The 60,593-nt window shown below is 39.6% G+C and overlaps 1 protein-coding gene and 1 long non-coding RNA gene across 7 annotated transcripts; one reads left to right on the top strand and one right to left on the bottom strand.

Annotated features, from left to right (window-relative positions):
• Window positions 1-720: 720 nt before the first annotated feature.
• On the bottom strand, window positions 721-54,819 carry UNC13D (unc-13 homolog D). Of its 6 annotated transcripts, none has more exons than XM_087955798.1 (33): window positions 45,226-45,488; window positions 40,677-40,709; window positions 38,398-38,505; window positions 37,870-37,929; window positions 37,550-37,616; window positions 36,540-36,735; window positions 35,498-35,542; window positions 34,422-34,490; window positions 34,187-34,256; window positions 32,695-32,799; window positions 31,935-32,027; window positions 30,276-30,379; window positions 29,634-29,751; window positions 29,260-29,384; window positions 27,576-27,666; window positions 27,127-27,183; window positions 25,979-26,076; window positions 24,493-24,544; window positions 23,832-23,962; window positions 22,916-23,036; window positions 20,420-20,563; window positions 18,105-18,203; window positions 17,813-18,019; window positions 16,075-16,143; window positions 15,361-15,440; window positions 13,461-13,566; window positions 13,289-13,360; window positions 11,921-12,004; window positions 11,449-11,569; window positions 9,347-9,470; window positions 8,874-9,079; window positions 5,781-5,928; window positions 721-854 (listed from the first exon to the last, which is right to left on the bottom strand). In XM_087955798.1, the coding sequence occupies exons 1-32, from the start codon at window positions 45,337-45,339 to the stop codon at window positions 5,822-5,824; spliced, it is 3,276 nt and encodes a 1,091-aa protein (XP_087811924.1). In that variant the 5' UTR covers window positions 45,340-45,488; the 3' UTR covers window positions 721-854; window positions 5,781-5,821. The 6 variants fall into 6 exon arrangements, with proteins under 6 accessions (XP_087811924.1, XP_026523260.2, XP_026523258.2 ...); XM_026667475.2 differs by lacking the exons at window positions 721-854; window positions 45,226-45,488 and adding exons at window positions 50,877-50,937; window positions 54,695-54,819 and having other exon boundaries at window positions 4,057-5,928; XM_026667474.2 differs by lacking the exon at window positions 721-854 and adding an exon at window positions 5,304-5,539.
• On the top strand, window positions 10,106-11,775 carry LOC148132177 (uncharacterized). Its single transcript, XR_015747662.1, has 2 exons — window positions 10,106-10,217; window positions 11,557-11,775. It is a non-coding gene; the product is annotated as an uncharacterized LOC148132177 (long non-coding RNA).
• Window positions 54,820-60,593: the final 5,774 nt, after the last annotated feature.

The following is a 60,593-nucleotide window of genomic DNA, read 5'->3' as shown; positions in this document are numbered from 1 at the left end:
ATAAGTTAATATTGTATTCATATACTAAAATAAGTTAATATTGTATTCTATAATTCATTCCCCATTGTGTATAATACAGATGATAGGATTTTAGGATGTTTTTTTAAAAAAATATGTTTATGGTATAAAAACAAAATTAAAAGAGACTTGGGCTTTTTCTCAAATTCTAAATTCTCATTCTAAAAAAAATTGTTGTTACTGCCAGTATTCCCATTCCTAAGAGTCCACAGGTGGGGGGAAATTCTAGACCTAGGAAAGTCTTCCTCAATGCTTTGTAGTGAGTACTTTTGTTGTCTTCACACTGTCATAACTTTGGTACTGCTCCTTGAAGTACAGCAGATTCTGTATTAAAGTAGGCAAACTGATTTTCGTTCATTCAACTGCCTAAAATCTCAAATCATGCATTTTTGTTTTGCTGTTTGAAACATTAGAGCTTCTTTGGGTTTGGGAGTGGGCTAGTTTGGGGTTTCACCATAACGGCTTTGTGCCTTTAGGCAGGTCTTAGTTGAAGTTGGTCTAACAGCAATGGCTTTGGCATTTGTTTTTTTCCTTTTTTGCCCTGCCATAAAAATGAGAGATAGGGACAGCAATTTTGGCACTCCCATGACCTAGCTAGAAAAGTACTAGTTCTAGTGAAACTTTGTAATGGCTGAAGAGAGACAATTGCAGGCTGTTGAAGACATAGTCTGAAGGTCTCAGAATGGTGAGTGGAGATGCTGGCTTTCTGGTAGTTTACTCAAGCAGCTTTTCAACATCCAACTGTAAATAATGCTGCTAAAAACTGCTAACAATATTAGCCAGGAACTTTTCACATTTCTTTGTTCCAGTCTGGTATCCCATCTATCTTCCCATCACTTTTGAAAAAAGGATACAAAGACAGGCCTGTTTAATAAACAGATTACTGTACTGTAGTATCTGTCTCTTCATACGCACTGGACATTTCTTGCTTAAATAATTCTGCTAATTTTAAGATCGGGATTTAAAACTGAAGGCTCCATCATATAAATTTAACAATTATAAATTTAATCATACTGAGATTTACTGTTATCAGCAGGATAAATCAATCATAAATAACTTTAAGAGTCAGTAAAATTAGGTGCAGTACAATAACTTTCTCTGGATTGAGCTACACTCCCTAATAATATTTGCATTTGCACTTGTCCGGATTGTCTTTATATTTCTGTCTGTAATGACTTAGATTTAAGGTGTTAATCTTTGGGTGAATATGGTCCCATTTCATACAAGGCTAAGAATAGCTGGTGGCTGATTGGACAGTAGGACATTTACTTTGCGTTAGTAAATATAGCTCATGGAATAGGGTTTGTGAAGATTATAAATGTAAGATGGGGGCTATCCCAAAGGTGCTTTTTCAAGAGGCAACTGAACTTTGTTTTTCTTCAAAGACATTTCGTTTGTCATCCATGAAGCTTCTTCAGTTCTGAGAAGTGAGATGTCTTCAAAGAAGGTGTACAAGCACCTTTGGGACAACCATGACCTGGATGATTGAGAATCTCGATAGACAGATAGGGCCAGGGGTGCAATTCAACTGGTGTAACAACCAGCTCAGTGAGCACGCGCAACCAGAGGGTTTGCTACTGATCTCCGGCAATCTCTGTGTGTTAAACAGCTGACACGCAACAATCCGCTGTGCCGCACAAATCAGCTGAGCTTGAAAACCAGGATATAAAGCACAGACTAGAGCCGGGGCAAGCAGTTGGGCCCAAACAGCTGATTGTTTGAGCTACCGGTTCGCCCGAACCAGGCCGAACAGGTAGAATCCCACCCCTGGATAGAGCTAATTAAAAATACCACAAGGCACTAGAAAATTAGTATGAAATTATTGAGTTGTTTCTATAATAGTTTCACATTCTCAAAACTAGGATTGCAGCAGGTTAGAGTACCATGGCTTTGCTTATTTCCTGTTGAGCAGTTGCAATTCTTAAAGTAAACTTTTCAAGGTGAAAGAAGCAGGACAGTATTGACTTCATTTCTTAATAGCTGGATATCAATCTTTTTAGTCCCTAACCTTTTCTTAGTGCCATTGCAAATGATAGGGAACATTCATTCATTCAATTTTTATTTATTCTGCCTTTATTTCTTCATAAGTAACTCAAGATGGCAAATATGCCTAATATTCTTTCCTCCTTTTTCCCACAACAACAATCTTGTGAAGTGGAAACTTGCTGAGAGCAGGTATTGCCTCAAAGTCACCCAGCTGACTTTAATGCCGAAGGCAGGACTAGAACTCACAGTCTCCTGATTTATAGCCTACTAACTTAACCACTACACCAAACTCTCATGATTGTGTTTCCAGGTGTTTCTGGAACTTGTAATTCCAATACATCTGGAGGTTATGTGGTTGAGGAAAAGAAATCCACGCTGACTTTTTTTTTTTAAAGAAAATCATTGGTTCAAGGTGGATTTAAAAATGAGATATCCAAACTGTTAGAGAAACAAAGTTCTTATTCTATGTCTTCCCAAAACTCTGGCAAATTCTTGAGGGGAGGGGGGACAGAGGAGAAGGAAATCTTCCACCTCTCCCATGGTCTCCCCTTCCATAACTAAGTTGAAATTACTGATGTTTTGGGGAAAAAATAGTTCATTCCTAAAATCATCTGCATTGGGTGTTTGTAGCATTATTTTTTTTTAAAGAAGTTGTTGCAGAGAGAACAAATGATAGGCTTGATGGCCTAAAAGTCAGCTAGGATTAATAATTAAAGCCAATCTATAGATAGAACCATGGCAGGTCAATCTATAGATAGAACCATATTATTAGCATCATTTTTTTTGGCCTGAGGAAAGTTTCTGTTCATTAGAATTTTTCTCCCCATTAAGACATCAAACAATTGGTTTTTCAAAATATTTTTGACAGTTTTCCCTATAAAAGCTCCTGTATAAACCAAGCATTCATGCATTAGAAGGATGTATTTCTTAGGAGTCGGTAATTAATTGAAGATGACATCGCAGTTATACATACTGATAACATTTTCAGTCAGTAAGAGGTATAGTACTATATTTGACAGATGATCTAATGGCTGCAATGCTATTTAATTTATTTTTAAATTATCTGGAATGCATCATTGTTTTAGAGGACACCAAATTATTCAGAATGGTGGTTTATATCAAATTGACCTGAAATTGACTTCTCTTTGCAAGATAAACTGACAGCTAAATTGAAATGAAATCATGTTAAGCATAGGTTGAATCACACTGAGCCTTTGGAGATTCTTAACTTTTCATACACACGTATCATAAATAGTGGTAAGTCTCTTGGCACATTAAAGATGATAATGCAATGGGTTGCAACCCAGTGAATCCATCTATATCCTATTAAAACTCATATGTTTAGGCAAATGATGCATTTTTGGCAATTCTTTAACCAAGACACTCCAAATGGGCTTACTTACAGAGAGCACCCAGAATCTGCGACCCATGACTCCTGAGGAATGAAATTTGGAGAAATTTTGGCTGTTACAGTGGTACTGGTTGCAACTGTGATAGTGTGAACTTCATTTTCAACATTCTGTGACAAGTTTCCCAGCCAAGCTCACAATCTCTTCCTCCCTCCCCCACCCAGTAACAGCCATTATCTGCCTGCTACAGTAGGTAGGGAAGGGATTAAAGATTTCTTGTGTTCTCTGCCAGATTTCCTCAAGGAGACTCAATGGGGAAGCTGGCAGAAATCAGAAGTTGCTACTGCTCCCACTGCTTTTTTGTCCACCCTTGGTCATCTGTCTCTCTTTTAGGTAAGGAAATCTCGCTGAAAAAATTCCCATGGGGCACATGTTGTCTTATATTTTCAAAATAAATGGCAAATAAAACACCTAGTATAACACTTTTGTTTTAGAGCTATTAATGTGATTGAACTTTTAAGTAAGGATGCCACAGAGTTGGCAAAGATGCAGAAATACTATCAGTCTTACCAATGGCAGGAAAATATTAAGTGGCAGGAACAAGTTATATTTACAACAAGTAAACGTGGGGTGGTTACCACCTAAAGGTAAGCATTTTGCACAACATGAGTTATGAAAGTCACATCTGCAATGCACAGCTGTAACCTTAGCTTGAAAGCAGATTTATTTATGAGGAGCAGATTTAACAAGGAGTTGACTCTTAAACTGTATGAACCCTGGGGCCCAGCTGTGCTCTCCACACTTCTGTTCGTCTCTGAATCATGCTAGGCTATGCTTATTGCCAGAAAAATAGTAACATCTGCTCGGTTTGCATCTGTAGTGATTTAGGCAGCAGGTCTTTCTGGGAGCAGATCTGCCTTTCACAGATAAGTAGTTTAGAGCAATACATTTTAACCTGCCTGAATCTTATTAGTGAGAAATGGGCTCTAATTATGGCTAGGAATATTTAAATACCCTTAAATGCATTTCAGGTCTGAGTAGCCATATCTACACTCTTGTGGAGAGGATAAAGGGAGCTGGACCTAAGGCTACAAATATGCAATGCTGTTTTCTAATCCTGTGAACAATCTTTGAAGTATGACAGCTTCAACATACTTGAAGCAGCCATCATGAGGTTTTGATCTCTCCCTTCCCCCCACCTCTTGTTCCCTAATCCTGAGGCCTAATTCCTTTCTTACATGGTGAAACAGTGTGCCCTAGTTTTATTTAACAGGGTAGTCTTGCTGTTTCTGATGGGAGAGAGAGAAAAAACAGCTGAGAACTTTAGTCTGCTTAATTATTTTCTTCCTTTGTCTATGGAAACGTTTAATTTTGGACACTGGGGCATGAAAACGAGCCCTCTCAGAAGGAAGAGCACGTGAAGCTGTAATTGTCATGGCAACATGGATCCCAGCACAGGAAAAAAATGACAAACTTTGAAAAACTGCAGAAATGTATTTCTGCAATATTGTTACTTGTCTTCTTTCATGCTCCTGAATTTATTTACCTGAGATTAATTCACAGCAGCATAACTTTTTCTTCATGCTGTGGAAGTGAAGACATTTTGTTACCCTCATCCTCCAAAATTCTGCTTTTGTAACAAGTGTCATCTCAGGCCCCAGTGATTCCCCCTAAGAGAAAGCTATAAGGTTATAGCTATAGCAAGAAGAGTACTGTTGGTAGAGGAGAGGATTGTACAATAATTATTAATTCATCCATTGCTTTCAACCACAAGGGTTTTTCAGACCTTGCTGAGCTGCCTTTGCAATTATGAAAATGATGCCCTGGATATAAAAAGACCTGGAAGCCGTTACCAGCAGTTTTTCAGTTTGTTGTTTTTTTTAAATCAAGCTGTTTAAGCAGAAGGCAGTCCCAGACTCTGTGATAGGCTAGAAAACACACCCGTTTTTTCCACTTCCAAAATGTTTATTTCCTTTCCCTTGGGAGCCCCTTTCCCGTGCCATCTGGAGCACAGAGTAAAGAATTCCTGCAGAAGGTCTGCAAGAGGCTCATCACAAGCTTCACTACTCAAGCAGCCTGGTTCTTCCCAGCAGAGGTGTATTACGCACATAATGATGAGCATAGATCAGCTTGCGACAGCCTGTAACAGCTTCCAATATTCCCCTTTTTTCATTCTTTTCAAACTCCTGCTGCAAAGAAAGAGTGGGGAGTGGGGTGGGTGATATGACTCCTTCCTGTTGTCTCTTAGATGAAAATGGATCAATTGTTCATCGAAGTACAACTGGCAGCTTCAAATTGCATGGATAAAGAGCTTCCAGTATCTGGCTGGTTGCATCAAAGCCCCCAGGAAGAATAACAAGAGCCTTATGGCTACCTACTCTCCCCATAGGAACAGCGGTTGCCATGGCAGCAGAACTTCTGTGGTACCTTGGTTCAACCTGTGCTTTCACCCATTTTGCTTGACTGCATCATGCCAGCTCCTTGGAATACTTTGCTCTTTGTTTGCGTAGCTTCACGAAGGCCTGTGCTTCCTTGTCTTTTTTGCGGGTCCCCAGGAGCTTCAGGATGTCATTGCCTAAGAGGGAAGAGATGATCTGCAGTTCACTGAGATATAGCAGTACTGCTCCAGCATGCTGTACTTTTCTCAGAAAATTAGTACAAAATCATTAATACAAAGTCATTTTCAAAAAAAGTTCCATTGTTCATTACCCAGCTACCAAAGGAGAAGCTGTTTAGATGCTTCTGAGCAAGGATTTTACTGCATAATTTTTAATGTACTGTATACCATGATTTTTTTTAAAAAAAAGATACTGAGGCCTGAGAACGCAGAGAAGAGCAACGATGATATGGGGTTTGGAGGCTAAACTGTACAATGAACATCTAAGGGAACTAGGTGTGTGTCTTACTTAATGAAGAGAAGATTTAGGGATGACAATAGTTTGAAGGGTTGTCACAGCGGAAAAGGGGGTCTATTTTCCAATGTGCCTGAGGCAAGACAAGAAGCAACGTGTGGAAGCTTGTCAGAGAAAGATTCAACTTGAAACTTAAGAAATTTCCTGGCAGGAACAGCTTGGTTTACGGAATTGTGGGTATACCATTGCTGGAGGTTTTCAAGAAAAAAATGGACAACCATTTGTCTGGAACGGTATAAGGTTTCCTGCCTTGGGTTGGAGTAGACGACCTCAAAGGTCTCTTCCAGCCCTTTGATTCTATGTGCAAAAACGACTTGGCTTCTGTGCAATCCCAAGAGGACAACATTGCTCAATTTGGCCTTCGTTATTATGCACAACTCACTACAAATTTGTATTTATATGTGTTCTGTACATTTCCATCTGCCTATTTTTTTCCCCTTCTTCCTATAGAAAAGTCTTTTATGGTAATATAACTTTTGTTCAATTTTTTTTTGAGTGGGGATGGTAGGTTCCTTGTGGAAGCACAGAACAGAATAGACTAACAGAGTTGAAAGGAACCTTGGAGTTCTCCAACCCCCCTACTCAGGCAGGAAGAAACCCTAAACCACTTCAGACAGATGGTTGTCCAAGCTCTTCTTAAAAACTTCCAGTGTTGGAGCATTCACAACTTCTGAAGGCAAGTTGTTCCACTGGTTAATTGTTCTAACTGTCAGGAAATTTCTCCTTAGTTCTAAGTTGCTTCTCTCCTTGATTAGTTATATATGCTACGCGGATATCAGTTGTGAAAACATTACAAAAATTGAGAGGTATAATTTGGGGAAAATACTTCTGTAGAAATAAAAACTAGAAATATGTATTGGTGGAAAAATGTATTAATATAATGGACATTAGTGAACAATACATATAGCAAGCAAGGCAGGATTTTTTTTTTTAAGTTGTTTCGATTTCTTCCTCTAGCCTTAAACACTTATTTTTGATCCCCTTTAGTCTTGAATTAATCTTTGTTTCAGCTTGGGAGAATCTTAACACAAATTTTTAAAGGAGTGGATAAAGTGAGATTCAATTGCTAATCTAATGTCTTGAGTGCAAGGGACTTAAAATGCATAGAGACATGCATAGAGACGGGAAATTTCTACTTTTTTCTATGAACTTAAGAAATTCAAAAGCAACCACTGATACAGATTGGGATTTATAACAGTCACTTGGTAAAGAATGAAAGAGCTAAGAAAGAAAGAAAAAACTACATCAATCTGCAGTTTGGAATTCTTTTTTGCAAAATGTCCCAGGTTTATCTTTCTCTAAAGGCCAGTGCAAGCCTTAATCCTCACTTCACTTTGTCATGTGTTTCATCCTTACATTACTCTGTTCAGCGCTTCTTCAGTGCTCAGCCAACAGGAGGAAACATGCTCATCACATAGAAAGAGCAGCAAAACTGAACCCCTAAGCAACTGAGGAGAAGTAGAAGATGGGCACAAGACTTACACAGCATGGCCAGAGGAGTCAGGTGAGATGAACTCTCGATCCCTGTCAATGGGAAATCACTTTATCTGCTACTCAAGAAGGCAAAACTGTTTTTGCAATTGCCGAGGCAAAAGGTAATCAGCTTATCTTTCCAAGCCCATGGTACTAAGAATTTAAAACTTGGTATCTAGTGAGACCTTTGGAAAATATCCACTCTCAGTTTAATAATGCAAAGCTTAAATCAAGTTTTAACCCACTAATGAAAAGAGAATTGCATGTCATTTCTCCTGTGGGTGGAACAAGAACAAGGTCCAAGTAGAGTAAATAGTCTATTTTCAGTAAAACAGATTAAAAGAAAGCCAATATAATTTTCTTAACTCTGCCTTCTTTAATGACATTATAGGCCAAACTTTTCTAAGGTTTCATCTCATTATTGCATCAGATTATTCATAGCGTACAAAATGTGTGTGGCTCTTTAATATATAAACTTTTGCCCAAACTGCCTCCAAGTGGGGGTTTTCACGTGCAAAGGGGAGCGCACTGGGCCCTTCGCCCAGAGTCTCTCTCCTCCTCCCCCACCCCCCCCCTCGCCCGCTCGGGTTGGACCATATATATTTTAAGATAGTTGGTGATTGAAGCTTTCCTGCATATTTTAGTATTTATTTAGTGGTAATTAAAACAATCCCAGAATTGTATTAAAATATTACAGCCAGATAATGTGTACATTTCCAGTTGCTATCCCTCTACATTTTTATAGTGTTTAAAATGTAGCTTCCTATATAAAATTCTAGAAGGGTGTTTACTTTACCCAAATATTTTCTTATTGAAGTTTCAAAACAAAAGATATTTCATGCAAAACTATATTACTGCCTGACAAAAGTAGAAGCGCCACTAGCTAGATTAGTATGACTAATGAATTAATTCCTCAATTTAGCATGCTATAACTATAAACACTTCTATTTTAATTCACGGCCTCCTCTCCCTTCTGTAGCAAAACATAAATAACGTAATGAATATTCTGACCTATTAACAGCCTGGTTTGTGCAACAGAATAAATAAAAGTGTTCTTTGATCCTGTTTGAGATGGATTCCTAACCAGAATGTTTTCATTCCAGAGGATAGCATGAAGGATGAGAGAGGCAGTTACCAGCAGTTCCAGGATGAGTTAAAGATAAACGAATCTGTGGTACTATGGATGGGTTGATTGGCTCTTCAGGCTCATTCAGTCCCAAGACCCTGCAGAGTGGGAGAAAAGCTTCTCCTTCCAGGTCATTTGCTCCCAGGGTGTCGTAGTCAAACACTGTAAGCAGCAGACATGCTCCGTCTTGCTGACATTTTTCTGGAGGAACCAAACTGTAGTGAAAACCAATATGGCAGTGGTGAAGTCAAGATACCTCTTCTAATAGAAATAGGACAAAGTATATTACCACCACCTCCACCCCCAATAGGGAACAGAGCTCAACCTCATAGGCAGTTATCTCAGAGCACAGCAGTGATATCTGCAACATGTCAACGAAAGGAAGATGAGGAATGTATTAAACTCATGCTCTAAGTATGATAACTGTATAATCTTGGACAATGATTATAGGACAGGAAAGAGGAGTGGCTCTTCATACATACAATTCAAAGGCTTCATCAAACAGAGGATGGAGATTGTTCTTTATGCACTCAGTTGTCCGTGTTGCAATCTCAGGGAATTCATGATGTGGCTCCAGAGTGAGTTGGATGAAGGGGTCACTTAGGCCTATATTGGGGGGAGGGGAAGGTGTAGAAAAAGTAACAGAACAATAATGCAAAACCTACTTATCTATCATGAACATTTGTTTCTCAAAAAAAGCCTCCAAAGTAAGGCACATTCAACCTCTTGTAATACACAAGGTTAGGACAGAGGTAAAGTGCTTATCTTGTTCATTTTTATTGGAATGTTTATAAACTGATGTCAAGAATCACTTTCTTCTCCAATCCTTTCCAATATGATATGGAGTAGATGAAGCCACTGTTTTCTGAGTCATTCTATTGGTCACTTGACTAGTGCCTGTCTGTTGATATGCAACAGTCCTCTGACATCTAAATCAAGGGTCAGAGAAAGCTCTTTCTCATTCCTGTTAACTAACAGTGACAGTCCTAAGTGTTACATATATTCCAGCCCTTCACAACCTGATGCTCCCCAAACGTTGAGGAAACTGCAGTTTCCTATCTTCTACTGGGCCAGGGAAAATTATGCTCACTGAAGTGCCAAGATAACTGGATGATGGGAAGTTGGGGGAAGTGTATGCATGGACTGTACTGCTAAACGCTAATAATTCTTAAATTCAACTTTGTATTTTCAAACAATTTTTTCTTCATTCAGTGTTCTTTTTTTATTATTCCAAAGTCCTGGAACACAAAGTGTGATTCGTGGCAGATTTTTTAAAAGACAAGCAAAGCCAGAAGTGGACTATTTGCAGAGCGCTCAGTCAACATCCTCCTCTTCTGGAGAGCAGAATGAAATGTAGGCAATCTATTCTTTTCCCTTCTCCTTTTAAGAATGCAACATGACATTTTGGCATCTTTCTCTAACTGTGTGCTTGGAACACACACACACACACACAGATATTTTATTTAACAGTGTTTGTTACAAAGCTATAGAGCAGAGGATCTTTGCTCAGATTGCCTTTTAGAAGATACAAAATTCTTCATGTGCTCTAAACACAAACAAAATTAGGAATCAGAATAGAAAGGCTTTGCTCGACCTTCCGGGAGGGCAAAAATGGCCTCCCCGGGCTCTGGAGGCTCTCTGGAAGCCAAAAACAGAACCGTTTCCAGCCTTCCCGAACTTCGGGGAGGCCCATTTTTTGCTCTCCCTGAGCCTCCATGCGTGCCCTGCCCTTACCTGCATCCAAAACGGGCTGCATGGGGACTCCTGGCAGGTGGGGGCAGGGCCAGCCAAGAGTGGGATTTGGGGTTCTCCAAACTGCAGAATCTTAGCTAGAGGATCTTCTGAACTCCTGCAAACCCCCAGCAGCCCACCCCTGAACAAAACATAACAGTACAGAAGGCTGCAATAGTTCATTCATAAAATACATGATCTAGACCAGGGGTAGGGAAACTTGGCTCTTTTATCACTTACGGACTTCAACTCCCAGAATTCCTGAGTGAGCCATAAAAGGTTCCCCATCCCTGGCCTACTGGTTTTTCAGTGGGGGAAATCATTTTTTTTACTTGAATGGGACTGTTTAATATACAAGGACATATAAAGGACATATAAAGAATATGTCCTATATTTGTATATTTAACAGTCCCATTCAAGTCAAAAATTGATTTCCCCCACAACTGAAAAACCAGTAGGCCAGGGATGAGGAACCTTTTATGGCTCACTCAGGAATTCTGGGAGTTGAAGTCCATAAGTGATAAAAGAGCCAAGTTTCCCTACCCCTGGTCTAGACTGAATGGGGGTATTCTCTACAGAACAGATTAAACTTGATCTTAGAACATTAAAAACTTTATTTGCTGTTTTTGAATGCTTGACTCCATGGGCAGATTCTGCAGCAAAATCAGTTCCATTTGAATCGACGCTGTCCATAAAGGCCAATTGGTGACCACTCAAAACTAAACTGCAGTATGTTAGTTAAATGTATCTCTAAACTGAACAGTGCAAGCAAGGATCAATTCCATGCCCCATGCTAATGAAGCTAACAATCTATCACACATTATTCAGGAATTCAGCCCAAAAGTTGTCTTACCATTGGAGTCCATGGGAAGGAGATTAACAGCATTGAGTACTTCAATATACAGTTTCTGTTCTGAGTGACGGTAAAAAGCTTTGATAGTCACAGCACCATATTTTTCAGGAGTGGCCGCTTCCTAAGAGAAGAACAACCAGAAAAACTGTCAGGGAAAATGGTGATGTGCTGTCAAAGATGATAAAAGCCAAAGTATTAAGGAAGCCAGAAGATAAACAATTCATCCCAAATCAGAAAGTCTGATACCATTGCATTGTACAGTTTTATAACTCATATTGCCTGTTCCTAAATCATGTTCAAAATAATTAAACTGCACCATTTCTCATATTCACATGATTGATCATTGGGTGTAAAATGAGGACCCAAATTGTTAGGGGCAATATACTGACTCTGTAAACAGCTTAGAGAGTACTGTAAGTCTATTACTGTTACTATTATCATATTATTAAACAGGAGCTAGGATGGGCCTCACCTGCTGCTGGATTCGAGCACTGAAATACTTTTCGATAAGTTTTCTGCTGGTAGAGGAGCAAAGATCCAACTCTTTCTCCAGAGCCTATGAGAGAAATGAGTTTCAGCAGAAATACTAGGCTATGAATAAAATAAGTAATACATGACTAAGAGAGAGAAATAAAAACGGACGCTTTCCCAGGTAGGAAATGTTGCTACACCAGACAGTTTTGACACTGTAATCTTGTTTGTCCAATGTCAGGCCATACACAAAGTTTCTGCTGAATCTGATTTGCCATTGCCTCCTTCCTAGGGCTGAGAAAGAATGACTGGCCCAAGGTCATCCAGCTGGCTTTATCCCTTCAAGGCGAGATTAGAATTTACAGTCTCCCTGTCTCTAGCCCGATGTCTTAACTACTACACCAGACAGATGTTCTATTAGTTAAAGTAGTGTTTATTAAATTATTTTCATATAATAAATCTTTGGGGGCTTGATGAACAAACTGAAACTTCCTGAAAAGGTCAATGAGACGAAGAGTTTGGGAACCCGGATCAAGAGCCATTTGATCAGCATGTTTATGTTCAACCTCAGAGTGAAGTGAATGCTTTTGCCCAATGATTTTGATAATTTCAATCAACAGCTATAGGGGGACAGTACAAATGACCTCCCTGCTCCATCCACAGAAGATTATTACCTCTGCCTTAACACCATATAAAATGAAGTAGCATCTTTAAAATGCACAAAAGCTTTCACTTCATGTGAAGTGGACTAGATCCATAGTTTGAACAGTACGGAAATCCTGACAGGGCAGCACATATGATGGCACAACACGGGTGGGCAACTTTTGTGTAAGCCAGAATCTGCATATTTTTTTAAAAAAACTGTCTGGCTAACAGATGCAGTATTTGTGGCCCTTGTTATGTGAGTGAGCAGGGAATATATGGGATGCTCATGCAGGGGTTTTGTATGCAAAGGTAAGTTGATGCAGGAATGTTTTTTATGCGGGAATGCTTTTTAAATGTATTTAGATATGTAAAGTCAACATTTGGGCAGGCCTAGAATACCTGTTGCTCAGAGGTTTTTCTGTAAAACAGGCTAGCACAGCATGTGGCTGTCCAAGCAGCCCTAAATGCTTCACTTTTTCTTAAAAGTAATAAATTCATTACGATAAGTTTCTGGTTTAAAAGGCACACTGCAGAACACCTTCAAGTCTCATCACTTCTGCCAATTCTAAGGTTGCCCCTCTTTCATTAGCCACCAAACAGCTGATTGGCATGCCAGCTATTACTGTGAGAGCCACAAGAATTTTTAAATTTATCGATGTGGCTCCTTCCCCTTTCCAAGTTGTACAGGCTTGTTATAAGGGTAGCAAAGGTTGCAGTAGCTTACTATAAAAGCTGGTGTGTGAAGGGCATCTTTGGATAGTCCACAGCCTTCTCCATGAAAGCAAAGTTCCAAGCTCTGTGGGAGAGATGGAGAGAAAGAGAGAAAGCAGTAGGACATTGGAGCACAGCATAAGTCATGCTCTTCCTACTTGATTTCACTTTACATCCCTAAGTACCTGGAGGGCAAACTGAAATTTCCTAAAGTAGTCCAATTTTCCAACTTGTTGTTTTGTAGCATCTTTTATCAAGTCCAAGGTGTGATTCCACAGAAGCTCCAGAAGACTGTTTGGGAAGAACCAAAAGAAGTAGAGATGTACGACAGATTACTAGACAAGGCATTTTTACTAAGATTAAGCAAAGCCTAGTACATTTGGCCCTGGGGCTGGACTGAAGCTGCTCAAATTAAGGATGAGTGGATTATAAATTTAACTTTTTCTCCATTTCTAATCTGTCTATATTGTTTTATCTTCATTGCATTTTTAAGTTCCATTAAGTTCTTGCCCCATTTGAGCCATTTTCTTTATTTGGTGTTGAGAAATGTATAATTTGGGGAGGACATATTTCTCCAAATATATGATTTTGTTTGCAATTCTATCTACCAGTAATGAGTGCAGATTTTGCAACCAGTGTTCTCATTTCTGCATCACATTTTCACAATTAAATTGCACTGCAAAATTTAGAGAAGAATGACTTTAGAAAGATAGCTTACTTACAGTGTGGATTGTTTCAAACATGTGATATCAAAAGTTTGTATTAAAAAACTATAGTAATTAAATTATATCCCTCCTTCCTAATTCACACCCATTGATCCACCTATATTCTAACACACACACACACACACACACACACACAATCTCAAGAAGGATTAGTTGGGGAAAATATATACTAAGGAAGATAAGGCAGCAAACCAATTCAGTTTGCCAAGTTTCTAATTTCTAGAGGTTTAAGAAAAATTCCATAGGAAGACAACATAAAAAAACCCAAAAGGCTGATATTAAAAATAAAACATGCAGATGTTTAGTGGGCCATGAAAGAGCATCAATTATTCTAAACTCGGAGGAAAAATAACAACAGCTCACAGAATAAGGGACATTAATATTCAAAGGACAAATAAGACACCAGTACTTTGTTTTAACCATTAACAATATTTATACCTCTCTTTTCCTCTGTTCCATTCAAAGCAAATACTAGTACCTAGCCAACTTTTGCTCTTCTCAGAAAGCCAAACAGGGCTAAGACATGGTTAGTGGTTGTCCCTTTCAATAGGACACCATCAGGACATGCCATGGCTTTAGAGGACACTGAGAATTTACACAGAAGAATTCAAAAGCTCTATTTTAATTAAAGACTTTATTGAATTCAAAGAATGCCCGACTCCCAACAATTCTGGGTGACTGACACTGTAAACTAGAAGAAGGAACCAGAGAAAGAAAAGGAAAGAAAACATAGATCCAAAGACATTGGTATTGTTGCCAAGGGCTGATTACCAAGAGCTGGACTCAACTCAAGGAAGCCCTATGTCTTTTCCATTTTTTGCATAATTTTGTTTCTCATGCCCATCACATCCTAAAAAGCCCCGAGACAAGGATGCATATATAAAGAAGTGAACTTGTCAGAACATGTGGAAAACAGTCCATGTAGACACAATTAATGCCTTCTTCATCTAGAATGGTTTTGGGATCCTACCACTGATTTCCTAATGAACTACCTATCAATTCAGAAACCAAGCACAGAGTCCTGTTGTTGTTTTCCCCCTCTTATCCTTTGATCCTGACAAAATCCTAGGCTATTCCTCCTGATTTTACCTTGATTTTCACCAACTGGCTCTTTCGTATGTTGGATGCGCTCATTTGTTATGGTTTGTTCAGATGCTTTCCTTCTCCCTTTTCCCAAGCACTTGTTAGTTTTGAATGGTAGACAAATTACACCAAATTGTGGCTTAAGAGAGACAAGAGCCTTCCTCTTCTTTTGCAGATGCCCTAGGTAGTACCAACTCCGATCCCTAATTCATAGCATGGCAAGACCTTTCTGCAAAAGCCATTTTCCTCCTTTTGTAACTCCTTATCCTGACTTTACCTGTTAAAATTCTCCTGGACAAGGTTCATGTTTAGATACTGAAGCTCGTGCTCCAAGAATCTCATTAAAGGCGTGATGCACTAGAAGAGGCAGAAAAAGGTCCACAAAAATTAAGTGATAGGAAATAACATTTATCAGCTATGACACTAAATTATTGCATATGAAACTTTCAAGGAGCATCACACAAGAAATACAAAAGGCTTGCTGCAGGTGAATATAACATCGCCAGCATGACATTTTAAGTTGATGATATGCTGATTACTGACCCAAATTCATCCAAGATGCTTTCAGGTCAAGATATTTATTGTGCAATTATCCTGTTATAAAAGTCTATAGAATTCGGTGGAAACCGTGAACAAATATTTTTAAACAATTTTTAAATAGTTGTAGTGTAGAACACTAACTGTTTAACTCCTTTTCACAAACTCATGTGGAATACAAGTTTCCCCAAGTCTGGATTCTTATCTGTGCATTACCAGATTCTCCCCCATATCTAACCTGATTCAAAGCTGGGAAGATAAAAGAGGAAAATATGGGATGTCTTAACAATAATATTTTATGGAGAGTTAAAGAACAGAAAAGTACATACAGTAGTGAATAACATATTGGTTAATGTTATGACTTTTTGTGAATCGCCCTAAAATAGTTAAAAAGGAACAAACCAAGAGGGAAAAAGTGATACACACAGCATTTAGCGAGCAATTAAATACTCACATCCTCTGGGTTATCAGAGTCACTGCAAACAGACAGTTGCTGGATGTGTTGGGCAATTCTAGCATTCATCTGTCAAAAAAGAACCCCACATGCTTTTAATGCCATTAAGGGGAAACGCAATACTGTATAAATATTAAAAGTGTTAAGCCATTCATATCTATATCACTTCAGGCACTCCACACTGCATCTTAATAGATTTTTGTGGGAACAATCTAAAACTGGGCCTTTCATATTTCACACTATCCACACATTTAAACTCCTTGAACATTCAAGATAGTAGATATGCGTTTTCTCTCTGTTCTGTCCAATGCCATTGTCACACATCACATATACCATTACAGACAGAATTTCTTCTATAGAATTGACTTCCATGTACAACAGGCTGCTGAATTTAGCCACTTGCATAAAGCATTCTAGTACAGATCGTCCTCGGATTACAATCACAACTGAGCCCAAAATTTCTGTTGCTAAGCAAGTTGGTTGTTAAGTGAGTTTTGCTCCATTTTGTGAGGGGTTTTTTTCTTGCCACAGTTGTTCAGCAAATCACTGCAGCTGTTCAGTGAATCATACAGTCATTTGGCGAATCTGGCTTCCCCCATTGACTTTGCTTGTCCAAAAGTAGCTGGGAAAGTTACAAACAGGGATTGCATGACTCTGAGACACTGCAACTGTCATAAATATGTTTAGTTTGATCACATGACCATGTGTTCTGACCCACGCCCTTTTCCAACAAATCAAACACAATCCAAAGGAAACAGAAACTTTGTAATGCCTCTGCAAAATAATTAGCTGTGATAAGCACAAGCCTTGCCAAACTGTGAGACTTGCCAAATGATAACAGACAAGAAATAATTTGCAATACAAGAATCTTCAAATACAAACTCAGGATACTGGAATGTCCACAAGGCTGGAGTTTCAAAATGTCTTTGCCTTCTGCAAAGTTATGTTCGTTTCACAGGTGGCTTTTATCTTCTTGAAGGAGGGGCCATTACTTTGCAGCCTTACTCCTGAGTCACCCGTGCTGCTACAGCTGCTCTTTCTTACAAGCAATCCTGCGCGCACGCGCACTTGGCACAGGCTCCTCCAGAACCTCCTCATCACTGCTGCCAGCCCCCACAATCTCAGCAGTCTACTCCCTAATGGTCTTGGCCCCTCATCTGAGTCCTCGCTCTCCTCAGCCATCCGCATCTGATGCTGGCTAACCCCAACACCATGGGGATGCTGCCTTAAGTGTCATAAATGTGATAAATTACTTTTTCAGTGTGGTTGTAACTTCTAAAGGTCATTGAACAAATCGTTATAGGTCAAGGACTACCTTTAGTGTAAAGCCTAATGATCTGTAATGGGTAAAGGATGGAATGGAATAAGGTAGGAAAGGACATCATTGGCTGATTGTCTTCTTGAATTTTTAGCATGCAGAGAACACTAACAATGACTAGCTCTGGCCAGTAAACCCCATGAAGCAATCCTGTTGTTTTCTTTTTTTAAAAGTGCCTTTGGTTTTGGCACGGTTGTTTTTCCCACAGTCTGTCATTCCAATTTCACTGACACCCCCCCCCCCCCCCCACTTCTCAGAGGCATAAGAACTCTGTGAATTCGGTCTCTGAAGAGCCAGAAGTTCCCTATATGAAGCAGCCCAAATAAATGTGGGGTGACACTTGGCCCCTGGACTTTTGCTGTTCTAGTCACGCTCTTCCCCTGACCCTTTTCTGCCGCTGGACCAAGCCTGTGAGGTTACTTTGGTCACCAGAGTCTGCACCACTCCTCGGATCTCATTGTTGAGGCAGGAAACAGAAGCCTGAAGCTGTTGATGGAGCGTGTGCTGGATCTGCTCTGAGGTAATGACAGGTCCGGTGTTCTGTTCCAAGCGTGCCCAGTTTAGCTGTTTGGGCAACTTCAGGATCATCATCCGGAGCTGCTCAATGTTGTTCACCACCACACAGAGCTGGAGGATGGGAGGAAAGTAGAATGAAGTCATTCCTTGTGTTCAACCTTGTTGCTCGTACCCAAAATCTGGCTCAACCACTTACCCTGTTCGCTGCTTGTCCTGCCTCAGTTTGATTGGAAGATAATTCCTCTGCCCTTGCTTTGATCATCTGACAGTACATCAGAGCAATTTTACACATGTCCTAAGAAGTCAGAAAAGAGAAAATTGTCACTGATCAGTCAATGCTGTAGGTAAGCTTCACTGCATCCTCCAAGGACACTGGACTGCCTACAATGGGTCAAGCACAGCTGACTCTTCTGTAAGTTCAGTTCAGAAGTTCTAATCTTCTAATGCTGCAATTCCAACAGAGTCTTTTTTCTCTCTAAGAAAACAAATTTGCCTTTTGTTCTTCAGTGAAAAAGGAAAAAAAAGTGAAGGACAAAAAACATAACTGTTTGTTGTTACTTGATTAGCACATCCCCTGAATATATTAAGAATCTTTAATTAAGTGTAATTCCAATTATCTCTTCCCTGTGCAATACATACTCCCTGGAAGGAAGACATATTACTAATATTTTAGAAGATTTTGAGCACAATCATAATATTCGGTAGAATAATACATTATTATTTTTTTGAAAGCATGGTAAAAGGCATATTAATGAGATCTGGGTTGCAAAACCCATTTTTCCTTCTTGCTAATATTTAATAGTCCTGCCCGCTCTGCTGGCTCTTGTGAGTCAAGCATAAATAACTGAAGAGAAGCAATTCTGTAAATAACTCAACTCTGTACCATGAAAAGTTTTGTAGGTAAAAACCTACGCTTTGAAAGGCACCCAGAACAGCAGTGGGATCCTACCTACTCCACTCCCGGTTTGGGGATCACGTGCACATCCCCTAAGGCAGCTTTCCACACACCAGCTGAGGTTCTGCAAGCGACAGTCAGCTGAGAGGATAAAGAAGAGAAGAAAAGCACAGGGACACAGGTGTGAGGGCCGATCTTGCGCTTTTATCTTCTTTCTCCTCTCAGATGGTCCTCGCTTTTTTTTCTCTCCTCTCAGCTGATCGTAGGATGCTTTTTTTTTTTACTACCAGTTCGGCTGAACTGGTCCGAAACGACAGCATACCACCACTGACCCAGAAGCCTTTGTGAGAGCCAACACCGCAAAAGTAGTGGTGTTACAGGGTCATACTCAATTACACCCATAACTACCTCTGGCGTTGTATTCAGGAAGAGCTATAAATCCCAAGAAGTTTTCAAAAGCAACCCTATATAGAAAGTTAGCACCTACCCCCTCCTAGAATAATGAGGTATTTTGAGAAATATTTAAAAAGGCAGAATATTGTATTTTCCCTAAAGGAGAAACATGTTTCTAAAGACAGAAACTCAAGAGCCTCAGCTCTCTGCCCCAAGTAGAAACTAAGGAGCCAACTTTTAAAAATGCAGATTTGATAACCCATTCAAGAGAACAAAGGTAGGATTAGTCCTCAGCCACAATAGGAATTGGCCAACAAGCCCCTTCATGGCATCAGCACACTTCAACCAAACTTGACTTCAAGACAAACATGACCCCACATGGCTCCATGGGAGTCTGACAGCAGCCAATAGAATACATGCTCTTGCACAGAAACAAGAAGCTCAAGTTCAAAGCCCAGGGAAGGTATAAAATCCCCTCACTCTCCATTCTATGTGGTCAGCTGCCCAGGACCTCAAACTCATGTGGTCCTGTTCCTTAGTAAACCATCTTTCCAATCAGCCTCCATGTTTCCAGTGTCTTTCTCCCCGCTTGGAACTGAACCAGATGGATATTTCTTCCAACACCTACATATAGCATATTGCAGTAATTTGGAGAAGAGATGACCAAGTGACCTTGAATTTAATTGTGTAAGTGATCACTGGTCACTTGTAAATTGTAAGTGTAAGTGACCAATGTAAGTGACCATGAATAAGGCTTCCCAATCCAGGAAGAGGTGCAATTGGCACACAACTTGGATTTCTGCAAAGGTTCTCCTAATCACGGATTTAATCTGTTCTTCAGACACATTGAGAGTCCAGAAGTTGCTCCAATTGCAACCAGTTCCATCCAGAGGTGGTATTCAGCAGGTTCTGACCAGTTCTGGAGAACCGGTAGTGGAACTTTTGAGTAGTTCAGAGAACCAGCAAATACCACCTCTGACTGGAGATTTTACAGTATCCTTCCCCTGCCATGCCCACCAAGCCACACCCATAGAACCGGTAGTAAAAAATTTTGAATCCCACCACTGGTTCCATCCCATCCAGAAATAATGAGGGCAACTATTACGGAAGCTGATTTTTACACTGAATTTTCTTTAAACCATTGTAGATTTAATAAAAAGTGGGACAGAAGTGACTTCTGGTACAGATTAGAATGATCTGAGCTTCCTTATTCTTACACATACCTCGACAAATTTCACCATGATCATAAAGGCCTCCTCAGGATCAGGCCAATCCAGCTGTTGCCATGTCTTCACCATCTGAGCATAGCAAGTGGATAGGTCAACAATGGATGTACTGTGTTTATTCAATTCTCCCAGTGGTGTCAGCTTAATAGAAATGAAACCAAGGATTCAGATTATTAGCGTCAGAATTTAATCTGGAAAGTTACAGAATGAGCATTTGGCTTCGGTTGGAGTTTTTTGGACACTGAATATCCTAGACAGACAATGGGATTTTAACACCTGAATTTGCCTTCTTCCAATTACTTGACCCAAGACATCCTACAATTTGCTCAGTACATGGAGCAATCAGACTTTTGGGCTGTTTTTTGTTTTTAGAAATAACGCATAGCAACTCTGTGTAGAGATGCCTGAAAGGGTAACATCTCTGCTGCAAAGACCTCAAGTATATTCATGTATGCATTTTCATTAGTAATAAGAACTTCCAAAATAGTGTTGTGGAAGTGTGGTGGAGGTGTGTTGGAAGTGTGTGTGGAAGTGTGTTGAAAAAAGTGGAATAGATAGCACCACCACTAGATGGATTCGCAACTGGCTGGCAAACCATACTCAACGAGTAGTCCTTAATGGGTCTAAGTCTACATGGAGGAAAGTAAGCAGTGGGGTGCCACAAGGTTCCGTTTTAGGCCCAGTACTCTTCAATATCTTCATTAACGACATAGATGAGGGAATAGAAGGGAAACTTACCAAATTTGCAGATGATACTAAGCTGGCAGGAATAGCTAACACCCAAGAAGATAGGCTCAAGATCCAGATGGATCTTGACAGACTAGAACACTGGGCCGTGTCTAACAAAATGAAATTCAATATAGAGAAAAGTAAAGACCTACACTTAGGCAAGAAAAACCAAAAGTACACATACAGACTGGGTGAAGCCAGGCTCAATAGCAGTAGTTGTGAGAGGGATCTTGGAGTCTCAGTGGACAACCAGCTAAATATGAGCCAGCAGTGTGCAGCAGCAGCCAAAAAAGCTAATGCAATCCTAAATTGTATTAACAGAGGGATACAGTCAAGATCAAGGGAAGTACTAATACCACTCTATAAAGCCTTAGTAAAACCACACCTAGAGTACTGCATCCAGTTTTGCTCACCACATTATAAAAAAGATGTTGAGACTCTAGGAAAAGTACAGAGAAGAGCAACCAGGATGATTAGGGGACTGGAGGCTAAAACATACAACAAACGGTTGCAGGAACTGGGCATGGCTAGTCTAGTAAAGAGAAGGACCAGGGGAGACATGATAGCGGTCTTCCAATATTTGAGGGGCTGCCACAGGGAGGAAGGGGTCAAGCTATTTTCTAAAGCGCCTGTAGGCCAGACAAGGAATAATGGATGGAAACTGAACAAGGAGAGATTTAACCTGGAAACAAGGAGAAACTTTCTGACAAAAAAGAGAACAATCAACCAATGGAACAGCTTGCCCTCGGAAGTTGTGGGAGCGCCATCACTTGAGACTTTCAAGAAGAGATTGGACTGCCATCTTTCAGAAATGGTATAGGGTCTCCCGCTTGGGCGGGGGATTGGACTAGATGACCTACAAGGTCTCTTCCAACTCTGATTATCTTATCTGTTATCAGTTGTAGATCCCAAAGTGTCCTAGCCCAAAGCCAGCATCATTTGTTTTCTTCTCAGTGGAATTTCAATGGGAAGAAAAAGGTCAAGAAAATAAATTTTCTAGACATTCTAGAAAATGTCATTTCTGGCTCCTTGTCTCTTTCTCTTTCTTATATCCTGCATTGCCATTGTTAAAGTTGTGCATTTTGTCTTGTTCCCAGCATCTTAAGATTTCTCTTTGCACTTTTTTACCTTCTACTAATATATACTGTATTAAACAACATGCCATCTTTTCTGTTGTCATTTGAAAAATCTCAAGGCAAAAGGATAGAAACAGTAGTTGACAATTATCTGAGTTGAACAATATTATTTTAAAATATCTCATAAGAATGAACATCAGTTTGCTTAACCAAAGTAGCATTGTGTCTTTTTCTGAACAACACAGGCATCATGAAAGCATTATAACATTATTAGCTTGAGCTACCTATGTGAACACAGCAACTAGTTGAAAGGACCTGATATAAACTCAATGGATCTTACATGGATCTGATGTAAGCTCAAATTGCTGAATTCATTGCTGGAGAATTACTCAGATTCAGATATTTCCATAATTGCCAACCACAGGTGTCAGACTGGATTAAGATATGTTAGCAAATCATTCATGTCATATACCTGCTTATCTGCAAAAATTATACACATAATGTAATTCACAACTTTTGTTTGTTAATCCACAGACAGAATTAAGTGATGATAGTATCAGGGGCTGCTATGAAGGTGCTACATAATATACATCAATGATTAAATGTATGAAGGCAGAAAAACTTTATCCAGGAAAAACAGGGAAGGAAAAACAATTGAGTAATGCTTTCCTTTCTGGGTGGGGATTACCTGGTCCACTTGGATGGCTCTTTGGGTCCTTTCTAGAGCTATTGTGTAGGTCTTCTGTAGCCACAAGGGGATGGCTTCTTTAAACCATAGATGGAAACCAGTCAATGCAAGTGGTGTATCCCTGGAAATAGGTAACACAAGTGGTTTGTAACTAATGAAAAACTGTTATTTCTTATTTCCCAAACATTCAACTTAGTTTTTCTCTAGAGGATATTTTTTGTTGTGGTAACCAATCACAAATTTGTCTCAACAAATCCTCATTGGTTATAAACTGTCAACAATTCATCAACAGAAGAGTTCACACAACATGCTAAACAAGAGCTGTGGTTAGAATGCAGTTACTGCAGGCTACTTCTGCTGACTGCCGGCTGCCTGCAATTTGGCAGATCGAATCTCACCAGGCTCAGGATGGACTCAGCCTTCCATCCATCTGAGGTGGGTAAAATGAGGAGCCAGATTGTTGGGGGGCAATATGCTGACTCTGTAAACTGCTTAGAGAGGGCTGTGAAGAACTGTGAAGCAGTATATAAGTCTAAGTGCTATTGCTATTTGCTTGTTTAATAATATTCTACCGAATGAATCATACTTAGGCTATACAGCACACTATGCTTAAACAGGGCTTGAAAATCATGCTAACTCAGGGGTGTCAAACTCGCGGCATCAAGGTGGCCTCACGTGATGTATTCTGACTTTTTTCCCCTTTGCTAAACCAGTCCATAGGCCGCAGGTTTGACAGCCCTGCACTAACTCAAATCCAAACAAACCCATTTTGTCAGTGAAGCATGCAAATCAAGCCACAGTTGTGGCACTGAGTTTTCAATGATAACAATACATTATAATCTCAAAACAACAACCATAATGTATAAAACAGCCTAAAGACTGAAGGCAAAGTGTTGTCCTCTGCAGAGATAAGCACCTGCTGCACACAAAATCCTTCATGTTATAAAAGTCCTTCATGCTGAGATAAAGTTGGAAAAGGCTCTCTGCTGTTAATTGGGACATGCCACTGTCAATCTTGCTCAGCTGCTCTTTGACATAACAAGAAACCTACAGGAGCATAAAAAAGATACAATGGATCAGGTTTTTGGACTGGACATTACACATTTTGGGTTGATACACTGAAACTGAATCAGAAAGATCCCATTAGTTGGTCCCGGATAGAAATCTACAAAAACTGGCTCAGGAACTAGATTCATCATCAAAGTGAAACTGATGAATCCTCACCACTGATTAGAGTGGCTACTTCAAAGATGAATTCCTGTTCTTTTTCCTCACTCTGGGGGTACTCCAGGTATATAGAATTGACATCTAGAACTCTCCAGCCAATATAATCATTCCTGAGAATTCTGTAAGCTGCACATCTGGACGGCATCACTATTGGAGAAAGCTGCCTTAGAAATTCTGAAGTAATTGGCTTATTCTTTCACTAGTGCAGCTTGCAGAATTCTCAGGAATGATTATATTGGCTGGAGAGTTCTAGATGCCAAGTCTATATTTCCCCTATATGCTCTTCTGCCTTGCTGTAGTATATAAGCCTGAGGTCCTCTTTGACACAAAGAGGTGAAACAGCTACTCACCAGTTCCTGCATTTTAAGATATGCAATTGAGAAGAGATCTAGTCTCATGGTGCTGTATTGGAGGAAGAAAGAGAAAGACACAATCAGAAATTTGCTACTAGGTTTATCATTATGTATTAAAGCTAACACCACTAATTTAAATGATGCATCCACATACAACAGATCAGTATCTGCAATGAGTTATAAATACAGGGGGGGGGGGATGAGTCTGCCTACCAAGATGAGGTGGACCGGTTGCTTTCGTGGTGTGAAGACAATAACTTGGTCCTCAAGACCAATAAGACCAAGGAAGTTTTAAGTTTCTGGGTGTTACCATAAAAGAGGACCTGACTTGGGGTGCTCACATTGCAGCACTGGTCAAAAGGGCCCAGCAGAGATTATACTACCTGAGACTTCTCAGAAAACAACAACTGTATGAAAAACTGCTGATGACTTTCTACCGCTACACCATAGAGAGTATCTTAACTTACTGCACCTCTGTACGGTTTGCCAATTGCACAGTGGCAGATAGGAAAGCAGTCCAGAAGGTTAATGTCATTGCCCAGAAGATCACTGTTTGCTCTCTCCCCTCTTTGGAAAAACTTTATAGCTCCCGCTGCCTTAAGAAAGCTCAAAAAATTCTCCAAGATCCATCTCATCCTGGGAACCCCTTTTTTTGAACTATGACCATCTGACAGACGGTACAGAATAATAAAAACAAGGACAAATAGGCTGAAAAGCAGCTTCTATCCCAGGGCAGTAGCTCTTTTGAATTCTACTGTATCGTGCAGCGTTGGTGTGGTGTCGGGGTTTTTCGGTTCAAAGTGTGGCGTGTGAAGGATGTGTGTTTGTGTTTATTTTCATGGTCATGATTGCACTGAGGATGGTGTTTGATTTTATTGTACGAGGTGCAATGACAATAAAGTAAACTAAACTAAACTAAACAGCCCAGAGGCAATCCAGAACCAGCATTCTCAGTAGTGTTAGCTGAATTCTCCTAATTGGCCACAAGGAAGTCAACTAGGAGGTTGAACCTTTGACTTGTTGACAAGCCTATTTGGGAAGATAAAAAGAGACCTAGAGGTTTATTTTCTCAATGCCAGCATTAAAATAATCCACCCATAAAAAATAGTTGCTGAGCAGGGAAATAGAGTGACAAAAGTCTCTAAACAACCACAAGAATATTTCTAGTACAGTCAATACTGCACAAAGCTCTGACCTAACCAGTTTTATTATTCCTTTCTTTCTTCAAGCCAACAGGCACAGGTATTAAAATGTGCATTCATTTAACTGAAATGCACAACACCCAAATCCTCTGGGAAGAAAATGCTATGGAATGTCGTACTTGCTAAGCTTGTGATCTTATCACTTCTGTGATCTGGGCTCCACCCCTCACTTTGGTAGCAAGACTCTGTGGCCTTAGAAGCTACATAAACATTTGAAGAAACAGTTTGCGACCAATTGGCCAAAGCTGAGAAAGAAGGAAAAATTTCCTTCAGAGACTTGCCTGATGAAATATTTGTTCCAGGTTTTGTGACACTCTTGGAGATCTGCATTCACCTCCTGAAGAAGACAGACCAGAGCTTTGCCACATTCCTCCATTGTCTGTGGATAGGAAAAAGAGAAACAGGGGTAGAGATCTAGCATGAGCTTGGTTTCTCCCCAAAACCAAGACACTTTCAAACTAATGAACTTCTCCTAGATTTCCACACTATTTCTCCAGGGCAAGAGGCTGTTTCACTCTTCTGCCACTTGTTCCTATGTTGCCATTGCTCATTGCCATTGTTCTTAGTGGTAGAGAAGCTGGCTTAATTGACTCCGTGCAGTCTTGAGGAGTACAAATTGATTTTCCGTGTTACAGAATGGCCTGGTCCAAAAATGGAGTTCTCAATTTCAGCTGACATCATTTTGACGTAACTTCAAGCTTCATGTTCTGAGAAAAGTAGGAAGAGCAAGAATACTAAAAGCTATCAGGAGACTTAAATGGCAAGGGAGGGTGGTGATTAGAGCCTAATTACCTGGGTCCTCTTCTAATTAAGTGAGCAAGAAATGCTATTGTGGGACTTCAGCCAAGCCTTTTCTCTGTTATTGGCATTAGGACTTATATACTATTCCACATACAAGGGACTGATATTCTAATTAGCGTTTTATTCTTTTGTAACACAGTGGTGTAAAATAAAGCTTCCATCATTTACTCTGCAGAGTTGCTTTTCAACCAACTGTTAAAACGGCTACAGTTTTTCTCCGCTTTTCGTGAGAATCTAGAGTTCAGGACTACTAAGTATGCTTCATAGTTCTAGAAAAGATCTATGCAGTTGCATGTTTATGATAACATGTGCTCAAGTGCATTTATGAGAGGGACACAAGTACAGTTATGTCCTGATTTTGACAAACTTAATTCCTTATCTAAAGTCAAGCTACAGCAGCCATATCTGTGTGTTTGGGAGGAAAATGTTTTTGTGGTCTTTATCCAAAATTGTTGTACAGATTAATATGATTGCACAGATACAAGATATAATACAGGAGCATTTTTTCCTGGCTGGGTTAGCAGATGTTTTGCAAATGCTAATGATATGCCCTTTTAGAATCAATAGGAAACACAATTCAACAACCCCTAGAAGATTCTAACATAAAATTTACTAGAATGTAACATACCTTTACCATTGGCTTCAAGTGTTGCTTCTTTATGTAAAACCACTCTGCTGTTCCAGTCTGAGAAAATAGGCAAGAGAATAAGTTACACAATAGCCCTCCCTATGCTTCTCTGCATATTAAAACCTACACACACATTAAAGCAGACATTGATCATATCTGTGTATATATATATGGACAATATAATTTGGCAGAGGTCCAAGAATAGAGGATCTGAGAGCACAGTTAGATCTTCAGAGCATTTTGTGAAACATAATCTGTAGATGAAGAAAAATAGAACACTGCATTTCTCCATAAAGAGAACCATGAGTAAATTCAGGTTGTGGATTTTGACAAAGAAACAAAATTAAAACAGATTCTTTTTACCCGTCCCTTCAAGATCTCAAAAGCACTAAGAGCAAAACTGTAGGCCTGAGAAAAGATAGCACAAAGGTAACAAGATGGCTTTGTACCTTAAGGGCCTGTACTACCATTTCTTCAAGATCAGGAGTCGGAGTACAAAGTTCTTTGAAGGCTTTCATTTTACACATTTGGACCAAAACCCTGTGAAGATGAAAAATCATGGCTGAAATCCAATGTAATTCAGAGAAAAGCTTTATTTCTCTTTTCTATGTCCCACATGCAAGACATGCCATCACTTTTCTTTTAATCAGTCTCAAATGCAAAGTTCCTGACTTCATTCCCTAACAGTATGGTAGGGAGAGCTGAGAAGAAGAAAAATATCTAAAGACCCCAACATTTGTTGATGAACAGCATAGAACAGGGGTGTCAAACTCACGATGTCATGGTGGCATCACATGACGAATCAAGACTTTTTCCTTCGCTAAACCAGGCGGGGGCAGGGCTAGCACATGATGCATCCGACCCGCGGACTGTGACTTTGACACCCCTGGCATAGAACAATACTAAGAAATATCAGTGTCCCTCTATAAAGTAGCTTTCTATGTTCCTATTGACCCCAACATTGTTGTTCAATCCCTTTCTTTAGGATATATTATAAAGAGATCAAACAGCAGCCTGATTTCCAGTGATAACAGAGACCAAACTAAGAAACTAATGACATGTAGGCCAGGACTACTTTTATTGTAATAACTACTGTAACAGAATCTTCAAAGTTTGGCTGTAGTTCCTCCCTCCCTTACTTTATATTCGTGTAAACTTGGATGGGTTTATCTGAGAGATTTTCTCAAGTTATTTTCTTTATCTGGGCTCAAGATTCTCTTATCTGACATTGCTTGCCTAGTTGCAGTTTTTCCTCCTATCCTTCAAGGCCATTCCCTCTGCCCTCTAGTTCAGGGGTCTCCAACTTGGCAACTTTAAGACTTGTGGGCTTTGCTGGCTGAGGAATTCTGGGAGTTGAAGTCCACAAGTCATAAAGTTGCTAAGGTTGGAGATCCCTGCTCTAGTTTATTTCATTATAATAGGTCTCATTTTTTTCTGTAGGAAACACTTTCAGGAAGTGCTGTGGAGAGATTTTTGCTCTACTTCTTATGTGCTTCAGGCATCTCTCTTTTCCTGATGCTTTTTATGCTCAAGGAGAGATCAGGCTCTTTCTCTTTTTATCTTCTAGTCTCACAGAACTGGCAGAACTGGCGAACACATATTTTAGGGTGGTTCTTGGAAGACAGGGATCACCAAACCTGACCTTCATACAGACAAAACAGAAATACCATTCATTGGAAGACTGCTAATATGACTGGAGGTTTAAAACTGATCTTGCATAGAATACCAAAATCCAGACAAATAAGACTGATGCTGTTTTTGTTTTATGTTTGCTTTCTGTTCACTGTTTCCATTCATATAATAAAAGAAAAAGAAAAAAAATAGCCTCTGTAGGGGTCTTGACAGGTGCCAAGGGATGCATACATTTCTGTCTCTTGGTGCTATTTGGGTGAATCATGGCATAAATTACAAGCTTTCAATTCATGAAAGCTTCTATCGTATCATAATAAATGCATTAGGCTTACAGATTCTTAGGTGTTATGTGAAGGAAATATAGGATCAGTATATTGAATGATTCATGATTTATGTCCACTTAATTAAACAGTAATGCTACTGAGAGAATATCCATGTTTGAAAAATGTTGGTAGTTTTCCTTCTGACTATGTGCATCCCAGATTATTTCTGATAGCTCACCTGAGCAGTGACTGCAGCCTCTGTGTAGATTTGGGTGAGGTGAGTGGGAAGATAATCCGGAACCTTTGAAGAAGAGAAATCCCATAGTTCAGTAAGGACTGGAAAGATTCTGCCAATTCAGCTGTCTGCAGGAAGTAATCAACGTGCAATAGATGTAAGAAGACTTAGTCCTGCTTGGCAATATCTGGATCATTTCAAGATCATGATCTACTAACATTATGCTAAGAGAGATGTATTTCAATCCACTTTATTGGATAGGTGTTGTAAAACTATATAACCTAATGGATAAATGTCTGATGTTGGAACCAAAGATGTTTTTAGCTGGACCAGAATGTTCCATCAGCCCTATAGTTCCACAGCTCTTCCTTTCTTACCTGCTCAGATCGTAATCGGCCTTGAATCCACTGATACTCTATGCTGGTAATCTGATGGAGTAGGCAGCTGCTATTGAACTCCAAGAACTGATACAGCTTGCTGTAAGCCAGCCAGTGCCTATGTTAACAAGGGAAGGAAAGCAGCATTAAATGCCAGAAGAAAAACCTGCAAAAAGTACAATTAGAAACAAAAAGAACCTCACATTAAGTGACCTAACCAAACTATATACTGGTAGATTAGGATATAGCCGGATTGGCTGGTTTTGCCAGTTTGCTGGGAAACATTTATTGGTTTATATGCATACTGCAGAAAGAGAAGTTAAAAACAGCAGAAATTGTAGCATGCAGTTCTTGGCAAAGTCTACTGCAGAATCATGTTCAATAGGCAGGGATGTAGTAATGAATCAAAGAAACCCCAGTTGAAAAAGAAAAGTCAAAATTATTGAATTCATGAATGGAATTCTAGGGAGAGTACTGAACCCTGGTCTCATGGCATGCCTGCACATTTTAATATAATTAAAACACTCTCAGACAATAGAAAAGAACCTTCACAACTTTTTTTTAACGAGAGAGACAGAAAGTGCCAGGAATTTTTGTTTTCCAGAATGTTGCTTTGAATGGAAACGTGCAGAAGATATTTACGCCAAGTCTTGGTGGAAATCCGAAATGTCTTTCTGAGTAGCGTGTAGATACAGGACAGTACCAGCATGTTTGCTTAACTCTCCATCCCAGGAAGTGCTGCCAGCCTGCAGTGAAAGAGAACAATGAACAACTCTCTGTGATATCAGATGAGGGGAAATACAGCATATCCATTACTTCACAGTTTTGCAAATAACAATTACCTGTATTATGTTCAGGTCTTTCTTTCTTCTGAAACTTAGTTCAATGCAATTCCCATTTACCTAGCATTTTAATTGACTAAAGAGTTAATGGCTCCACTTCAGCTTGGAGGAAATTATCAAGTGGATGAAATTGAGGGATGCTGATCAAGTTTACATGTGCTAGACAGCTGAGAGGAGTGACTGATATTTCAGTGGAATGGGAGAAGATTCAGTTTCGTAGGATATGGATAGGCTAGTATAATAGGCAGAAATGAATGGGATGCAACTTAAGAGGTAGAAGTGTAAAATCTGGCATCTCTACAGGAAAAATGAAAGGCACAGGCATAGGATAGGAAAGAACTGGATTGGCAGTATTACAGTTAAAAAAAGGCAGCAGTTTGAGGCAACTACTATGCGTTAACAGGAGAATAGACGTGCGTTAACAGGAGATTAGACATGAGCTTACAGGATGTAATTCACTCTACACTGATTCCACTTGGAATAGTATGTCCAGTACTCTGAACCAAAAAGGATAATGACAAACAGGAGTAAATTCAGAGGACAGTGACTCAAACAATGAAGGGTCTGGAACCAAGCCCTATGAGGAACAGGAAAAGGATCGGAATATATTTAGCCTACAGAAAAGATAACGAACAGGGATATATGACAGGAATAATCTGTTGTCCCAAAAAAAGGTAGTAAACTTATTTTTTTCCCAAGGGGGCAGGTCCAGAACAAGGATCTGGGTGTAATTAGCACACAGAAGAAATCCCTTAAATGAGACATGAAAAATATTTTCAAATAACTTAAATGTTGACACAGTAGAAGTGGCTTTATTTTCCTGCTTCCCCAGAAAACAAGACTAGAACCAACTGGTTAAAACTACAAGGGAAGTAGATTCAAGCTACAAATGCCTGTTGGGATGAGTGCTCAGTCAGCGGAGCAGACTGCCACATGAAATGGAGAATTCTCATTCTCTGAAGGCCTTTTTACAAAGGGTGGGTGGTCATCTGTTAGAAATGTCCTAGTGGAACTTGCATTAAGCAACATGTTGGGCTAGATAGCTTATAAGATAGCTTCCAACTCTGAATCTATGGTTTCAAAAATAGTAGAGCAACTAATACATGCCCCCTGTATAAAAGCAATTTAATCACTCTCAAGAAAGCAATTTGGATTCAAATAGGAAAGATCTATCATGCCATTCCAAGACTGTAGGAATCTGTCGCCTCAGACTAAAGTTTCTTTTAGATGTATGAATCAGTTTTCAGCCCTGAAATTTTGCCATTAATCTTCTGAGATTTCAACTGGGGGCAGAGCTTGTGCTTCAAACCAAATTTGTATCTTGACTTCAAAGAAGAGCTGAAAAGAGCAAACAGGTCAGGTGAACTGACTGCAATATGGAATCCATTTGTTTTCCAGAGAACAATTGAATATATGTCACTCTGTCATAATCCACTTAGCAGTTTGTTTATCTATTTACCTCGTATTGAAGAATCTCATATGAAACGATCTGCTGAAGGAGTTGCCGATGAACTTTGTAACTTGCCTGCATCTTGCTGGCTGAAGTAGCTCTCTAAAACAAACAAAAAAACAAACAAACAATATATATATATATATATTTATATATATATATTTGTAAGAAAACAAATATATATATATATATATATATATATATATATATACACACACACACACACACACACACACTAAATAAACACATATATATATATACACACACACATACTGATCCAGTTTTCAAAAGATATTAGAATTTCTACCAACTGGTTTCATCCTTACATATGCATCCATGTTCACAATTATAAAAATGGCATATCTTTGAACATTTAAGCACGCTAACAATAGATTCTTGATGTGTTAGTATAAGATTTGTTATGTTTATCTTTTTACAAAACATAAGCTAAAGCAGGATACAAATCCATCAGTCAACCTTTCATCCATACAGTTTTAATATGCTCTTCAACTCATAAAATGTAACATCACAACACCAATTTAGAACATCTGACTGCCTTCTACCTTTGTGAAGAAGAAAGAAAGACCTTCTTCCCACCCAGATCACCACAAGAGAAAAAGGTATCAGTGATAGGACAGCCTTTTCTCAAAGATTGCAGCAACTATATTGAATGGGTCTTAAAATGTTAAATGAATCAAAACTGTTCAAATCAGAATTTATAAAATACACTTCCTTTACCCAATTGGAAATGGATTCCTCTTATCCCTACCTTCTTATGTACCAAAAAAAACTGCAAGTGGCAATGCCCTCGGTTGGGGTAAGTATCAGTGCGAGGTTCCAGCCTATACCAGCGATCCTCCCGACAATGCAGGTCCTACACAAGTGAAGTGAAAAATGTTAGCTCAGAAGTAATGAGTAAGCACATTACTTCTTGAAAGTGGCATTTTTTCATTCCTACTACGTTTCCAGGAAATGGCTCTACTTTTATCATAGAAACACAGTGTCTCAATTAATTGAGAAAGTGCTCAAATGGATCCACCTATCTTACCTCATTGTACTGTAATTAAATTTGTGCAATAATGAATGGCTTCACGGGAACATTTCTTTTTCTCTCTCAATTATGCTAATGGTTGATTCATGAGAGCAGACCCTGAGAAGGTTCTGCAGAAATCTTCCTTGGTGGCAAGTATATGCTTGTGGTTTCCACCCAGGGGTGGGATTCAAATTTTTTAACAACCGGTTCTGTGGGCGTGGCTTAGTTGGTGGGCATGGCTTGGTGGTTATGTTATTGGCTGGGCGTGGCCAACTCAATATCACTCACATCGAGGCACACATCTCCTCGCCTGGCCTCTCATGATTGTGGGGATGCTGCAACAGTCGTAAGTGTGAAAAATGGTCATAAGTCACTTTTTTCAGTGCCATTGTAACTTTGAATGGTCACTCCACACAAGCAAAGTACCAGCAAAGGAGGAAAAAATACTCCAGAGAAGTTCCAGAGACAGGAAGTCTAGTCCTGCCAAGAATGTAATAAGGGTTAACCGAGAGGCAGTTTCTGTAAGCAACACCAGAATGTTTCCTTCCTGCCTTCCTTACAGGATTAGGCCCGTAATTTCTTCTAACAACTGGTTCTCCAAACTGCTTAGAATGTTAACAACTGGTTGTAGCGAATAGGTGCGAACTGGTAGAAACCCACCCCCGTTTCCACCCACTCCATTTTATTGCATTCCAGAGATATTGAACCAACTCCAGAATTCTGGTGGCTAGCTGGGAACTGTGGGACCTGGAATCCAAGATATCTTTATGGCAACTGGCTAGAAAGATCAATATGTTCTTGAATTAGTTTGTAGCTGGCATAGCTACAGATCTTTACAGCCAGTCAAGTTCTCATAAACCCTGGCCTACCACTCAGAGACCACAATAGAAATTCATGCTGAGGCCTGCAAAATAGGCCTCTTCATTATTTTTCTGATTATTCCAGAAAAATCTATAGTTCTCTTATAGCATTTTGATTAGTTCTAGTGTTTGAAAAAGGAGTCTCGGATTTAATTAGAGCAAGGTGACATATTCTTCTACCAAGTTCTTTCATAGTCACATAAAAGGTTCACATGAAATTTCAGTTTTTTTTAATTTAATGGGATTTATGTTGCTTTCTAAGTGGAGAAGATAAACCACACATAAAGAGAGACTAATCTGCCCAAGATTGTGTGTGTGTGTGTGTGTCCCAGAATTATTCTGGCAATATGCAATATTCCCTTCCTTACCTGCAGAGGAATGACCACATTCCCCAGGAAATCATCCTGCCCTTTATTTTTCCGAGCGTCCTTAATAATTCTGAGTAGGAAAAAGGAAAACAAGGGCAAAGGTGATAGAACATTTCTCATGTACCAAAGAGAAACAGAATGTGCTGCCTTATTTAAATATTTCATTTAGCCTTATCAGCTGAATTATGTAATTAATAGAAGTTTATATACAAAAAGGCTCATAATCAGCCCAAACCTCTTCAGGCCACGAAGGTCACTCAGTTCTTCCAGTTTGTGCCGTACAGGTTCAACAGCATCAAAATCCCTAGAAGAAAGCAAATAAAAATATGGCTTGATGTTCCTTTTCAAGACTTCCAGGAAACAGAAAGAAAAGGAATCAAAGCAAGAAGAGCAATGGATGGATGGATGGATGGATGGATGGATGTGCCATCAAGTGGGGGATGACTTTCAGAAGTCACCTAGATATACCATCTCCAAAATGATCTGTTCCCAAGCTGGTGTTTTTTCTAATAGTGGAGAAGAGCGATAGCTGGGCTCAAAATAACCTGTCCTTATCATGTTTACTTAGGTAAGATTCCACCCCTCTTTGAAGTCCTTAGATCTTCTTCTGAGTATTTTTTGAAAACTGACAGCACAGTTCTTTGATATTTTCAGATGGGAAACAAACTATAGTTGACATTACAGAAAAATAAAAAGAGCCCCCTCCTTCACAACTGTTGCTCCACTTATCTCTGGGGATGGCCTCACTCACTCTGTGGCCATTAGCCTCCAGGAATATTAAATGTTCATTTAGACACAAAAGTAGTTCCCTACTACTTTTTCCTTGGTTTAGTTGTAGCATGGAAGAAATACAGTGCGAGGTTCCACTTAGAAAAGGATTTATTCATATTTTGTTTTGGAGATGATGGACAGTTGTAGGGAGCTACGGCGTTTGCTTTGAGTCTGCCACAGGATGAAATATCAAACCCGTCGCTGTGATCTGACAACTATGTTTATATATATATCTTGTACAAATCGTTAAACGAGCTGAGGAAAGAATGCAGAGCCTGCCTGCTAGAATCTTTTCCAACCCCTTCACCAGCTGTGCTCATTAGGTTGTGGGGGCACATATACCCTACACTGGAAAGTAAGTCAGGTTGCATGTGCCCCAATTTGGTCACTCCTAAGTGATCTCCTGCTACCCCTTCATTACGTTGGACGGTGTTTGCCTAATGATTCTAGCTGCTTTTTGACTTCCTTTGGAAGACTTGTTCTCAAATTTTAATGAGATACAATGAAATTCAGTAGGAATGAAGAGCCAGTTCTGCTTACCACATATCTAGCTGGAATTCGGCATTTTCTACATCTTCAAACTCCCTGGAAGAAACAGTTAAAAAACAATGACTAATGCAAGGGAACATTGGATTGAGAAGGTGGACCCAATCCCCTTGCCTGAACAGAGAAGTAAGATGGAGCTAGACCCATTCCTTCTCACATGCTAGCAGGAACAATTATCCATTCACTGAGCCAATGTAAAAGGACTACATCTGCATACAGATGTATATCAGGATCCTTTTCTGCTAAATGATAAGAAAAGTAGGTTTGGGTGGAACTAGTTGATGAACGGGCATATAGAGATGTCTGTCAGCAAGTATGAACCCAATTATATATGTACAAAGAATGAATGAGAAGCATGTATTCAGTCCAACATCCCCTTCCGTAGCTAATGATAGAAATAAAAGATTAGACAACGGAGCAGCTGGACTTAAAAAACAAACTTACAAAACTTCCCCAACCTACATTCTCTAAATACCTCAAATTGTGACTCCCAGAAAGTGGAGCTATAATCCAATTCATCTGGAACAATAATTTTAACCATGGCAACTTTAAGATACAGGGATTTCAACTCTCAGCATTTCCCAGCCAGCATGGGGAAGTTAAAGTTGCCAAGATTGTAAAACACTGATCCGAAGGCCATCCTATATTACAAGTTTAAAATCAATGGCTATTGTACAGGAAGAGGACTAACAGTGTGATTATACTTTTCCAATATCTCTACTGTAACCCATCAAGGCCTCTCTTCTCTCAGCCTTGACCATAAAGAAAGCTATCAGATGTTATTTGCCTTACAGTAAACTTTTCCTGGTTCTTCAGCTTCAAACTGTTCATCTCTCTCAGCTATTTTTGACCCCCAATAGCCAACGAAGAGCTTTTCCTGGGTATAGTATTACAATTTTCTAGAATATGAGCTTGGTGGCTGAAAAAAACCCATCATTTTCTAGCCCTAAAATTATCTTTATATTTGATTTTCTAATAAGTACAATTTTCTGTTGAGGCCAATGCAAATTAAATATGCTAAAGAGACAAGACGTACAGAATGAAGGTTTCATCCCACACTGGGTTTAATGTCTGATGGATGACTTGTGTGCGATGGGTCTGGTCCTCTGGCAGCAAGTTCTTCACCACACCCTTAGATCGCCTTTTGTTCTCCTGACGAGGAAAACCACGTGCTGAAGAAGAGCCCTGTTTTTGTCCTTCTATCCCTAGGAGGCAGTATGGATCACTTAATCCTGAAAGCAAAGAAGGAGCTTTAAAATGTGCAGGGGTCATGGACTATGATAAGGTTTCATAACGAGTAGCAGAATTATGGCAGGAGGTCCTCTAAACTTTTCTTTCCCCATTCCACTATTAATCTTGATATTGGGCATGATCATTATTTTCCACTATCCCTGAAAAATCCAAGAAAAAAATAATGTGGCATTATTTTGCTTCATTCATTTTCCACCGTCAATTAATCCACACCATGAAGGCGGCTTCTTTTATTTGAGGGATCATCATCTGCTTCCCCTTTCTCCTGATAAATTACACTCAAAATATTTCAGGCACCAAAAGATTGGCTTAATTGTACTGTGTGAACTAAGCTATCATGATTTGCTCAGCAAAGTATGAGCAAGGCCATCATATGTTCAGAGATCATGATTAAAACAAGCCAAGGCTTAAAGGGTATTATCAATCCAATCAAAGTGTTGTTTAGGGTTAACATGAGGACTATAAGCAACCTTTCCGACCATAAACCTTTCTCTTATGCTCTTCCACTAAAACATTTGGCTGCCTTGTGGCGAACAATTTGTAGGTGATGTAACAGATAGAAAAGTTTCCTTCCTCCAGATATGAAATGTCATATTCATTAGTGTTGTTTTAATGGCATAATTTGCATAATTGCCATTTCCAAAGATTTTACTATAGCCTTAGTTCTGCATAGAATTAGAAAGTCAATCTCACTCTCTCTTTCTCTCCCTCCCTCCCTATTTCCCCCTTTCCCCCTCTCCCTCTCCCAGGATCTCTCTTTCTACATTTGAACTGTGGTATGTTGTTTGTACTTACCACTGACATCTTTACCCAGAATATTCCTGGCTTGCTTCACAGTGGCTTTAAGACAAAATATTGGCCTCTGAAAAACAAAAGGAGAAGATCTTAACATAAGGACGTTGCTAGCAGGTGAACAGAATAGCATCTGGGATGTTCAGGTTGATATAATCATAAAATAGGAAAAACTAATGATGGACAATAATAACACATATCTTTAGACTAATTTGGAATATAAACAACAAAGAATGCTTTGGAAACCTTTTTGCAACTAAATAAATAGAACAATTCCATAATAACAACCTACAAGTGAATGGAAAATTGGAGTCAGATCTTACCTCTAGCTCTTTGACCCTCTGGAATATAATCTGATGGTCTCCTGGATCAATACTGAAGGCCTGATTTGGATATTAGAAAAGAAATATTCAGACTGAGAATTTGGTTTCAATAAAATAGGAAAGCCCCTTAAAGTAAAAATAAAGGACAATAGAACATGAGCTTCTTTTAACAAGGAATTAAGATTCTGTATCCTGAAATCACAGCTTCCTCATAATTTCAAAAGCCCTTGATTTCCAATCCATTCAAACCTTTGGCAAGAAGGTCAAAGACAGTGTGATTTGGGGGGGGGACTGGAGTGGGGGAGGGATTGGGGCGGGGAGGAAGACAATGTAGGAGAAAAAGAGAGTCAGGGTGCATCCTGCCTACCAACATAGTTACTATGCTGCAGAGAACAACTATTTGTCCCATTAGCATTTGGGAGAGAGAGAGAGAAAACACACTGAAGAAGAAAGAAAAAAAATATAGTCTTAAGAGCAGCCCAAAGCCTTGGGGATGAATGGTCCATGAATTTGGCTCTTTGTCCTAACCTTTTGCACATATTCATAGAGCTCATCTGAATCAGTAACATGATTCTGTTCCACTTGGCCCACACGATGGAGAATGGTGTAAAGGACCTCTTCATACAGCAGGGTGAGCTACAACAATAATAAAACGAAAATTAAAAACAGATTGGAATCAAATCAGCATAATTTGGATTAGCAGGGTTTGCAAACTATTTTACAGTTTGCAAATATTTTTTACAGTTTAAAAGCAATACAAATTTAGAAAAAAGAAAGAAAGGAAAGAGATAAGTAAACAAGAAAAATAAAATAAAGAGCCCATCTAAAAGCAGGAGCGTGTGCAAGTGCAACAGCAGGCTAGATGAACTAAAACAAGGATGTGTCAAACGTCCAGCAGAAATTCAAAGTACGCCTGATGAATAAAAATATAAGAGCCGCCCAAGGAAAGCTAGACTTCTCCTCAATTTGTCTTCTAAATTGTAATAATAGTCCATGGCAAGATGGATGAAAACACTTAGGTTAGGAAATGAAGTGTGGTGAAGTGTGTAAGGATGGGTAGGTAGACTGGAAGAGGTTCTCTCTTCTATAGTTAACTATTTTATTTGCCGCTTTTTGACCATTACTTCTTTTACTAACTTTTCCACGTTAGAAAATCTTTCTGAAATCAAGGTGCTACAAGACAACTTTTGGTACCTATTTGGTTACTAGATCATTAATTGAATTACTAATAAGATACCCTGCCTTCTTTCATTTGTTGGAAAGATGGTGTTCATCATCATCATCATCACCTCTAATTAGTTGTGCTGAAAAGTAGGAATGTATTAAAGAGACCATCGTATTCAAGCTTTTGATGCTTGAATAGGATGGTCTCTTTAAGGTATGCAATTGTGATGTGTGTTGTTGCCTTCTGTGCTGATTGTGCCTACCAAAGACAGAGGGGAGGAGATAAATTCTCTGTTTACCCCTCCCAAAGGGAGGAAGCAAGCCAACCTCATATGCTTTCTAAATCCCCAGCAGCAAGCAGAGAGGAGAAATACAGTAAGAGGTCATTAGCAGGGATGGGATTCAATTGTTTTAACAACCGGTTCTGTGGGCATGGCTTAGTTGGTGGGCGTGGTTTGGTGGTCATGTGACTGGCTGGGTGTGGCCAGCTCAACATCATTCACATCGAGGCACGCATCTCCTCGCCTGGCCTCTCATGACTGTGGGGATGCTACAACAGTCGTAAGTATGAAAAATGGGCATAAGTCACTTTTTTCAGTGCCATTGTAACTTTGAATGGTCACTCCACACAAGCAAAGTACCAGCAAAGGAGGAAAAAAAAAACTCCAGAGAAGTTCCAGAGACAGGAAGTCTAGTCCTGCCAAGAATGTAATAAAGGTTAATGGAGAAGCAATTTCTGTAAGCAACACCAGAATGTTTCCTTTCTGCCTTCCTTACAGGATTAGGCCCGTAATTTCTTCTAACAACTGATTCTCTGAACTGCTTAGAATGTTAACAACTGGTTCTAGCGAATCAGTGCAAACTGGTAGAATCCCACCCCTGGTCATTAGGCAGAAAGGAATGGGAAGGTAGTGCCTGAGAGGTCAGATAGCCTATAATACTTGCTAGCTATGCATTTTCTTATAAGCCTGTCAATTTGTTCCTGGGAGCCTGCTTATTGAACCAATCTGTGACTAATTTTAAGATAATGCTGGTTTACTTTACATTGCATTTCAACAGTGGAACTAGGTGATTGTGCAGAACATATAAACTCTGGAAATTCCAATATAGTACAGCCTTTCTTTTTTTAAATGAGCAAATAATTTTGATCAAATGTTTTCACCAGGTGCTCACCCAGTGAAACTGGCAAGAGTGTGAACTGAAAAGGGTCAGCATGATTTAGTGACGTTTCAAAATTATAATGGCATTGAAAAAAAAAAGGACTTCTGATTGCTTTTCACACTTAGAACCATTGCAGCATCCCCAGGGTCACATGGGTAAATAGGCAGCAATATAAATTTAAAAAAATAATCAAATAATCAAATTTCGGGCATTCAGCAGCAACAGGCATGTTGTATTTATGACAGTTGCGATGTCCCGGGGTCGTGTGATCACCATGTGGAACCTTCCTGGCTGACTTCCAACAAGCAAAGTCTGTGTGGGAAGCCAGAGTCACTTAAAAAGCAAAGTTCACAGTTAACAATTGCCTTGCTTAGCAATGGAAATTTCGAGCTCAATTGGTTTGTAGGCCAAGGACTACTCGTAGATCTTTTCCCTGATCTATCAGAATACACCTTATGCTCATTAATGAATGAGATTCTTACCTCTCTCTTAGTTAATTTATGGGAGAGATCCATCTACAGAAAGAAAGAAAAAAATAATTTCACTTGATCTGCTGTAATTTTATTTTTTAAAATGCCTAGACTTGCAATAGTTTTTTGGTGGAAATGAAGAAATACCACTTCCCATTTCCAACCTGTTCATGCTCCCTTATCAGCAGGATACCACGTGGGTGTAAAGGAAAAGTCTTTTACATTCAAATTATACGCTGGAATCAATTGCTGGCTTTCAGGCACTGGGTTAAGGCATTGTTTATTTACCACACATTTTAAAATATGGTTAGCACTTCTCTATGGTTTTTGTGGTTTTATTTGCTGTTTTTTTTTTATATGTTATCATATCTATCATATAGAGGCAGAACAGTTTGTTTTATATCATCCAGGAACCTGATTTAATGATGGATGATATTAAAATTATTTTAAATCAATCCCTCAAGTTTTCTTGAATGTTTATTTAATTTTGTGTTTACTTGTTTTAACAGTGATATACTGAATATAGCAAACCTTCACTTTTTAAAACTTTATATTAAATTATTGAAGCAAATGCATTATGCCAGGTACTGCTTCAGTACTACAGGTACTTAGAGGAACATATTTTACACAACTTTCTCTTCAGGAACACCTCTATATATACTATATGTATTATATATAGCTGTGGTAATTCATTTATATAAAGCTAATTCAACAGCTGTGAACACACCACAGCTATTTTAGCCACTGCTGACAGATAAACAGTTATTTTCTTTACACTAATTTAATGTAAACAATATGATTCAATAATTGAATCTTCTGGAATTTCACACCCTATGATACCGAATGTATAACTCAGGACTGTTCATAATGAAAAGTAACATAGAAATGCTTTGAATACATAAAGTAAATAAAATACATACATAACCATCACATTCCATTTCTGAATAAATAAATAAATAAATTTCTGAATATGATTTATATAATATTCATAAGAGGATTCAGAATTAGTAAGAAAAGAAATTTAATTGCATAATAGAAAAGCTTACTATATTTTAAACTAACTGTTTTTATTATCTCTCCCTACAGTATCACCCTACATTGTATTTTCTTTAAATTTCTTGGGTTTTGATGATCAACAACTTTCATGGTCTTCCTTTCAACCCACGAATTCTTACTTATGTAATGGAAAAGATAATTAACTATTTTAAACTAATTCCATTTATTATTTATTCTTCCTTGGTATCTGTTTTGCACTTCATTCTTAACTGAAAAAACATATTTTGTAGACAGTTAAAATCAGAGTTTGTGATTCCAAGGCAGATCTAGACTGCTGTCAGATCTACAAGGTTTTGAGACATAATAATATACAGGACAAAATAATACTTTACTTTTTATAATCAGCAGATAAAAAGTTCTAGAAATGAATATTGCAGAAGCTTTAAGCCTTAGTCTGCATACACTGGAAATGTTGCCCAGATATATTCTAGACAGCATGATTGCTAATTGGGAAGGGCAATTTGGCAATGGGAAGAGTTTCCATAAGAGTTTGCTACAAGATGGGGAATTTACAAATATAACCCATCACATTGCATTCTACAACTTACAGAGTAAACTTGCTGGGCAAAAAATAAACACACAAACACTCGGGACAGGACATGTTTAAATAGAAAAATGATCAGCTACAACAAGTAGCTTTAATAACCGGTATTTAGTCATCATGAAGACTAATAAAGAGAAATCCTGTGGTGTTCTTAAAATTAATAGGACAAAATGTGTGGTATGTGCCTCCCATAACAGTTCAAAGTTCAAACCTCTATTAAAAGAGCTATTAGCTACACATGGGCTCCTCCAAAAATGGGTCCTGCAAATAATGGATTTTGTGTTCTTTTATAGCAGAATAACCCAAGCACTGTTTTTACTAAAGTTGTCCTCCCCAAACAGAAACTTCCCACTATACTTGCAACAGTTAGCATTAGAATTTATTTTGAAATTATTGTAGATAGTCCTTGCTTAATAACCACTCATTCAGTGACCATTTGAAATTATCACAGCATTGTCCATATGATAGTTATGACGGTCCTCAAAATTACTATTGTCATAGCATCCCCATATCACATGATCATGATTTCTGATCTTCCCACAACCAAAGTTAATAGAGAAGTGGACAGGAAGTCAGAGGTTGTGATCACATGTGAGCCTCACTTAATGACCTGTGGTGATTTGCTTTATAATGGCAACTGAGGACTACTGAGATTGCCATTGCTAAGTGAGGTGGTTATGTGACATTGCACTTTACTCCCATATCCCTTACCAATGAAAATTCTGATCCTAATTACCTTCTTTCCAATTATCACCATTAAGTGAGGACTATCTATAATACACTGACACCACCAGATTTACAAAACAAGGTGGGAATGAGGTTTAACTGAATGAGAATTCAGAAAGATAGAGAGTACTTCCAAGCTTAGCTCTTGGTCACTACACAGATACATCCACATAGTTGTCTTGGTAACAAGTGGCTTGCCGCGGCCTTCTTTTGGGATGCATTAATCTCCCAGTTTAGACAGCAGCCCTGGAATCACTTAGACGTCTCCCATTCAACTACTTACCATCTCAGACTCTGATTTGATTTCCCCCCACCCCAGAGTCAGTTGATATCAGTTAAATGCTGTCATCTGTTTGATGAGCAATTTGCACCTATTCACATTTGCACCCACAAGTCAAATCAAACCACTTTCCTCCTCCACAAATCAAGCCAAGATTAATAGTGCCATTGAAAGGCAACAGGGTAGTGCAATGTCTTCTTACATCTAACCTGTGCACTCCATCTATCAAAAATTATCCTAGTTTGTTCCTTTTAAACTCCATGCGAAAGTAGAAAGTGGAATCCATGTCCTTTCAGATGCAGCTGAACTACATTTTCCAGGATTTCACACTGCATTTTCACATTAGTCAGGTTTAAAAAAAAAAAAAAACAGCTGGGGTGGGAGACTAATTCTCTACAATTGCAATCAAGGGATGAAGCTGTCTCTTGACTTCTACTTCCAGTTTAAGAGACAGAACTGGAAAAAAAATGGTTTCATCGACTCTGTATGCTCCTAACCTTATCCAAAACCTTTTAATGTTTTCAAACACATGTCTTTATTTTAACAGTCAATATTATAAGGTTCTTGAGGCATTCCATGGAATCTACTGAAGTGTGACTTTGTTTAGAAATAGAAGTGCCTTATCACCCCTACAATAAATCTTGTCTAAGATTTATTTTAGACAAACTTATACAACTGAGTATGTTGCAAGAAAATATGAGCAACCAAGGCTATTGCTATCAGGAGATTGGGGGAAAAATAGCTTGAAAATGGGAAGGAAAGTTTTTGTTTAGATGGAGTAGGCTTTGCCGTTATTATGCAAAAGATAGAAAGTGCAGCAACACATTTGCTACTATTAAGACAATGGAAGAGGCTGAGAAGAAGATTATGGATTCTTGGTGCCCTGCCAGATTATGTTTTGCTTTCTGAATAATAGTTAAAAGCCCAAATTTGAATTAAAACTAGTCTTCCACTTTCTATCTTTTCCACCTCAGAAATCGGTAGTTTAAGAGAATGATGATCAGATAGACTGGCCATAAAATTGTTTGATGAACACAGAGTTCAGATATCATACAAAGATAGAATGTGGTTTGATTATAGTTATTTTGTATGAACCGACTATGTGGCTTGCAAATTATGGCTTACTGCTTAAGAGCCATGCTCTCTAATCTCTTTGTGGTTTATTTGATACATCATAGTTAAATTATGATTTAGAGCAATATGCAAACTAAGATGAGAGTAACTAACAAGGCCCTGGGCAAGTTAGTCACTATTTATCAGTCATTGGGAGAAGAAGTTAACTTCTCAGAGAAATTCCACAGTCAGAAAATGTTTAATAGTGGTTAATAATATAAATACAAAATACAATGGAGTGTGAATCTGTAAAACCTCCTCTCCAAAGCACCTGAAGGCAGAACAAGATGCAACAGTTGGGAACTAATCAAGGAAAGAACTAAGAAGATAGAACAATTAATCAGTGAAATAACTTGCTTCTAAAAGTTGTGGAAGTTTTTAAGAAGAGACTGGACAACCATTTGTCTGAAATGGTATAATAGAGTCTCCTGCTCTAGCAGGGGGTTGGCTAGAAAACCTTCAAAGTTATTTCCAGCTCTGTTGTTCTTTTCCATGTTTATCTGGATTGATCGTATTTTCAACCTTCAAGTTTGCATGTTGTTTCTTTTTGCTAAAAAAAAAAGTCCTTCTCTGGATAGGAACCAGCAAAGCTATGGTATTGCAGCAGGTCTTCATTCTGTTCTGAGCCTTACTGAACAGTTTTTGGCAAGTCATGACATGAGTACAGCCACCTCAGCAGACTTTTGTATACTATTTCAGAGGTCAGTCGAAGAAAGCAGCTTAATAACTTTTATGGTATCTAAGGCCCTGCTAAACATCATATTTTCAAATTAAAGCAGAATGTGAAAGAGAAAGGAGGAGGGGGAAAAAAAGGCTGATTGCAGTTAAGCACCACCACCTACGTTTCTGCTGTCTTCTTGGGGGTTTCCAGTCATTGGGGTCTCACTCTCAGGCTCCATGCTGGGATGGACTGGGGAAGGGGTAAGCTGAGCAGAGGACGCCATCAGAATGGACATGTTTTCAGACAGAGGCTGACCCACAAAGTCAGAAGTCTGCCTTTCCTAGCATGAGGCTCCCATCAGCTCTCACATGCTGAAGAGGAAACCACACTCTTTTATCACCCTGACCATTGTAGCAACAAACGGAAACTGAAGCAGGGCTCTCTTTCTCAGCTTATACCTTGCAGTTCTCTAAACATGGAGTTCTCTCCCCAATGCTGAATATATCCTGAAAATTACCTGTCCTCCTCTGATGGCTTCTCTGAAGCCACAATCCCCCCGGAGCTATATCTGGATGCAAACTCTCTAAACCAATGTTTCTCAACTTTGGCAACTTTTAAGAAGAGTGGACTTCAACTCCCAGGATTCCCTAGCCATCCATGCTGGCTGGGGAATTCTGGGAGTTGAAGTCCACACATCTTAAAGTTTCAGCTTTGAAGTAAAGTTCAGGAGCAAAGCAAGTTCCACAGAGCAAGTTCCATAAATGGTGTTCTTCTCCAGGGTCAGGTTAAAGTAATGGTCATTCTGGTTTTTTTGTGGTGATTTCCCCAGGGTGGGACTTCTTTAGGCCCTGCAAATTGCAAAACTGGCCAGTTATTTTCCAGACAGGCCTGGCATGATGCAACTTGCTTGCGGCATGAAAAGGCTTCGCTGATAAGCACTGATATGAAACAGACCTCCAAGAAGGAAGGCCTACTCTGTCCCAAGCCAGTATATTCTCTCAGAAATTGAAGCAGATCAGGACAGGGTCATCAAACATGCCTGTCTTTTCTTCACCAAGAAAGAAAAACAACATGTTTCAGCTTAGATCTCAAATCTGATTTTTGTCTTGCTTAAAACATCAGTGAGAAGGCTTTGGGTAGCCAAGGTCCAGTCTCAACATGGGGGGGAAAGGCTGAATAATAGATGCAGCCTTATCACTGCATACAAAGCTGCACTGAATTTGGGAGGAACTGGGGAGGCAATCTTTGTTTTTCTTAACTGGCACATATTTTAAGGTGACCACCACAATTTTCATGCCTTTCTCTTCTCAAAATGAAAATAAATGGAGCTGTCAGTATTTAGCCTTCATAGCAAGCAGACCTCTGATGGCTGCTAAAAGGGAAAGAAAGATCCACTTGCATTGTCAGCAGTGCATAGTTTCACCTCCAGTTATTCTCTAAAATCTTTTAACACTGCTATTTTTTTTCTCAAACAACCAAACAACGCTAGTCATGCTGGCTGGGAATGCTGGGAGTTGTAATCATCTAGAGGGCACCTAATTGGGAAGGCTGCTGATATTCCTCTCTCATTTCTTTGGTTTGGGATTTATTTTTTTATTTTTTTGCTGGCTGCTAGAGCTCTTTCTCCTTAAGCACACAATTCTGATGTGGAGATAACCTACAAACTCAACAAACAACTAGCAAGTCCTGCCAAAGATCGACATGGATCCTTGGTGGTGAGTGCCATTAGTATGTAGCAGAAAACAAATGCTGTGAAAGTCTGGGAGAAATAAGAGCTACATGTAAGAGGTACCCCAAAGTTCAGTGTAATAATGAGGGTTCTAGATTTGGATTGAGAGAACCCAGGTTCAACTTTTTATTCAATTATAAAGCTTACCAAGGAGACTCTCTCAGTCCAACCTACATCCAAGGTCATTGCAGTGTGTGAAATGAAGGGGAAACCCATGTAAATGGCCTTCAGCTCTCAAGAGAAAACGAAGTTATTACATTTATAGGACACCCACCTCACCACTGAGGGACTCTGGGCCATAATAATAAAGAGGATTTGGGGGAAAAGAGAAGATGTTCATGCAAATCTGGAAAGTCAGCTGACTGGAGGCCTTGGGCCAGATAATTAAAGCTAAGTATTTGGTGGAGTGTGCACATTGGCATCATCTACCACAACATAACATCAAGCCATCTACAAATGACAGGTGAATAAACATGTCCTGCTTGGGCATCTCAGCTCTATGACCATCCTCTCTTTGGCAGGTGAGCTACCTCCATTTCCTCTCCTATGAATTTTACAATGTGGCACTTAAGATTCCATATTCATGATGGGATGTCAAAGAGCAGAGAGAGAAGAAGAAAATAACCACCACCCATAGAATTGTAGATTTAACAAGATCTTTGTTAAGAATCAACTCATTCTCTAGAAATGTAGGAAACATGAGGCAGGAACTGAAAAGGGCCCTGTAACCCCAGAGGGCTCTTCCTTCTAGTTATAGAGACTTGAGCCAGAACAAACTGGAACTGCCTTGCTTGGTATGAGGCAACTACCTATTAGGCTTTTGCTTTAAATGCAGTGCTTTAAGTTGCTAATACAAAGCATTGCATTTGGAAATTCTAGTTGTTGCCATCTTGGCCCCATAATTACTATTGTTTCAAATATCCAATTTACAAATTCTTTCCCTTCAAAGAAGATTAGAATATAGCAGGGATCTTCAAACTTGACAGCTTTAAGACCTGTGGACTTCAACTCCCAGAATTCCTCCTGCAGGAATTCTGGAAGTTGAAGTCCACAAGTCTTAAACTTGCCAGGTTTGAAGACCCTTGGAATATAGCATCAGCTTTTCTTTTAAACATTAATGCTTTGATGGTCTTGACTCTTGATCATACAGGGCAAAGGAATTTCTTTGTTTCCCTTTTTATTTCCTCCTTTCTCATAATGATCTATATCTCTGTAGCTCTCATGGGACCTTTACAAGAAATAGCAATAAAAATCTACAGGAATGTGTTATTGAGGCAGTATGCAATTGGCAAAATTAAAATGGGCTGGTGAAATTTAGATCTTTGCATGAGAGCAGCCTTATACGATGTTTTATTTCTCCTGGGATGAAACCATATTAAAAATACTTTATTCATGTGCCAGTATATTACAACAAGGGGGTAATGTATCTCTGTAAGGGTAATATGTTCTTCAGTTCATCTCTAGATGGTGTATGTGGTTATAAGGATTATTGACAGACCATTCCCGCATCTGGTCCCTGGGTTGGTGGTCAAGTTCCCGTCTGGTGGTTTTGAATGACTTCAACTTCCATACATTGGAGATTCAGTTTAGTAGAGTCCAGACGTTTATGGTCTCCATGACAACCATGAGCCTATCTAGATAATCACTGATCTGATACACAGAGATTAGACCCTATTTTCATTTTAGACTAGTTGCTGTATGATCTGAATATGAGAGTACTGTCACCATCCCTTTGTCAGGGCCAGAGCATTTCATGGTCCAAATGTGAGTGATTATCATGCCTGATCTCCACCAGGGCTGGAGTTCTGGATCCAGATGATTTTAACCAGGTTCTTGAGGTCCCGTCCCCCCCACACAATCTGACAGGCATATCCACCAAGAATCTGGTTTGCCACTGGCCAGTTTTGGGGCACTTTTGGGGAAAGGGTGTTGATGATTTTCTGAGGCTTTTCTAGGATCACAGTTATTAAATTGTTTGATCCAATAATCTATTTTCCCAATCTCAAATAATGTCATTATTTGACATTATTATTTTGTACACACATATACAAAAAAACAGATTTGGTTATTGAACAATTCAGCAGCAGCAATCCTAAACTGGGTCTTTGACCCATAAACAAGCAATTGCTTCATTGTCCCAGGATCTGCCCAAATTATTCCAATTTAACAGCCACTGCTCTAGGACATGAAACATCAGAAACATTGGTTAGAGCACAGTTGGAGAACATCGTTTTAATCTGGCAAGTATGTGCCCAGGATCAGGGCTACATCATGTTGGTAAAAGAGGCAAAACATTCTTTGCATCCACTGCTTGTCATCCAGTGGTTTTATTTCAGATGCCTGATTCCTTTTGGGGGGGAAATCAATGGCAGTAGGTACATAGATCTTCAGCCTCATTATGCTCAGATTTCTAAACAATCAGTGGCCAACCATCAGGTACCCAGAGTAATTTTGATACCAATTCTTACAACCTTCTATATACAAACAGAATTTATTTGTGTGCTTGTTTGGAAGCAGTTAATCTCTTTCATATACTTCCAGTCAGGATATCTGAGCGCCATTTCTCTGAAACGTGTGGCACAACCTCCCTTATGAAAAGCCTTCTCTGTCTTTAACATCTGGAGAATGGATTAGTGTCCTCTAGCTTCTTTGGATCCCTCTGTCTCTGACGTCAATAGTTCTAGTGTGCATTTCTACACATAGCCTTTGCAATATGGTGTCTTTTGGACCCGCATGTTAATATTAAACATTAACATCTGGTGCTAGTTTGTCTAGGCAAAGACCATGTTACAAGTCAACACTTTTTCTACTACCAGCTGAGGCGTCACTGCAACCCCTTGGCTCTTGTAGCTTCTGTGTTCTCACTCAAGTGCCCCACTGACCAAAGAACGCAACAAAAGTGAATAAAAGGCATTCAGCTGCCAAAGACTGCTCACTCATTCCGATTTCTCTGCCTAGGGGTGAAGATTAGGCCTAAACCTGTCTTTCCTGTAGATATGTTGAGACCACTGTCATACACCCTCACTGTATTGCACTGCACTGATTGGAGGGAGGAATCTGATGACGCTTTAGCACTACATGACTTACTGACCACAAGGGGACAGTGTGATGTGGAGAGCTAAAGATTTCCTCTGTGCCTCCCATTTTGTCACTTTGCCTGCTTTTTGTCTAAAAGAGTGCCAATCTCAAGTCAATTCCTTCTTTTTTCCCCCCAGGTACACATAATTACAGAACGCATGCTCTCTCTCCTCCTTAATAGGATGTACAGATTGTCCTCGGCTTACAACAGTTTGTTTAGCAACCATTACAAGGGCACTGAAAAAACTGACATGACCATTTTTCATATGTACAACCGTTGCAGTATCCTCCTGATTAAATGATCAAATGTTAGGCACTTGGCAACTGACTCATATTTATGATGGTTGCATGGCGTCATGTGGTCAACTTTTTGTGACCTTCTCACAAGCAAAGTCAATGGGGAAGCCAGATTCATTTAATAATCAAGTTACTAATTTAAGAACTGCAGTGGTTCACTTAACAACTGTGGCAAGAAAGGTCCTAAAATGGGGCAAAACTCATTTAGCAAGTGTCTTGTTTAGCAACAGAAATTTTGGGCTTAATTGTCATAAATCTAGGACTATCTGTAGTTACTGGTAGTTGCTGGGTTTTGCTCATCTCCATCATGCATTTCCTGCATATAAATTTGTTATACTGTAGTTACTATATAAGACCTACAATATTTTATTAATCATTGCTCAGGGCAGATTCCTGCTCAGGTGCAAGATTAGCAAAAATATGTAAATAGGTTTAAATTTCATTAAAGACAATTGAATATGGGTATTGTGGTGCCCTTCCTAAATTTACCAATCTGCTGCTGAAAAGCCTCAGATCTACCTGACGGAGCCATGAGCTTAAACATTTTTTTTTATAATTCTACCAGTCCATTAATAATATTTCCTTGCTGGTATAATTATTGTTATAACACCCTGAATAGATTTTGAAACCTCTTATATACAACTTTTTAAGAGGAATTCTCTTTTATATTCACAAGAGCCTGAAAAACAAACAAACTTGTGGGGTTTACAAAATAAAACTTGGCCTACCTCTCTTGGGTTGATCGTCCTGCAGATCTGAAGTTCCTTAGATTCTTCTAAAAATAGTTACCTAGAAATAGAAGAATTTAGCTTTGTATATTCTCAGTCATCCATGGGAAATTTTTCAAAATGATTCACTTCTTTTTAGCCCAAGCTATAGGGCTGGTGTGGGGGTGGTTAAGTTAAATGTGATAATTACGCAAATGTCAATGATAGATACTCAAGGAAAAATTTAGCTGTGTAGAAACCAAAATCACCTCATTTCACAATAAACAGCATATGTTGAAGAAAAGCCATTTATAAGAAACCAAAAGATTTAGCACTGCTTCACTACATCTTCAAAGGGAGCAATACCCAATCTCCTGAAAGCCACATTATTTATTATCATAAAACCAAACAGTGTATAAATTCAGAGTATGTCTAATTTTGAAATGAATTGGGTTGATTAAGATATTATTAGTCATCTTTATGGTGGATGTTCTCTGCAATTATAGAGGCCCAGGTGAATCCACTACTTTTAAGAGTTGGAAATTTGCTTAAAATTCTTTCCATTTGAAGGAATTATGACTTAGAGAAGGTGCAAAAAAATGAATAAAACAACATTTAGCATATTTATCCAATAAACATATTTATAATAGCTAACCAATTGTTTTAATTGCTGTGTCTGGATGTCAATCAGCCCTTCAATGTAATCTAGACAGGAAACTAAAAGTATTCTAACACTACCTTTATAATAAGGCCACGGGAACAGAATCATGCACATTTGAAAGTACTTCTCTCCTCTCTTGCCTTTAGTTTTCAGAGAATTAAGGAAGGGCCCTTGAGATGCTTTCTCCATCCCCATTCCTTCTGTGGGCTGAGATAGGTTGTCAAACCATTGCTCAGGTTGCTGCTCTTCTGTCTCCCAAGCTTATTTACATAGCCCATTTGTGTGTGTGTGTGTGTGTGTGTGTGTGTGTAAAGTTCAGTTTGCAGATCACTAATAATAGCATTAAACCAAGCTAACAGCTGCTAGTTATATAGTTGGGGGACTATTCTACTAAGTTATGGCAACATGATTTAACAGCACAAAAATACAATGCTATAATAAAATACTATCATGTTAAAATGCAGGAAAATGCTAAAGTGTCTGTGAAGATGAAAATAAGTAAGCTTGGGTTTTTTTTTCTCAGTATAGTATTTGTTACCTATAACTCATGGGCCCTGTTTCAGGCTCATGGATCTGATGTATATTAGTATTTAAATTAAACAATTAAATTAAATTTCTTCTTTGAGAAAAGCCAATTTCTATTTCTTCTTTAATGGGTATGCAGGAGCCAACTGGTGTCTTTCAAAGATTGGGGGAAGGATTGATCCTGTCTGAACACTTAATTTGGTGTAAAGAGGACCAATTTGGAGGTTTGAGCTGAGAAAACTGGAGGCACTATTTCTATGCTAAGTTTTAGCTAAAGTAAAACTGCATTGTCCAGCTTGCAAGGAACATTGGGTAAAAAAAACGTCTAGCAAAGAAATATGTTCTACCTTCTTTTTTGAGCCTCAGGAAAACACTGTTGTCCATCTGTTATTTGCCCATTAAAGATATTAATGTCAAATTGCCAAAATCACTGAGAACAAGGCTTGCCGAAGACAAACACAGGAGTGCAAAAATGGGATTGATAGAAGTATCTTGGAAATATGTAAACAATCCATTGGCAGGTTTCAAACTTCTAGTTTCTACAAATCACAATGTATGATTTCTAGGCCGATTTAAAACATTACATTGACTTCCCCAAAAAAAGAGGAAAAGAGAAAATAATATTAGGAAGTATGATTGAGACAGAAAGCTGAGCTAATTCATTCCTTGCTTACTTAGAAATTCTATGCTTTCACAACATAGTACTGTTATTCATCCTGCCCATTTGCACAGAACAGAACAGAAAATCAGAGCAATAGCTTCCCAAAACATCATCTGGATAGACCTCTCTTGCAGATGAGAAACTAGGAAGAGTGATAGGAAAATGTCCCCTGAATCTTCTCTCAAAAGGCCCATAATGTGAAGGCTTGTGGTTTTTTCTTTAGACATTGTACTCTTACCTATCTATAGAGAGACAGATTGGTGTAGCAGTTAAAGGCACTGAGTAGAAACTGCAAGACTCTGAGCCTTGGGCACAAAGCCAGCAAGGTGACCTTGGGCCACTCACACACACTCTCTCAGCCCTAGGAAGGAAGTGAGGGCAAACCACTTCTGTTGTGAAGAAAGCTGCAGGGACTTCTCCATGTAGTCACCAGGAGTCAAGATCAGTTTAAAAGATCACACACACACAAATCATGCCTATAAGATATCACTTAGTACTACTCATTTTCTTGGCTAAGTAGTCTGTAACACCAAACTGCAGTTAATGTGTAGTGTGTCAGAACTGATGGCAATTGGATTTTAGTTGCTACCAATCTTGCAGAACAATCTTGTAGGACTTTTTCCATATATAACTGAATATTTGGCCTCCCTTTAATTTGCTCTTGCACCTAATCCTTAACCAGGGGTAGGATTCTACCAGTTCGGACCTATTTGCTTGAACCGGTTGTTAACATTCTAAGCAGTTTGGAGAACCGGTTGTTAGAAGAAATTACTGGCCTAATCCTGTAAGGAAGGCAGAAAGGAAACATTCTGGTGTTGCTTACAGAAACTGCCTCTCTGTTAACCCTTATTACATTCTTGCCAGGACTAGACTTCCTGTCTCAGGAACTTCTCTGGAGTTTTCCCCCCCTCCTTTTCTGGTACTTTGCTTGTGTGGAGTGACCATTCAAAGTTACAACGGCACTGAAAAAAGTGACTTATGACCCTTTTTCACACTTATGACTGTTGCAGCATCCCCACAATCATGAGAGGCCAGGCAAGGAGATGTGTGCCTCGATGTGAGTGATATTGAGTTGTCCACGCCCAGCCAATAACATGACCACCAAGCCACGTCCACCCAGTCACATGACCACCAAGCCACGCCCACCAACTAAGCCATGCCCACAGAAAAATTTGAATCCCGCCCGTCCTTAAGGATTCAGTTCCTCCAATTCTTGAAGACCATATGTCTTCCAAAACATAGGCTCTTGCTCCAACAAACAAGACTTGCTTTCAGCTACCACTGTGACCAAAATCTATCTGCATGGGGACCAGAAAAGCCACACAGATGCTAAACTGCATGTGACTACAGCAGATTGGTTTGTACTCTGACTTCTGGAAAGCCAGGGGACTGTCAAACCCAGGGAAAAAAGGCTTGCTCTGTTCAGTCCCTTCCCTGCCCATCTTCTCCTTCTGAAACTGACTGTTCTGTATTTGTTGTTCTTCTCTAGAGGGACCCTAAAGCAAACACTCTAGGAATGCACATTTTCTCAGACCACATCGGTCAACAGGTTTAACTTGTTACCGCTGTATTTGCTACTATGTGAAAGTGATTGGTCCGTGATAAGCTCCCTGATTCTCTTTCCCTCAGGTGATACATGCAAGGTATGTATGTGGTTCTAATGCAGGGGTGGGCAACTATGGCCCTTTTATGAATTATGGACTTCAACTCCCAGAATTCCTGAGCAAGCCATGCTATTCATAAAAGGGCCATAGTTGCCCACCCCTGTTCTATGCATCACCTAGATTTTAATTAAACATCACCTTAGACCTGATCTTAATTCTGTGCCATAAAAAGTAGCTCTGACCATGATTAGCTCACCGAGGAAAACATTTTTCTCCCCTCTTTCCAGGCATTCCTCCATCTGTCTATAAATACCCAAATAAGTTGAGCTATTGTAAAAGGTCCCCACAAAAACAATCCTCTCCTATTATCCAGTTAGTTGATGCTTACCTAAAAAGATTGCAGGGATCAATCCAAGCATTTCTGCAAACAGCAACAGCCTCTCCAACGCATTCAACACAGCCACGTAGGACTGCTAGGACTGGTAGGCAGCTTGCTAAGGATCATATAATCCCATCCTGTGGAGAGCGGAAACATACATCAGTTGCTTATTTTGTTATCAGTTGATTATTATAAAACAGACAGCTAGTCATCTTTCTTGTCAGGAAGTTTGCCTTTGGATTTTGCCAGCAGCCCACCGATTATGATCCTGTTCAATTTCTGTTTGCTGCTAGCAGCCAAGAAATGAACTAATGCAAATCAAATGGCAGTCATTTGGTCTCCTTTTGAATCCTAACAAAAGAGAAAGGAAAGAAAAAGTTAAAATATCAATTTAAGGTAGCTGCCTGGCACACTTTCTAACTTTATTTTTTGGGGGAGAAGGAAGTTACAATTCCTAACAGACAGGAAACAGCAGGTGAAGCTAGGCAGAATCACATCTGATACCTGTACAAGCAGCACAGCACCCCCGGCCAAGGCTGCGTGCTATCTCCACTTCTCTTCTCCCTATATTCCAATGACTGCATCTCAAATGATCCATCTGTTAAAATACTGAAGTTTGCAGATGACACAACAGTGATTGGTCTCATTCGAGACAACGATGAATCTGCATACAGACTGGAGGTTATACAACTTGCCTCGTGGTGTAACCGGAACAATCTGGAACTGAACACACTCAAAACCATAGAAATGCTGGTAGACTTTAGAAGGAACCCTCCCATACTACCACCTCTTACAATACTAGACAACACAGTATCAACAGTAGCAGTGATGGGATTCAATTTTTTTTACTACCGGTTCTGTGGGCATGGCATGGCTTGGTGGGTGTGGCAGGGAAAGGATACTGCAGACCTGTTTTGGTGCTCCCATTAGGGGGGGGGGGGGGGGGGGGGGCGGGGGGGGGGGGGGGGGGGGGGGGGGGGGGGGGCCGGGGGGGGGGGGGGGGGGGGGGGGGGGGGGGGGGCGGGCGGGGGCGGCCCGGGGCCCCGGGGGGGGCCGGGGCGCCGGGGGGGGGGGGGGGGCGGGGGCCGGGGGGGGGCCCGGGGGGGGGCCCCGGGGGCCCCCGGGGGGGGGGGGGGGGGGGGGGGGGGCGGGGGGGGGGGGGGGGCGGGGGGGGCCCCGGGGGGGGGCCCCGGGGGGCCGGGGGGGCCGGGGCCGCCGGGGGGGGGGGGGGCGGGGGGCGGGGCGGGGGGGGGCGGGGGGGGGGGGGGGGCGGCCCGGGGGGGGGGGGGGGGGGGGGGGGGGGGCCTCCCCCACTCCTGGGGGAAGGTTACCACCAGTTCTCCGAACTACTCAAAATTTCCGCTATCTGTTCTCCAGAACTGGTCAGAACTTGCTGAATACCACCTCTGAACAGTAGAGACCTTCAAATTTCTGGGTTCTATTATATTACAAGACTAAAATGGACACCTAACATCAAAAACATCATCAAAAAAACACAACAAAGAATGTTCTTTCTGCGCCAACTCAGAAAGCTTAAACTGCCCAAGGAGCTGCTGATACAGTTCTACAGAGGAATTATTCGGTCTGTCATCTGCACCTCTATAACTGTCTGGTTTGGTTCTGCAACCCAACAGGACAGACACAGACTTCAGAGGATAATTAGGACTGCAGAAAAAACAATTACTACCAACCTGCCTTCAATCAAGGACCTGCAAACTGCACGAGTCAAAAAGAGGGCTGTGAAAATATTTACAGACTCCTCACATCCTGGACATAAACTGTTTCAACTCCTTCCCTCAAAACGATCCTATAGAGCATTGCACACCAGAACAACTAAACACAAGGACAGTTTTTTCCTGAATGCCATCACTCTGCTAAACAAATAATTCCCTCAAAAACTGTCAAACTATTTACAAAGTCTGTACTACTATTACTATTAATCTTCTCATCACTCCTTATCACCCATCCCCTCCCACTTGTGACTGTATGACTGTAACTTTGTCGCTGGTATCCTTACTTACTTATTGACTGTTTCCTAGTATGATTTGATTGTTTATTGTACCCTATGACTATTATTAAGTGTTGTACCTTATGATTCTTGACTCTTGACAAATGTATCTTTTCTTTTATGTATACTTAGAGCATTTGATAAATTCCTTGTGTATCCAATCACACTTGGCCAATAAAACATTCTATTCTATTCTATTCTATTCTATTCTATTCTATTCTATTCTATTCTATTCTATTCTATTCTATCATACCTCCAAATTCAAAGTAAGAGTTTGCAAAAAGCAAGCACAGACAGCTACATTCATGTGACCAAACCCAAGCAAATAACAGCTTGTCCTGTTGCCAAAGGATGCTTAATTTTATTGGGCCTGTACTGTTTACACCAAAAACATATTTCCCAGGTAGAGGCCGATGCAGCTCGTACCTGCTTTTCAAGGAGGAAGCTTCCCTGTTTTATGAAAGCAAACGGGAAACTCTCTAGAACTGTACCCCTCAACCTGAGGGGTGCCCCAGTTGACTTATCCATGTAGAGATTATGTCCGGATTGACAACCCTGTGATAAATGAACAAGTGTTGTGGTTTGCCAGCAGCAGGTGAGGATGGCTGAGGTCTCAGAGAGCGAGGACTCGGATGAGGGGCCTGCGTGTGATGCAGGGATGGGGCCAGGACCATCAGGGAGTGGAATGCTGCCTTTGGAGATTGTGGAGGCTGGCAGCAGTGATGAAGAGCCTGTGCCCAGTGCTTGTGCTCACAGGGCAGCTCGAAGGAAAGAGCAGCTACAGCAGCACAGGTGACTCGGGAGTAAGGCTACAAGGTAATGGCCCCTCTCTTAAGAGATAAAAGCCAGCTGAGAAACTGGAGTTCTTTGCAGGAAGCAAAGAAGTTTTTGCACTCAAGCCTTGTGGACGTTCAGAATATCTTGGTTGGTGTTTGGAGACTCTGTGTGTTTGAAATATTGCTTAGTAACTTTACCTAGTGTTCTTGGCAGCCTTGCACAATCTTGGCAAGGCTCGTTCTAATCAGAGACAATTAGTTTGAAACAGCTTTTAACCGTGAAGGAACAGAATGTGTAAAGAATCATTAAAAGGCTTTGCTGTTACCTCTGTTTCGTGTTTGTTCCCTGTGGAACAAGGTTTGAGTCAGAACATCAAGCCGTCCCATTCAGTCGTACAATGCCCACAGCATGCATCCCAAACACCCGATAATAACCAGTAACCAAAATTGCGGTGAGATTTGCTAATCAAATCTAATGTATACTGGCCTACGGATCCAGAATGCACAGTATTCATTCATTCAATTTGTATGGCCACTTATCTTTCCATAGTGACTCTGGAGGACCAAAACTACATGAAAATGATTTTTAAAGGTCTGCAACAATAAAGAACAATATGATCAGCTCCAAATCCATAATTCCAACAAACATGCCTATTTCCAATTTTCTTTCTTTCTTTCAAAAATTTCAGTCTTTTTCTTGCTTCTGTCTGGTCCTGCTTTGAGGACTGGTAAATCTAAAATTAGGGCTAATATATCTTGGTGGCAAAAATCTAGGTGGGTGCTAGATGGCAACAAAGATTTACCAAAATATAAAATGCAAATATGGTAGCTCTGCTGAAATAAAATATTACTGTTCAAGTCAGGGTCACATGAATCATTCCATTCTTACTCAAAATTCGGTCAGGATTTTTCCAGATGAAAATGTTGAAAATATATTAAAGAAGTCCTTATTTAAAGAACAACCGGGGGAAATCCATATGTTTAATTGTGAAACTTTTGATTAAACTGCATTTAGATGACTCTTTACCCAAATTTCTGGTGCTTTCCATTTCTGGGGAAAAACACCCTCTGGAAAGCCACTGCCAGTCAGAGTAAATAATTTCAGGTAAATTCATCTACTTTAATATATCCAGAAGGATCTGATCTTTGTGCTTCTAACAGCTGCTCAACAGTAGATATTCACAGGTTATACCAGTTACCTCCTTGCTATGAACAAAGATTAAGCAGTTGCTAAAAGCAGAGAAACGCATACATGTTTTTTTCTTGGTGGATAGCAAACGTCTATATTAGAATTACTATTCTCAAAATCCAAAAACAGCAAGCCCAAAGAAGTTTTATGTTTTCACAGTTATCTCAGATCACATGAAAAACTCAATGAAATTGAGAATGTGTAACTGTAAAAGGTGCTTGGAGCTCCATTATTCACAGGAAAAAAATAGTTTTACGAGGCTGTAGGGGGCAAGGACAGCTCTCTGATTATCAGTATTTTTCCAGAAAGAGGTTCTGTACCATTAGCAGTTACATGGTGGAGAGAGGCTTGTAATTTGAAGTTGTTCACACCACAATAAAAATCTCTTCTGTTGAAATCTGATCTAATCATGAACCAACTAAAAATGTAGAACTTCTTAATAGAAAGTTAAGCTGGTATCCAAGCTTACCATAACCTCTGGATATATCGTATCTCTGCAAGATTATAACCGTAACCTAAGATGCATCATATAGCATGGTAAGATATTCAATTTTGTCAACTAATTTCCCTCCCTGCTATATGACTTAAAAGGAAAATACTGATTGTAACCGGTCACTCTCAGATTATGGACTTCTAGATGATGACTAAGTACCAGTAATTTGATTATTTCACTAACTTTAAGGTCAAAAACAGAAAACAAACTACATTAAGGTTTAATGTGTTATATAAGCCAGGTCTGTGAAGTTTATAGACAGATTTCCACAGAATCCAACATTTGGATTAATCTGTAAACTTTCATGGACCCCAGTCTACCAAGGAAAATTTATCCTGCGTTAGAATTAAATATAATAATTTAGTATTCCTGGTATTTATAATACTAATGCTACTTATTAATTTTTAGTAATATAGGTGTAGCCTTGGTGGAGGTGAATTTTACACATCAATGATATCAAAGAGAAATGAAAGATAACAAGAAAGAGGTCAATTACTAATTGTAAACATTCACAAAACAATTATTAGGTAGCTAATAATAAACATAGGCTGCATGTATATAAATGACCAACTAAGGCAAATGTAATTTGCCACTTTACGGCTTAGCATACTCTGCGAACTATGCCTCAATATTGTAGGTGCACTGATTTTATCACATAATGTGTGTTAAACATTTTTGTCCTTATTCAAGCCACAGGAAATAAAGGGAAGTCCAGGAACATTTTCCTAAAGAAAAAAGCCCATTAAAACATAATAATCAATTTTTCTTAAGGAAATATTAATGCCATGTGTTATTTGACAAGAAATACGTTGTGCAATGTGTCTATAGCATTCTACCATTTGTTATGCTGAAGCAACTTCCTTCTAAAAGTACATTTTGAGGTACCTTTGAAGAGGACTAAAACATATATAAACTTATTTTTCTAGAGAGGTTGGCATGATGCTGGGTTTTTCCCCCCTCAAGCACTAGCATTTTTGTGGAAACTTATGGCACATACTTTTTTAATCTGACCAGCTAGGTTAAGTAATCTTCCCTTTGCTTGTAAAACTGAAACGCATCCCGCCCTTCTCTAGCTGTTTCACCCAAGCAGCCTGTCCACACAAGCTCTGCTTTCTTTCAAGCTTTTCACCTCACCTGCTCTTTATAGGGACGATCTCCCTGCTTAAAGTCTGAGGCATCATATAGCTTGTTAATGGTGATAGAAAGAAAGGAAAAGACAAACTCACCTTGGTTTTGCATCAAGTGCCTTTCCCTCTTAAGCAGGGGAAGTTGACAGCGGTAGATCTTTATTGACTTGTTTTACTGTAAAGGGTTGGGCAAAATGCGATGAGGCTGGAACACAGGCAACATTACACCAATAAAAATCCTTCTGAGATTATTAGTAGGGAGGAGACATGTGCATGCTGTATGTGTGTAAATAAAACTTGTGGAAACATCTAAAG

The sequence above is a fragment of the Notechis scutatus genome, chromosome 2, assembly GCF_049901735.1.
Source record: "Notechis scutatus isolate UNSWTSFEM ecotype Mainland chromosome 2, rNotScu1.2, whole genome shotgun sequence".
Taxonomy (NCBI): Eukaryota; Metazoa; Chordata; class Lepidosauria; order Squamata; family Elapidae; genus Notechis; species Notechis scutatus.
The sequence above is the reverse complement of the archived record's forward strand: the minus strand, read 5'-3'. Positions and strand labels throughout refer to the sequence as shown.

Bases quoted from the DNA above. Each gene is read 5' to 3' on its own strand.
- UNC13D (XM_087955798.1), bottom strand. From the start codon at position 45,339: ATGTCCATTCTGATGGCGTCCTCTGCTCAGCTTACCCCTTCCCCAGTC. The intron at 32,028-32,694 runs GTAGGGATAAGA...TGTTTGTTTTAG, and splicing joins TTTTTTTGGTACATAAGAAG to AGAGCTACTTCAGCCAGCAA. The intron at 30,380-31,934 runs GTAAATAGATAA...CTTTCACTGCAG, and splicing joins ATGAGATTCTTCAATACGAG to GCTGGCAGCACTTCCTGGGA.